Source organism: Hyperolius riggenbachi, chromosome 5 (genome assembly GCF_040937935.1).
Source record: "Hyperolius riggenbachi isolate aHypRig1 chromosome 5, aHypRig1.pri, whole genome shotgun sequence".
Taxonomy (NCBI): Eukaryota; Metazoa; Chordata; class Amphibia; order Anura; family Hyperoliidae; genus Hyperolius; species Hyperolius riggenbachi.
This window is the reverse complement of record NC_090650.1, coordinates 390,575,390-390,647,478: the sequence shown is the minus strand read 5'-3', so window position 1 is coordinate 390,647,478 and position 72,089 is coordinate 390,575,390. Positions and strand designations below refer to the sequence as shown.

Sequence of the window (72,089 nt, the reverse complement as noted above, 5' to 3'; positions counted from 1 at the left end):
CGCCAGCCTACGTGATTTAGGCTAATTTCACACCAGGACGTTGCGTTAGAGGGGGCGTTAAGGTCGCATAACGTCCCCCTAACGGAACGCCTGGTGGTGCTAGATCTGGACGTCAGAGTGAGCCGTGTTGTGCAGCTCACTCTGGCGTCAGTGATGCCGTGATGCGCACTCTTGTGCGCATGCGAGCGGCATCACGTGGTCCCGCCGGCCAATCGCCGCACAGAGCGGCTGCTCCAGGAAGTAAACACTGCACGTCATAACGTGCAGTGCATATTAATTAGCCATGTGCCTGGCCGCTCTCCGCTCCTCCCCAACATTACTGAGCATGTGCAAGCAGTCTAACGCGGCTCAGCCGCGTCCAAAGTACTGCATGCAGTACGTTGTCTTGTGACGCAGCGTTACAATGTAACGCAACGTCCGCACTGTGAACAGCCCCATTGATTTTTCATTACTGTGCGGTGGGCTGCGTTACAGGCTGCTCTAACGTGCGCCTGTAACGTCCCACTGTGAAACCAGCCTTAAGGTGCAGTTGTGCTCATATCTGACGTATCGCAGCGCAAATATAGTATGGATGACAGCTCCTCTTTAAGCCCATTGTTTTTAAATGGTTTTATGTGTATTGACCATGTTTTGGTTTACATTTGCAGTAATAAAACATTATGTGATACAAATTGGTGGCGCAGCTGATTTTATGCAGGATTCCTTTTCTTTCTTTGGCATTTACGTTACCTCAAAGTTGATTTAACTTTGCCTGTTCTACATTTAAAGCCCTCTTAGAGTTCAATTACTCCAGTTAGCTTAGTGGAAGCCAGTCCTGTTGTCTAGGAAAAAGTGCCTCATGTAATCTCGAAAGGGTCCAATGCCTCATATAGGGCCCTTTTCTAAAAATCGCACACATTTTGCCGATCGCAACAGCACTGTGAATAACATGTAAATCACGGTGCTGTTTCTCCCCCAGCGCAATTAATATTTTCCCAAATCGCAATCGCCAGCCTACGTGATTTAGGCTAATTTCACACCAGGACGTTGCGTTAGAGGGGGCGTTAAGGTCGCATAACGTCCCCCTAACGGAACGCCTGGTGGTGCTAGATCTGGACGTCAGAGTGAGCCGCGTTGTGCAGCTCACTCTGGCGTCAGTGATGCCGTGATGCGCACTCTTGTGCGCATGCGAGCGGCATCACGTGGTCCCGCCGGCCAATCGCCGCACAGAGCGGCTGCTCCAGGAAGTAAACACTGCACGTCATAACGTGCAGTGCATATTAATTAGCCATGTGCCTGGCCGCTCTCCGCTCCTCCCCAACATTACTGAGCATGTGCAAGCAGTCTAACGCGGCTCAGCCGCGTCCAAAGTACTGCATGCAGTACGTTGTCTTGTGACGCAGCGTTACAATGTAACGCAACGTCCGCACTGTGAACAGCCCCATTGATTTTTCATTACTGTGCGGTGGGCTGCGTTACAGGCTGCTCTAACGTGCGCCTGTAACGTCCCACTGTGAAACCAGCCTTAAGGTGCAGTTGTGCTCATATCTGACGTATCGCAGCGCAATTACAGCAGGGGAAATAGATGGTAACGTGATCGCATCACAGCGCGATTGCGCATGCGATTGCGTTACCTACTGGAAAAGGGCGCATAAAAGGAAAGTGTTTCTCATCGGCCTTATTTTTGCTATGGCTGATTTGAATTGGCCATTGAGCATTCCTATTGGTGTAGACAAATGTGCGCATGGGAAGACTCAGTTGTAAATCCGAATGTCTCCATGTTGGGGTTTCCAGCTAGTGTTTGGAGCGGACACAGACAGAGCAGATGGCAGGGTGGCATTGAGAAATTAAGATAAAGGAGAACAGAAGATCACTAATGAAAAGCAGAAAAAATGGTTTGGAAAATAGACACAGATTGTGTCATTGGAATTTAATAAATCATTTAAAAAAAAATGTGTTTATATTATTAAATGTTTTTTAAATGGTGTGGGGTGTTTCTTTGTAACTTCTCCTCCCTTTACAGTAAATAAGTGGGGGGTGGGAAGTTACTCATATTGTCTATTTACGTGTGTGGGGCTGTCCAAATCATCCTTAGGCTTGGTGCCCACTACAGCGCTTTCAGTAGCGTTTTTGCAATTCCTAAAAATGCTTTGCAACTGAAAGGCTATGGGTGTGAGCCCATAGCAGCGTTCTGATCGTAGGGTGATTGCAAAAGCGCTGCCTGCAGCTTTTTGGCGATTTCCCCAGATTGCAATCATGCCAATTAGGGCGAAATCACTATAGAATAACACAAAAAAAAGTTTTTTTCCGGAGATTCAGAAATCACTAGCAATTTTCACATCACCAGGAATCAACAAACACTGCCGCAAGTGGGCGCTCAGCCTTAAAGGATACCCGAGGTGACATGTGACATGATGAGATAGACATGGGTATGTACAGTGCCTAGCACAGAAATCACTATGCTGTGTTCCTTTTTTTCTTTCTCTGCCTGAAAGAGTTAAATATCAGGTATGTAAGTGGCTGACTCAGTCCTGACTAAGACAGGAAGTGACTACAGTGTGACCCTCACTGATAAGAAATTCATACTATAAAATAGAAAAAAAAAATAGAAAATTTCCTAGCAGAAAATGGCTTTTGAGAGGAGGAAAGAGATAAAGAGATAAAAAGGGTCCATAGTTCATAGATTTTTAGCTCTGGCATACTTCAATGAATGTGTCATTGAGCAAAAACAGTAAAACAGTTAAAACTTAAAAAGTAGATTTAAACATGAAATAAAACCGTGGAACATCTTAAAAAGTAATTTTTAGGAGAAGGTTGATAGATACAATTGTTTATTTCATTCGTTTATTTTTGCCTCGGGTGTCCTTTAACCACTTCACCCCAAAGCGGTTTTTACCCTAACGGACAAGAGCGATTTTCACCTTTCAGTGCTCATCCCTTTCATTTGCCAATAGCTTAACTGCTTGCCAAACGCATCACGCCGATGGGCGTGGCCGCGGCGGCAGCCCCAGGACCACCTAGCGCCGATCGGCGTAAAGTCCTGGGGCTTCGTTTTGCAGGAGATCGCACGCAGGCTGCGCGTGCATCTCCTGCTTGGTAGGCCGAGCGGAGCTCCACCTTCAGTCTCCCAGTGGCGATTGCCGCTCGGAGACTGTTAGATGGCGAAACCGCCATCTAATTAGCATGTACAGCGCTGTGATCTACAGCAGCACAGTACTGGGGACAGCCATGTGACACGGCTGTCCCCTCCAGAGGCTCAGGGGTGATCGGCTGTCATAGGCTGAAACCTATGACAGCTGATCACGGGGATTGGCTGGCGGGGGGAGGGAGGGGGAGTACATAAATTATTTAAAAAAAAACATTTTTATTATAAAATAAATAAATATTTAGAAAAAAAAAAAACATTGGGGGGGCAATCAGACCCCACCGGCAGAGAGATCTGTTGGTTGGGAGAAAAGGGGGAATCACTTGTGTGCTGTGTTGTGCGACCCTGCGGCTTGGCCTTAAAGCTGCAGTAGCCTATTTTACAAAAAATTTTAGGGGGAGTAAAGCCTGTGGTGCTTAAGAGGTTAATCACTACTAATCACAATGAAATTATCTATATCTTGTTTTTTTCATCACCAATTAGGCTTTTTGGGATTGATATTTGTTTTCAGTAATTACTTTATTTTCTATGCATTTTAAAGGGAAAAACAAGGAAAAAAAATGAAAAAATACACTATTTCTCCAATTTCATCCCCTATAGTTTTAATATAAACACTGCTACTGTACATAAAATCCACACGTTATCTGTCTATTTGTTCTGGTTATTACAATATTTGAATGATTTCCCTAGTACAAAGTATGGTGACAATATATTATTTGGAAATAAAGGTGTATTTTTTCTGTTGTGTTTCTTTTTTTTTTTAACTGATCTCACGTTCACGCGCACGGGAATGAACATGCAAGCGCGGGAGCACGCACACGTGCACACGCACGGTGGCATCGTCGCTGCTTAGCTTATAAAAATGTCCTGGAGCCGTTAAGAGGCTCCAGCAGGACGTTTTAATACGCCTGCTTGTCTTTAAGTGGTTAATGTGTTCACCTTTTATATTTCCCTTCACACTGTGACTACCAGACACTTGCATATTACCAGTAATCAAGCAGTGGAACTTGAAGGACAGCTGACCTGAGAGGGACATTTGGAGGCTGCCATATTTGTTTACTTTTAAACAATGCACATTGCCTGGCTGTCCTGCTGATCCTCCGTCTCTATTACTATAGCCCACGTTGGTTAAAAGGAAATAAATATGGCAGCCTCCTTATCCCTCTCAGGTTAGTTATCCTTTAAGGAGGTGGCTGATAAACACCTTTGTGTTATGCACTATAACCGTTGTACCTCGTTAGTGTATGTTGCTATGCCCATTCATAACAATAATAACAATAACATTTCTATAGCGCTTTTCTCCCATAGGACTCAAAGCTCCATTTATACCAATAGAGGGAAGATAAATGGGCAGAGTTAATGCCTAAGTTTACCTAGCTATCTGGACCTCTACAGAGTTTTCTATGGAGCCACATTATTTATAGTTACACCACTGCCTTAAAGAGTAACTGTCAGGCTGCAAAAGCTAATTTAAACCTCTATTCTCCTGTGTTAAACAGTTTAGAAGGAAGCCAAAAAGTCAATACTGAAGTTAAAAATCTCTCTTACTTTTGATGTGTGCTGAACAGCAAGGCTGTTATTCCCAAGCTCTTAAAAGGACGAGAGGCTGCATAATATACTGCAAAGCATTCTTGGGCTACTTCTCCCCACCTTGGGTCCTCCCCTCGACTGCTAGTGAGAAGTTACAGGCTCATATTACAGCAGCTTGTAATGCAGCCCAGCTCACAGCACTGAAAAATCACAGGGCAGAGTATACTGCATGAGTCCGCTATTGTTCCTAGCCACATGGCTAATTAATATTCACTGCACAGTAGTGTTTTCCATAACATCTTTTTTGTGAGTGGAATCATCAGGAAGCAGGGAGGACATGACGACACAATTGGCTTCATAGGAGACAGACAAACATGGAACCTGCCATGAGCTGTCAGGAGCATCATTCTCTGCAAATACTATATAAAAATTCTGGGAAATCCAAACGTGGACAGTGAAATGCATATGTAATGTCAGTACAGCCAATATTTAGCTACTGATATATGTGTTTTTTTTTCTATGAGACCTTATACCTAACAGCTCCTCTTTAACCCCGCCAACAGTGCCAGAGCTGCCATACACACATTTCACCCCTCAACTTACACATGAGCAAATGCGTGTTCCTAAATGTACAATATATACACCACTTGTTTGTAAGTAAACCAGTCCAGCATTGACATAGACTGGCATAACAACACAGAGTTGCTTTAATAAGGAAAGCTCAACTTTGGACGACTCAGTTAACGGAAGTTATTTGTTTGTGTTATTTGTTTGTATGTGTACTTTACAATTTTCAGCTGTTTTTGGCCTCTGTGTAGTTTTTCATTTTTTTAAAGTACTAATTAAATTGTGTTGGCCATATGTGTACAATGCCAAGCAACCATAACTTTTATTAATTGTACATCACTGTATGCATTGCAACATGTGGATACTGTGTAGTGGGACTTGTGTTGTGTGCTGTGTAATGTGTGTGTACTGTGAAGCTGGGACACAGTGTGTGCTGGAGCTGACATAGAGGTAAAGGGGCATTTGGCCCAGAACCCCTGAGCTCTGCAGGGGCACCTGCACTGCTGGACCCCAAGTTGCCCCCCCCCCCCCCCACTGCACCCCAGGATCCCCCATAGTGGTGTTGTTGGCCCCTTTACAGATGCTCGAATGTGCTTGAGCACATAAATTAGTACTTATGTCATTTAAAAAGTATGAATTGTCCTGGACAAATGTTATTTTTCATTTTATATTTGTGTTTAAATTTGCCTGCAGTGATGGAACCGTTTGAGGTTTGGCTGGATGAGTGCATGTTAGATAATGAATGCTAACTTTGCTATGTTTTTAAAGCATACATTATTAACGACCGCCTAACGCTGATAGGCGGCAGCTGGTCGTTAGTGGTTTTACATGGAACCGAGCGGCCGTTCCATGTCAGTTCACGGAGGGTGTCTCAGTGAACAGTCTGCGAGCCGCCGATCGCGGCTTGCAGGCTAAATGTAAACACGCGGGGAAGAAATCACCGCTGTTTACACCATACGGCACTGCTGCGCAGCAGCGCCGGATATCCGTCCTGCGCAGCCCATAGCCTGCGGGAGAAGCAGGTAAGGGCAGAGAGGGCAGAAATCGATGCGGAGGGGGGCTTTGAGGAGTCCCCCCCCCCCCCCCCCCCCCCCCCGCAAATCACAGGCAGCCGGCGGCGATCAGACCCCCCGGCAGGACATCACTCTAGTGGGGAAAAAAGGGGAGAAGTCTGATCGCCCTGCTGCAAACCTGCAAACCTGATCTGTGCTGTGGGCTGGAGAGCCCACGCTGCACAGATCAGGCAAAAAGCGCCCGGTCCTTAAGTGGTTACTACACACTATTTAAATTAATAACACATAATTTTGTATGCACGTAATTCTTTAAAGAGACACTGAAGCGAGACTAAATCTCGCTTCAGCTCTCATATATAGCAGGGGCACGTGTGCCCCTGCTAAAACGCCGCTATCCCGCGGCTGCACGAGGGTCCTTTCACCCCCCGCAAAAGTTGGTCGCAAAGTTGGTCGTAGAATTTGTCTTCCTGGAGGCAGGGCTAACGGCTGCAGCCCTGCCTCCAGTCGCGTCTATCAGACGCGCATCGCCGCCTCTCCCCCGCCCCTCTCAGTGAAGGAAGACTGAGAGGGGTGGGGGAGAGGCAGAGATACGTGCTGACAGACGCGCGTGGGGCAGGGCTGCGGCAGTTAGCCCTGCCCCAACCAGGAAGTGCCCCCCCGCATTACGGAGGGGATTTGGGGGGACAGGGACCCCCGTTAAGCCGCGGGATAGCAGCGTTTTAGCAGGGGCACAAGTATTACGCACATTGAAAACATCACCACTCTTGATTATTTCCCTGCCAACCCCTATCTATTGAACGCACTCTACCATACTTGCTGATAGTGCTTGTGGCATTATGCCGATAGTGCACACAGCGTTACGCCGTACACGCGTTATGAAATAGCGCTGCGCATTAGCACTGTTTAGTGAATCAACCTCCTTGAATGAGGGGTGATCATTGGTGCAAGAAGAGCTGATACTAGCATCTCTGAAACAATGACTCTTTTAGAATTTTCTCGCCCAACAGTTTCTCGGGTGTTTAGAGAGTGGCAGTTGAGAAAAACAACAGATAAACAAACAACGCAGCAACAGAAGGTCAAACTACACAAATTACAGTTGAATGCAATGCAGGTGCATCACAGAGCATATCCTAATGCATAACAAGACTGACTTTGCAAAGGATGGGCTTTAGCTGCTGGAGATCTTAAAAAGTGCCTTTGGAAACACAGAAAAATAGGAAAAGACACCTGTTGTGGGCCCATGAACAATGACAATGCACCTTGCCACCGCGCTCGAACGGTCTCAAAAGGGTTTGAAGAACATCATCAATCAGAGTTCAACCTGCTTCCATGGACAGCACAGTCCCCTGACCTCAATCCTATTGAGCATTTTTGGGACAAGGTCGAATGATCACATCAAAGCTTGGAACACCACCATCCTATCTGACCCAAGGAAGAGCTGCCATATACATGGGCCAACATTGCTCAGCAATGGTATCAGCAACCTAATTAGTCCATGCAGTGCCTGTTGTAGACTTTTTGCTGCCTGCGACGAACTTGTGAGGATTACACACACCCCCACGAATTTACACGGCTTAATTTACTGTTAATTTACTCACATGACTGGTTGAACTCGATGGACGTATGTCTTTTTTCAACCAAAATAACTATGTAACTATGTAACTATGTAACTATGACATGCTGCAGCTCAACGCAATAGCACACTGGCTGCCTGTGAGTCTGTGACAAACAGACTGCTCACCCTCAGCCACTCCATTCCTCCTCAGGAAGGTACACACAGTACAAAGATGCTGCCCCTGAAATCTCTGCGCCTGATGCAAATGTTTCACCTTGCTTCATGAGAGAACCAGCCCTGCGTCCATGCCAAGAAGTACAGGATCTTCTCAAAAAATTAGCATATTGTGATAAAGTTCATTATTTTCTGTAATGTACTGATAAACATTAGACTTTCATATATTTTAGATTCATTACACACAACTTAAGTAGTTCAAAGCCTTTTATTGTTTTAATATTGATGATTTTGGCATAAAGCTCATGAAAACCCAAATTTCCTATCTCAAAAAATTAGCATATCATGAAAAGGTTCTCTAAACGAGCTATTAACCTAATCATCTGAATCAACTAATTAACTCTAAACACCTGCAAAAAATTCCTGAGGCTTTTAAAAACTCCCAGCCTGGTTCATTACTCAAAACCGCAATCATGGGTAAGACTGCTGACCTGACTGCTGTCCAGAAGGCCATCATTGACACCCTCAAGCAAGAGGGTAAGACACAGAAAGAAATTTCTGAATGAATAGGCTGTTCCCAGAGTGCTGTATCAAGGCACCTCAGTGGGAAGTCTGTGGGAAGGAAAAAGTGTGGCAGAAAACGCTTCACAACGAGAAGAGGTGACCGGACCCTGAGGAAGATTGTGGAGAAGGACCGATGCCAGACCTTAGGGGACCTGCGGAAGCATTGGACTGAGTCTGGAGTAGAAACATCCAGAGCCACCGTGTACAGGCGTGTGCAGGAAATGGGCTACAGGTGCCGCATTCCCCAGGTCAAGCCACTTTTGAACCAGAAACAGCGGCAGAAGCGCCTGACCTGGGCTACAGAGAAGCAGCACTAGACTGTTGCTCAGTGGTCCAAAGTACTTTTTTTCGGATGAAAGCCACATTTGCACGTCATTTGGAAATCAAGGTACCAGAGTCTGGAGGAAGCCTGGGGAGAGGGAAATGCCAAAATGCCTGAAGTCTAGTGTCAAGTACAGGTCAGGCGCTTCTGCCGCTGTTTCTGGTTCAAAAGTGGCTTTACCTAGGGAATGCGGCACCTGTAGCCCATTTCTTGTACATGCCTGTACACGGTGGCTCTGGATGTTTCTACTCCAGACTCAGTCCACTGCTTCCACAGGTCCCCCAAGGTCTGGAATCGATCCATCTCTCCAATCTTTCTCAGGGTCCGGTCAACTCAGGGGAGGACTGGGAACTTTTGGCCTGGGGGGAAAACACAACCCATAGGCCCTGGGGGCGTGGTCATAAAATGATGTGGGCGGGGCCAACTGCATGATGCTATGATGTCAATAGGGACATACTGATCCTCCGGGCCCCCGTTCCAGGACATACCGATCCTCCGGGCCCCCGCACCGGGACATACCGATCCTCCGGGCCCCCGCACCGGGACATACCGATCCTCCGGGCCCCCGCACCGGGACATACCGATCCTCCGGTCCCCCGCAGCACTTTTTTTTCTTCTGGATGTGCGGCCCCAGTCCGTGCATCTCCTGATCGTGCGTGGACGGGAAATGTATAATAATAGTAATCGAAACATTTGTATAGCGCTTTTCTCCTGTCAGACTCAATGCGCTCAAGAGCTGCAGCCACTGGGACGTGCTCAGGAGGCCATCCTGCAGTGTTAGGGAGTCTTGCCTTGAACTCCTTACTAGCCAGGATTCAAACCCTGGTCTCCTATGTCAAAGGCAGGACCCTTAACCAGTACACTATCCAGCCACTCCAAATCTCTACTACGTATCCGCAGAACACTTCCAAGGAAGGGAGCACGGCCAGGGCTGCGCATGTGCAGTGGTCGTCGAGTCGCCTGGCCGGAAGAAGGGCACTGCTAGGAACCAGATGATTGTTCAGTGACGGGGCAGGCACAGGGCGGCTGCAGGGGGCTGGTAGAAGCCCCAGGTAAGTTAAACTCTTTTTTCCTCCGGTTAAGGTTCCCTTTAAAAGGATACCGTAAGTGAATCTAAGGTGCCCAGTGTAACTTATCTGGGGCTTCTTCTAGCCCCCTGCAGTCCTTCAGGCCCCTTGCTGACATTCCAGTCCAGAGCAGTGCTTTTCAGCGCTGCTAGATTTGGGCGCAGCCAGCGCCACCATAGACTATTATAGGAATCAGTCCTATAGCGCCGCTCAGTGAGTAACGTCAGCGCCGTCAGAAGACGGAGCTGAAGTTGCTTAAAAACACAATAATTCGGCCTCCAGCAATCTCTGGAAGCCGAATTATTTCATTCCCCACTATCCATGGCGGCCTGGAGGGGGAATAGTAATTAACACGGCCCGGACTTGTGCAGAAGCAGGATCAGCCATATTATCCTGCGCCCAAGTCTACCAGCACCGATTTCAAATGCATGCTTCCAGTCTGATCCATTCAGCAGTTGTGCCTCTCTGAAAGCTGCCAGACTAAGTCAGCTACTGGCTATTACACATACGCGGCCACATGCCTCCCCGATCGCGCTCCCATAGTTGGAAATATTTGGCACATGCGCAGTAGCAATTTTTACAAACTGTGCAAATGCAGAATGCTCCCAGCTTTGGGAGCGCAATTGAGGAGGCACATGCAGCTTTCGGAGGGAACAGCTGCTGAATGGCTAGCAGAGAGGGACCAGAAGTACTACAGCAGGCTAGTAGAAGCCCTTGGTAAATTACACTGACCACATTAGGTTTACTTAAAGGAAACCAGAGACGTTTAAAAATAAAAGTTTTATACATACATGGGGCTTCCTCCAGCCGCATCCGCTCTGATCGCTCCCACGCTGCCGTCCTCAGCCTTCTCTATCGCCGGCACCAGGTCCCGTGACTTCCTCTAGTCGCGGCCAGTCTGCGGCTGCCGGAGACGTAGACGGCGCACTTCTTTTGCGCAGACTGGCCACTACTGGAGGAAGTTACGGTATCAGAGCTGCAGAAGGCTGAGGATGGCGGCGTGGGAACGATTGGTGCGGAGGGGGCTGGAGGAAGCACCAGGTATGTATAAAACCTTTATTTTAAAATGTCTCTGGTACACTTGAAGGAAGACTAAAATAACTTAAAAACAAAAAATCAATTACCTGGGGCTTCTGCCAGGCCCCTGCTGCCGCCCTCTGCCCACGCTGTCTTGGAACGATCCCCCAGTCCCCTGTAGTGGCTACATTTCCATCTCGCCGACTTGCAAATCAATAGCCACTGCACCTGCACAGCCCTCGTTGCACGCATTCATTCATGTACAGAAAACATATTGCAGCTGCGCAGGATGCTCCTGGTTTGGCGAACTTGAACAAGGTTGCGTACGGCCAGGGCCACGCAGATGCAGTGGCCGTTGGGTTGCGATTATAAAACTGAGCTGCGGCGCTGGACCGGAGGATCGTTCAGCATGGCTGCAGGGGGTGGCCGAAGCCCCCGGTTAGTGAAACCTTTTTACTTTTAAACAAACTTTAAACAAAACTTCCATTGCTGCAACAAGCTAAATTGGCAAACAGGGCACCAGCAGTGAAAGGGTTACACACATAGAAGAGAGACAGAGATACGGGGAGGGGGCAGCTGTGTGAGCACAAGGCTGGACAAATGGGGAGAGGAAGTGTCAGCTTACCAGGAAGAGTGTCCGGAGCTTAGTCTGCATGCATGGCCAGTAGAGATGGGAAGTTCGGATCTTTTCAATGATCCGGATGATTCGAATCGGATCATTGAAGAGATCTCGGATCATTTTACTACCGGAAGCATTTGGGGGTGAAATGAACAGCAGGACAGGTCTGTGGACAGGAGAAGGGGAGGGAGTGGACACACAGAGAAGGGGAGAAGATGGACAGAGGGCAGGGAGTGGACAGAGAAGGGAGGAGGGACGAGCAGAGAGCAGAAATGTTTGCACGTAATACCCACATGCTGAAGTCATATGCTTTACATATATTTCACCTATATGTTCATCTGTACACTTTGAAAGAAAAGGTCGCACAGTAAAAGAAAGCATTCCCAGAAGATAAGTGCAGCTGTTTAGTGCCGAGTGCAGGAGGATTATATTGCCTTTCAATCACACTGTCTGCAAAGTTACTGAGCTGTGCTGAGCCAAAAGCTTCCAATGTGTTCACTGTGTACAACTAAGGAACAGCCAGCCTATAATGGGCAGCACGTTATAGCCAGTATGTGTGCTCTACACATATCTGGCAGTGGCACCGATGTCCCCTCTACCTGTCTCCCTGCAAGGCTGCCTCCCCTCCAACAGAGCGATCCATCTCTGCTCTGCTTCCAAGACCCCGCTGCCCGCTGCGAGGGGGCGTGTCGCTCCTGGCCCCGCCCCTTTTGCAATCCGAATCACTCATTTTGATGATTCGGATGATCGACTCATAAAATAGATTCGGATCAAAGATCCGAATCGTTCATGATCCGGACAACACTAATGGCCAGTGTCCCTGTCCTTTTGTGTTTCAAGCAAGCGGCAGAAGGCTGGGACTGAGGGCACATTTGGCACTCCACACACACCGCAGGAAAGCTGCAGACATCAGGCAGGACTGGGACAGCAGCCCCTCTGCCATTTCAAATGACGCGCTGGATGCGCCTCTGCTCTACTCGCTGACTGACTGTGTCTGCAGGCAGGGGACAGGACCTCTGCTGCCTAGCAGCCAGTCACAGCAGCAGCCACAACAGGGAGCAAGAAGGTCCCACAGTTTAAAGAGCGCTGTGGGACCAACATAGATGTAAAACGTGGTCCTGAGCGGCCCTGATACAGGACACAGGAGGCGGCCCGGGGGGAGATTGCCCCCCTTCCCCCCAGGCCAGTCCGCCCCTGGGTCAACTCTTCTCATTGTGCAGCGTTTTCTGCCACACTTTTTCCTTCCCACAGACTTCCCATTGAGGTGCCTTGATACAGCACTCTGGGAACAGCCTATTCGTTCAGAAATTTCTTTCTGTGTCTTACCCTCTTGCTTGAGGGTGTCAATGATGGCCTTCTGGACAGCAGTCAGGTCGGCAGTCTTACCCATGATTGCGGTTTTGAGTAATGAACCAGGCTGGGAGTTTTTAAAAGCCTCAGGAATCTTTTGCAGGTGTTTAGAGTTAATTAGTTGATTCAGATGATTAGGTTAATAGCTCGTTTAGAGAACCTTTTCATGATATGCTAATTTTTTGAGATAGGAATTTTGGGTTTTCATGAGCTTTATGCCAAAATCATCAATATTAAAACAATAAAAGGCTTTGAACTACTTCAGTTGTGTGTAATGAATCTAAAATATATGAAAGTCTAAAGTTTATCAGTACATTACAGAAAATAATGAACTTTATCACAATATGCACATTTTTTGAGAAGATCATGTATATCGGCTGTGATCAGAGCTAAAGGTGGACCAACTCTTTTAAGAGTTCAGCTTTTAAGAAGCTCTTTTTCATGTCTTCTACCTACGTTTGTGCTGTTGTCAGTCTGCAGTGCAGAGTTGCTGTGACTTGTTTGGCCTGTCAGCCTTCCTGTGATACATTCTCTGCAGCAGTGAAGATGTAAATCTGATGAGGCTTCAGGAAGCGAACTGCCAGTCATAAGCATCACCTCTTTCTCATTCCACCACTTACAGTTCATTTAGATGCTAATGGAGAAGCATGATTTGATAGGCAGAATTATGCACGTATAGACCCGGCGGATGTATTTTGTTAATGTAATCTTTTAATTTAGGTAGCTAGTACCACAGCCTCTTCTTCTCCTCTTGCATCTTGAGCTTGTGTTTTGAGAATAGTTTCCAGAGTCATCCTAAAATTGAACTAAGGCTTCCAAATATAATCGCTCTACTCTAAGGGCACATATATGATTTTGGTGCCATTTAACCATTTCAGCCCGCGGGAATTTTTCAACTTATGCATCAGAGCAATTTTCACTTCCCATTCATTCGCTAATAACTTTATCACGTCTTTACACAAGTTATAGATCTATATCTTGTTTTTTTCCACCACTAATTAGGCTTTCTTTGGGTGGTACATTTTGCTAAGAATTATTTTTTAATAAATGCATTTTAACAGGATTAATAAGAAAAAAATGGAAAAAATTCATTATTTCTCAGTTTTTGTCCATTATAGCTTTGAAATAATCCACGCTACAATAATTATAACCTATGTATTTTATTTGCCCGTTTGTCTCGGTTATGACACCATTTAAATTTTCTCCCTATCACAATGTATGGCACCAATATTTTATTTGGAAATAAGGTGCATTTTTTCCATTTTGCGTCCATCACTATTTACAAGCTTATAATTTAAAAAATGTTTGTAGTATACCCCCTTCAAATGCATATTTAAAAAGTTCCGACCCTTAGGAAACTATTTCTGTTTTTTTTTTTTTTTTGTTATTATAATTTTTTTTCCATTAAACATTTTATTTGGGTAATATTTTGGTGTGGGAAATAAACAGTTAGTTTTTAATGTTATTATATGTGTAAATTGTAATGTAAAAAATATGTAGATGTAGTTTTACTATTTGGCCACAAGATGGCCACCTTGAGTTTTTTTTTCTCCTTGTGCTTCCCGCTAACCGGAAGCACAAGGAGGACGCGGAAAATTTTAATTGCAGAAAGACTGAAGCCTCTAGTAAGAGTGGTTCGGTTTTTCTGCTGGGGACACGGATCGGTGATCGGGAACCATGTTCCCGTTCACTGATCCCAGGGCTACCGGGTGACAATACAGGGGCGCGCCCGCGATCGTGCGCGGGAGGGCGCTGAAGCACGGCACTGCAGCAGAGCAGCAGCCTGGACGTGAGCATCACGTCCGGGCGGCAGAAAGGAGTCTGTAATGAAAATTAAAGTGGACCTGAACACAGGACAGAAGGAAAAGAAGAAAAATGAAAGAAAAATGCACCCTGCATGTATTTAGAGAGTTTAGCCTGTCTAATTTCCCCCTCATCTGTGACTAAGCACCACTGTAATTGAATCTCTCAGCTGGCTGCCTCGGCAGAGCAGCTAATTTTTAAACACAGCATGTTAACACTATGTCTGCTTCTATGAAGGCAGGAATTGCAGATTTATTGCAGGATTTGTATGAGCTGTAAGAAAGAAATGTGTTTCTTTAAAGGTTATTATGCTGTTGATTATCTTTTAGAGCAGAGGAAGTTCTGAGTTCAGGTCCGCTTTAACTTCAGGATTCATAGATCCCTACTGTATGTTACCATAGGTATACCATAGAGCCCTCCTGGTCTTCGGTCTGTCCCATTGTTCCAGCACTGTCCCCTGATAGGTCGAATAACTCTTCGGCACAATTTAGGCATCCTTCAGGACCCCAGGAAGTTCCAACGACGGTCAAGTCCAGGCTTGCGCAGTATGGATATACTCGTGTTTGGAACAGGCTGCATGGTGGCGGAGTGGTTAGCGCTTTCAACTTGCAGAGCTAAGTCCCGATTTGAATCCCAGCCAGGACACTATCTGCAAGGAGTTTGTATGTTCTCCCCATGTCTGTGTGGGTTTTCTCCGGGTACTCTGGTTTCCTCCCACATCCCAAAAACATACAGATAAGTTAATTGGCTCCCCCTAAATTGGCCCTAGACTACAATACATACACTACATGATATAGACATATGACAATGGAAGGCTTTAGATTGAGAGCTCCTTTAAGGGACAGTTAGTGACAAGACAATATACATACTGTACAGCGCTACGTAATATGTCAGCCCTATATAAATACTAAATAATAATACTCGGGGATGCAAGTAGTTCTGAAGGCTTCCTGGGGACTGCTGAAAACCTAGGATGATGAGTAACTTCAACCAGGAACGACGCAGGAGAGACAGCATGAACCGAGGATTGGGAATGCTCTATGTTATCCAGACAGGGTCGGACTGGGACACTAAGGGCCCACCAGCAAAGTTTCAGCCTGGGTCCCGCCCCCCTCCCCCACACACACACGTGGCACGGGATCGCCCCCCACCATTATGAGGGTCAGGGTGCTGGGGCAGGGACAGGGTGCAGTGCAGGGGCAGAGTGCAGGGATAAGGTGCTGGGGTAGGGGCAGGGACAGGGTGCTAGGGCAGGGTGCAGCTGGGACAGGGTCAGGGGCGGCGCCAGGGCTCGAGCACCCCCTAGAATTGTCCAAGCACCCCCAAAGCACCCCCTGGAGTGAACTGACTTCAGGCGTCTAAAAGACGCCAAGTCAGTTCACAGCGGCAGCCCGAAGCAGCAGAGCAGGGCTACGGTAAGATGGCCGCCCGGAGCCCTGTTCTGCAGACTTCGAGTCTGCAGTGCATGGCTTCGGGCGGCCATTTTCCCGTAGCCCTGCTCTCTGCATGCAGGCAGGAAGTCTCGTCGTGACGTCGGGAAGGAAGAGGATCGTGGGCGCGCGGGTGCTGCGCGCCACAATGAGGTCGGGACTCGGGACAGGAGGTCGGGAAAGAAGGTCTTCTGGCTGTAGGTGAGTAAATGGGTTTTTCTTTTCTTTTTCAGGTGATGCTGATTGTGCATATTGGGGTCATATCTGCTACGGATTGTGCATATTGGGGTCATATCTGCTACGGATTGTGCATATTGGGGTCATATCTGCTACGGATTGTGCATATTGGGGTCATTTCTGCTACCGATTGTGCATATTGGGGTCATTTCTGCTACCGATTGTGCATATTGGGGTCATTTCTGCTACCGATTGTGCATATTGGGGTCATATCTGCTACGGATTGTGCATATTGGAGTCATATCTGCTACCGATTGTGCATATTGGGGTCATATCTGCTACCGATTGTGCATATTGGGATCATATCTGCTACCGATTGTGCATATTGGGGTCATATCTGCTACCGATTGTGCATATTGGGGTCATATCTGCTACCGATTGTGCATATTGGGGTCATATCTGCTACCGATTGTGCATATTGGGGCCATATCTGATAACGATTGTGCATATTGGGGCCATAATTGCTACCGATTGTGCATATTGGGACCATATCTGCTACCGATTGTGCATATTGGGGCCATATCTGCTACCGATTGTGCATATTGGGGCCATATCTGCTACCGATTGTGCATATTGGGGCCATATCTGCTACCGATTGTGCATATTGGGGCCATATCTGCTACCGATTGTGCATATTGGGGTCATATCTGCTACCGATTGTGCATATTGGGGTCATATCTGCTACCGATTGTGCATATTGGGGTCATATCTGCTACCGATTGTGCATATTGGGGTCATATCTGCTACCGATTATGCATATTGGGGTCATATCTGCTACCGATTGTGCATATTGGGGCCATATCTGCTACCGATTGTGCATATTGGGGCCATATCTGCTACCGATTGTGCATATTGGGGCCATATCTGCTACCGATTGTGCATATTGGGGCCATATCTGCTACCGATTGTGCATATTGGGGCCATATCTGCTACCGATTGTGCATATTGGGGCCATATCTGCTACCGATTGTGCATATTGGGGTCATATCTGCTACCGATTGTGCATATTGGAGCCATATCTGCTACCGATTGTGCATATTGGGGTCATTGGACGTTTTTTGTTAAAATCTGCTCACATTACGTGTATTTTCTTGAGAAAACCTGCACAATTATGTGAATTTTCTGGGAAAAGGGTCACCAAAACTTGGGCCCTCTGTCTTTGCGTTGCACTTTTAAAGGGAACCCGAGGTGAGAATAATATTGAGGCTGCCATATTTATCTCCCTTTAAGCAATACCAGTTGCCTGGCTGCCGTGCTGGTCCTCTGCCTCTTATTCTTTCAACCATAGACCCTGAACAAGCATGCAGCAGGTCAGGGGTTTCTGACAATATTGTCAGAACTGACAAGATTAGCTGCATGGCTTGTTTCTGGTGTAATTCAGTTCACTACTACAGCCAAATAGATCAGCAGGGCTGCCAGGCAACTAGTATTGTTTAAAAGGAAATAAATATGGCAGCCACCATATCACTCTCACCCTGGGTTCACTTTAAATTACAGTTAGCCCCGCCCTCATCCGGTCATGACCACGCCCATTTCTTCGCCGCGGCGCGCTTTGCGCGCCGCAGGTTGTAGCCACACCCATTTTTTGCCGCGGCGCACTTCGCGCGCCGCAGGTCGTCAGCTCCCCCGGAAATTGGTCCAGCACCTGCATAGCACCCCCTAAAAAAATTTCCTGGAGCCGCCACTGGACAGGGTGCTGGGGCAGGGTGCAGCAGCAGGGTCAAGGTGCTGGGGCAGGGTGCAGGGACAGGGTGCTAGGGCAGGGTGCAGTACAGGGAGCTGGGGCAGGGTGCAGTGCATAGACAGGATGCTGGGACAGGGTGCAGTGCAGGGACAGGGTGCTGGGGCAGGGTGCAGGGACAGGGTGCTGGGTAGGGTGCAGGAACAGGGTGCAGTGCAGGGGACAGGGTGCTGGGGCAGGGTGCAATGCAGGGACAGGGTGCTGGGGCAGGGTCAGGGTGCTGGGGCAGGGTGCAGTGCAGGGACAGGGTGCTGAGGCATTGTGCAGGGGCATGGTGCAGGGGCATGGTGCAGTGCAGGGACAGAGTGCTGGGGCATTGTGCAGGGGCAGGGTGCAGTACAGACCTCAGATCTCGCGGCGACTGGTCCCCGCGGCCTGCCGCCTAGCTGTCCCTGAATCCCTTCTTATAACGACAGACCTCAGATCGCGCGACAGCAGAGTCGCAGGCCGCACACGCTATGCGCGCTCAATGTACTCCAAATGCGGAAGTGACGTCAGAGGTCAATGACGTCACTTCCGCATTTGGAATACATTCAGTGCGGATAGCGTACGCGGCCTGTCACTTTGCTTTCGCCACGATCTGAGGTCTGTCGTTAGAAGAAGGGATTTGGGTCAGGGCAGGCTGCATGAAAGGGGGGGGCCCCCAGGTGAGGGAGGGGAGAGACTGCCCCCCTCCCCGCTTCTCCTCCTTCCTGCGCTGTGCCTGGCTGTGACCCCTCACCCCTCCTATAGTGCTCAGGGCCCTGTAAGTAAGGGGCCTACCGGGCAAAATGCTGAGCTCCCACTGGCCCAGTACGAGCCTGTATCCAGAATTTTCCCTCTGCATAGGTATGCATGCGTTGCTATGGTAACATGCCTTACGCAACACGTTACCACAGCACCATGTGTATCATCCCAGTGACGTGCATGGCGGTGCTCCCCTGGTGTTACGTCCAGTAAAACTGCCATGGCAAATCCACCGGCCTTTCTTGCTTCAGGCCCTATGTCACTTCAGGTACCCTTTAAAATGTGCATTTATTGATGCAAATCTACTATAAAACTAAAAAAAATGGACAGCTGTGGAGAAAATGACACCTGGCAGCTAAGCCATTTAGCTCTTCATTCAGGGGGCCCAGCGTTCCTCTACTTTAGAAATGCCATCACATTTCCGAACTGACAGCAAAACACTTGAATAATAAATGGTGAGGAATTCCCATGTGTGATAATTACATGTGTGCATATGTGTGCAGTGACTTAAGAATCCAGTTCTGTGGGTTTTGCTTCCTTACAAGCTGTCCAAGTAATTCTGGGAACATGTGACATGCGATGTACAGCAGCAGGGTCCTGGTGGCACGTATATATTTACTGACGCGTTTCACCACCTCTGATTCTAGGCATCGTGAGGAAGCAGACCTCTGGAGGTGGGGAGTCACAGATGAGTCATCGCCTGGTAACGTAAACGTGAAGAAAAAGAAAAAAACAAAAAAAAGAGAACTTCTGTGAGATCCTGCAGGGTGTGAAATTAAAAAAAAAAAAAAAGTGCAAGAGAGAGATGCGAAGAAGATAACAAGAACAAAGACAGACAAGACAATAGTCATTTTAAAGAGCAAAAAGGCAAGCAGATAACTGCTACAGTAAGGGAGGGAGGAGCCTAGTTTTGCCCCAGTGTGTTAATTGGCCATTTCATTTTTGTCCCACACAGTCTAGCTGCTGGACACTTTAAATCAAATCTGTGAAAAATATGTTAAAATAAACCTCAAAGGAATGAAAACAAGTTAAATATTTGCTAAAGTAGAGGCCTTCCCATATTTTCTTGGACCCCACCCACCCTCTTCTAATTCACGGCCGTGCTTTGCTCCGTGTAAGAATGCAGCTACACTATGCCTGCACAAGTCCAGTCTGCACTGGCGCAATAGCATAAAGCTGCATGACTAGAAAGTCAGAGACTTACCATGGGCATCCACAGAACATTTTCCGGGGGCGGGGGGGGGGTGTTGGCAAAAAGGAGTGGGCGCCAAAAATTGGAGGTACATTGTGTGGCGCGCCGAAAAATGGGTGTGGTCATGGACCAGAATGTGGGTGGAGTTTAGGTGGAGCCAAATTTACATGAACTTAGCAATGGTGGAACATTAGACTAGGACAGTGGTGGCAAACCTTTTGGAGGCCGAGTGCCCAAACAGCAACCCAAAAGTCACTTATCTATCACAAAGTGCCAACACGGCAATTTAAACTACATACAAATGTTTTAACTCATACATGAACATTATGGAAAATCCAAGTTGAAAATAAACTGTGAAGATAAACAATTTAATCCATCCTACTCCTGAAAAATGTATTTATCTTTTTAGAACCTTCCAGTTTTAATTTTGTTTTAAAAAGCTAAAAAAGTAGGTTTAATGCTATTGTCTCATATGATGATTCAGCTTTTGCCATAGTCTCCCAGTTAGCAATCATGTGACCCCCAACAAGACAAATTCAGCAATCATGAGGCCCCCAACAAGACAAATTGAGCAATCATGAGGCCCCCAATAAATCATGAGGCCCCCAACAAGACAAATTCAGCAATCATGAGGCCCCCAACAAGACAAATTCAGCAATCATGAGGCCCCCAACAAGACAAATTCAGCAGTCATGAGGCACACAAATAGACAGCATTTCACATAAATAGGCAGAATGCCCCCTTAATATGGTAGACACCTCTCACCTGGCTTCTGAATTCTCCTCTACTGGCTGGCGGTGATGCTGGGCTGGGCTGGCCTGGCTGGCGGTGATGCTGGGCTGGCTGGCCTGGATAGTTTAGGTAGTGACAGGTGCCCTCCAGTTTAGGTAGTGACAGGGCCCCCAGTTCAGGTAGTGACAGGGACCACACAGTTTAGGTAGTGACAGGAGCCCCCCAGTTCAGGTAGTGACAGGGACCCCCAGTTCAGGTAGTGACAGGAACCCTCCAGTTCAGGTAGTGACAGGGACCCCCCCCCTCCAGTTCAGGTAGTGACAGGGACCCCCCAGTTTAGGTAGTGTCAGGAGCCCTCCCAGTTCAGGTAGTGACAGGAACCCTCCAGTTCAGGTAGTGACAGGGACCCCCCAGTTTAGGTAGTGACAGGAGCCCTCCCAGTTCAGGTAGTGACAGGGACCCCCCCCCAGTTCAGGTAGTGACAGGGACCGCCCCCCCAGTTTAGGTAGTGAAAGGGACCCCCCAGTTCAGGTAGTGACAGGACCCCCCAGTTCAGGTAGTGACAGGGACCCCCCCCAGTTCAGGTAGTGACAGGGACCCCCCAGTTGTGGTAGTGACAATGGCGGGTAAGGGGTGACGTCTCCCCCCCTTCCCTCACCTTGGGGATCACCCTTCCTCGGTCCGACTCCCCCTCCATAATTAAGCAGGCGGCAGTAGAGCGGAACACTTACGGTACTCTATTGCCCCCGCGAGAGGAAGATCTGTGCGTCGCTGGTCTCACGTCAGTGACTAGACAAGACCAGCTGCGCACAGAGCCTTCCTCATGTGCATGGAATAGAGGAAGTGTTCTGCTCCGCTGCACCCGCCGCTAAATTATGGAGGAGGGGAGAGAGTAAGGGGGAGCCCCAAGGTGAGGGAAGGGGGGGAGACGTCCCCCCTTCTCCGCTGCTGTGCCTGATGCTCCCCCTTCACTGCGCTGAGTCGGGTGGGGGTTTACCGAGGGGAGCTGCCACTGATTCGACCGGGGGGCGGCCGGGGAGGGGGGGGCAGCAGGCGGCCTGGGGGAGGCAGGCGCCCCAATTTGCCAGACGTGCAGACGCCCATGAGACTTACATATCTATCACCTGACCAAACTGATCACCTGCTTTGCCATGAGTTCTCCTAGACTCTAAAGCTGAATACTCACTGGAAAGATGGATTGGGAAACCTCACAGCGACACTTTCTGATGAACGAGGTTCCCGCTCCATCTTCCCACCTTCAGGCACATGTATGGTGAAGACTGGAGGGGAGGGGGAAGGATGGCAATTAAACAACTGGAGGCAGAGAGGATACTTGCGTAGAGTGAACACCGCTGCATCCCACCAAAACCCACGACAGTGCACGACCTGGCCAGCAATTCCAAAAGTCACAAGAAAGAAGACGGTCCGCACTTGTCAGTGACGTTATCCTTTATTGATGGACATATCCAAAACATCCAGGGCATCACATCACATAGCTGACATGTTTCGGACTAACCGTCCTTAATCATAGCTGATGCTATGATTAAGGACGGTTAGTCCGAAACATGTCAGCTATGTGATGTGATGCCCTGGATGTTTTGGATATGTCCATCAATAAAGGATAACGTCACTGACAAGTGCGGACCGTCTTCTTTCTTGTGACTTTTGGAGGCAGAGAGGAACAGGAAGGCTCTAAGAAATTCAGAGCCACTTAGGTGAGTATCTATTTTTTTTTTTACAGGATACAGTTGTCTTAAGCAACGTCTCACCACAAAACACATAATTCGGTAGAATATCCACATAAACATCCTAATTAGGTAGATTGCCGCCAATACAATTGCCGTAGGCAGTGTGTACTCTCCAAAGCATAATACTTCCAACTTGCTCCAACAAACATAATTAGGCAATGTTCCTTCAAATAACATAATTAGGTAGCCTGTCCCCACAAACACATACAGTGCCCTATAAATCATTGGTGGCCAATAGTAGGCTCGCACACACGCTATACTGTAGCAAACGACGGGTCCGTCAGACCCTCCCGCTGGGCGGATGTTCTGCCGACAGTAGCACGTGTGCACATGCTGTCGGCAGACTGATAAGTCTTATCAGTCTGCCAACAGCATGTATACACGTGCTACTGTCGGCAGAACATCCGCCCAGCGGGAGGGTCTGCCAGACCCGTCGATTGCTTCAGTATGGCGTGTGTACGCGCCTTTAGACCTGTTACAAAAAAAAAGACAGACACCATTACCAGCTCATGTCATGTCATGAAACAACATTTCAGATTCATTATTGCGGTACTTGGAGACGGAGTACCAGTTTAAAGGGAATCTGATGTGAGAATAAACCTATGAGATAATGAATTATGTGTGAAGTACAGCTAGAGGCTCATACACACATACCAACTATCTGTCCATCTTCCAAACTAGTCTTTTGAAAGATAAGTTTGGTGTGTGTACAGCTGACAAACATCCAGATGACCAACTGATAACAGGTTGTTCGCCAGATCCAACCTGTGGATCAATCTGCCCAACTAGCAGGCAGGTTGGAAGGTGTGTACAAGTCTCTTGTATCCTTTAACTACTTAAAGGGAACCTGTACTGAGTACAATTATTTAAAATAAACACATGAAGTAACTTCAAATGAACATTACATAGTTACCTTGCCATCAGTTCCTCTCAGAAGCTCACCATTTTTTTCTGACAATGATCCCTTCCAGTTCTGACAACATTTTGTCAGAACTGAAATATATCAGTTGCTGTCAGTTATATATCAGTTGCTGTCAGTTACAGCTGAGAGGAGAACTGATGTGTCCATGTTTCCCTATGGCTCAGGTGGACGATGTTACAGTTTAACTGTGTGCTGACCAGAAAGCTGTTATTGTGTAATGGCCACATGGAGGACGGAGAATTCCATTGTTCACAGTGGACAAACAGGATGCAGGAGAGGAAAAAGAGATCGAGGAGTAGACTACACAGGAGGTAAGTATGACTTGTGTATGGTTATTTTGACTTTTAATTTTCAGTTCAGGTTTTCTTTAAGGACCGAGGTAATTGAAATCTAGTTTTGGTAGACTCCTGGCTGGCAGGGCGTAGATTTCAATTAGTCACTGCTGCGCGCATCCGCCGTTTCCGTCGTTCCCCGCCGATCAAACCCGACGTGTCTCGACGCAGCTCACAAGCTCTGCCTGTCTCTATGACGGCAGAGTCATGTGAGCCGGTCAGGAGCCGCTTTTATTGGCTTCTGACCGTGTCTATCCATGTAAGCCAATGGGAGCGGCTTACATTGATGTCCATCAATGTAAGCCGCTCCCATTGGCTTACATGGATAGACACGGTCAGAAGCCAATACAAGCGGCTCCTGACCGGCTCATATGACTCTGCCATCATAGAGACAGGCAGAGTTTATGTCAGGAGAATCCCAGCGTGCGAAGGTGACGTCGGTTGCGGCGGGTATGCGCGGCGATTCGTCGGGATTCTGTCAGTATTGTACCAGCAGTCTCTGGTCCTTAAGGGGGCAGAGACCGCTGGTGCTTAAGTGATTAAACCCACTGTCTCTCACAAAAACAATACCTATTAGACCAACTATATACATTGGAGGTAGATTGACATCAACAGGCAGTATAACAAAGACATTGCTGCTCTGAATCTAGCCACCCATGTAATGCAATGCATTATCTTCCTGGGAGGAAGTGGTGAGTGGGAGTGATTAGTGTTAACAGAAACAAAGGGCATCTCAGGCATCCCCACGGATGTGGTCTCTCCTCCACTGCATAATAAATACGTCATTGACTGCACTAAACCTAGAGACATCAACATGCTAGAAATGTTACTCATTGATTTGGCCAGATATCTGGGGTGTACGAAGGAAAACGCCGCTGGGAGACATGGGGTGCAGGATACAGCCGATATATGGCTTATCCTTCTGCACAAGTCCCCAGTGAGAAGGAGCATCCCTACTCCTTCTCACTGTACAAATGGCATGTGGCCCCCATCCGGCTCCCAGCCCTGTATAGCATGCAGGTGAGAGTTGCACGGTGCTGTACAGCCTTTGTACAGTGAGGAGCAGAGCGGAGGACCTGTCCTGTCACCAGAAACAGGCAATGTATGGCTCTGCTGCTGCTCTTACTGTAGGTGCAGGAGCCAGTACCCCTGTGATGAAGGTTCATACTGTGCGTGTGTGTGTGTGTGGGGAGGTGAGGGTGCAGTCGACAGATCACTGCGGGGAGACTCAGCTGACTCTCAGGGACACATTTCTGGAAAGACCTGAAAGGCCTGGGCGTCGGGAGGCTGCAGCCCAAGGGGGCTCCTGAACATTAAAGAGGAGTTGCTACATATGAAAGAGGAGGCTGAAAATAGGGTGCAACAGATAGAAAAAGGAAACTAATGCCGAAGGGAGCAATTCGTGAAAGAGAGGGGCTGCAGTAAATGCAGAGAGAGAGGGGCTACAGCAGGCATGGGCAAACTCGGCCCTCCAGCTGTTACGGAACTACGAGTCCCACAATGCATTTGCCTTTATGAGTCATGACTGTGGCTGTCAAACTCCTGCAATGCATCGTGGAACTTGTAGTTCCTTAACAGCTGGAGGGCCAAGTTTGCCCATGCCTGGGCTACAGCAATGGGAGCGGCACTGCTGCACAAGAAAGTGGAGCCACGACATACTTGGCCTAGGGGGGCACAAAGAGTATAAATCCGGAATTGCTGACTGTAGTTACACATCTGAGGTAGAGCGATGATAGTCTTATTTTGTGTTTCCTTTGAACTCAGCGCTGCAAAACACTGTAAATTGGAAGCAGAACAAACATTTCAGGAAAACCAAAAGCCATTCTTACATACACTGGGGAAGGCAAATGCAGAGTACAGCATAGCCCCTCTAGAGAGTAGTCACTTTTTCTCTTCAAAACATTTCAAGAGAAATAACAATACACATCCATAGTTCAATAGAGATTAGATTGGTTGGCACCAGGTGCTAGCTGACAGCAGACCCAAAGTGTTTGCCCCTTTTCCCCGAGTTGTGCTCACAGGAATTCGTCAAGTTTGTAGTGAACAAAGGAGAAGGAGCACCAGCTCTGCTTGCTAAGGTTTATTGCGAACACATTGGCAGTACAGGCAGACCAGGTACGGGATAGGGGTGGATAAACCTTAGTAAGCAAAGCTGGTGCTCCTTCTCCTTTCTTCACTACATACATATCCATAGTGTATGAGACAATGAAGCAAAATGTATGCATAACCCCGCAGGAAGGTGGGGAAGGCTTACACAAAAACATGGCCTGACATACCACTGCTATGCAGACGACACCCAACTATATCTTTCCTTCAAGCCTGGTGTGACAGACCCAACTCTAACTATAAACGCCTGCTTACGTGAACTACAGCAATGGATGAATGACAACTGGCTGAAACTAAATGCAGACAAAACTGAAGTCCTTCTGATTGGAGGGCAGAGCATGATAACAAAACAACTTAACTTGCAGTCTTCACCACTGGGAATAGGAGGCACGGATCTGCGCAGCTCTGATCATGTGCGTAGCCTGGGAGTTCTAATTGATTGGGATTTAAACTTCAGAACTCAAATCTCTGCTGTGGTGAAATCATCCTATTTTCACCTGAAGAACATTGCAAAAATCAAGCACCTCATACCCCCAGAAGATCTGCCAACCTTAGTCCACGCCTTCATCACATCCCGACTGGACTACTGCAATGCTCTCTACACTGGCCTTCCAAAAAAGGTCTTGTACCGACTACAGCTGATACAGAATACTGCTGCCAGACTGCTAACCAACCAACCCCGTCACTGCCACATAACGCCAGTCCTGCACTCCCTTCACTGGCTACCTATAGAATGGAGGGTCCTATTCAAGATCGGCCTACTGACATTTAAATCCCTGAATAATTTAGGCCCTGGATACATGAAAGATATGTTGCAGCTGCGTAGCAATCCCCGCATTCTCAGATCAACAGGTTCTAATAATCTAGTCATACCCAGAGTCCACTTGGAAACTTTTGGTCCCAGAGCCTTCTGTCATGCTGCCCCTACGTTTTGGAACTCCTTACCTCAACAGATCAGGACAGCTCCATCCCTGGACGTGTTTAAATCCAGACTGAAAACCCACCTGTTCAGTTTGGCATTTGCAGAAATATAACTTTTGTTGTGTGAATACTTTATCCTACTAATTACTGAATCTGAGAGAGCCTAAGCGCTTTGAGTCCTATGGGAGAAAAGCGCTATAGAAATGTTATTGTATTGTATATTATTGTATTACACAGACAATACCATTGGGCACCGGTAGCACCATGGCATGATATACTCTGGCAAGTTCTTGTGGTCCATATCATTTGTTATATATAGCCTGATTGGTGGGCGGGCCCAGAGTAAAATTCCCACTGGGGCCCATAGCTCCTTAGCTACGTCACTGTGTGGTACTATCATCCGTCTTAAAGGACCACTATCGCGAAAAATGTAAAATACATCTAAACACATACAAATAAGTACATTTCTTTCACATTAAAATGAGCCATAAATTATTATTCTCCTAGGTTGCTGTCACTTACAGTAGGTAATGTAGATCTGACAGAGCTGAAAGGGTTTGGAGTAGTCCATTTCCTCATGGGGGATTCTCAGCATGGCTTTTATTGTTTATAAAGACACTCTCTGAAAATGATTAATACAAAGATGCCGCCCAGCCTCCTTGCACACTTTTTTTGGGGGCAGTTGGACGCAGCCAACTGCCATTTACTAAGTGCTTTTGGAAATAAAAAAATCCTTGAGAATCCCCCATGAGGAGATGGGCTAGTCCAAAACCTGTTGGTTCTGTTAGATTTCTCCTACCTGCTGTAAGTAACAGCAACAAAGGAAAAATGTAATAGAAAAAGGAAACTGATGCCGAAGGGAGCATGAGCATGAGCACTGCTCATTTGACTATGAAAGAAATGTACTTCTTATTTGTATGTGTTTACATGTTTTTTAGATTTTAAGATTTTCACAATAGTGGTCCTTTAACATACATGGAATTTCTCTTTAGTTAGCGGTCACCAAAACTTGACTTCTATAACATTGGACACCTTTTTTTTATAACAGCAGTAAAGCAAGGCATCTTTTTTGTTTGCAAAATTTGACAATGGGACCAGCAGATGGAGCTTTAAAAAAGAAACATTCATTTGTAATATTCCATGTTTTTAATTTAAAAAATAAAAAAAAACTATTTAAAATTAGCCCTAAACATAATGAAAAAGAAAACAACAAATCAATAAACACACTGAATAATGAGGTGTATGGGCATCTGTAAAGACTTCAAATTGTGTGATGTGTTAATAACACTGAAAACCTTTTAAAATTATGTTTGCAAAGCAGAATAATGATTACGCTGCAGAGGGTCATTCAAAGGTTAAATCTCCCAAATTTCCCTTACTGGAGATGCTCCTGATTAATATTCAGATAACATTCCGCCGTATAAGGAAGAGCAGGGATCAGCTGAAAAGCCTATGCACATCAGTGTTTAATTAACCAAAAACAGCTGCTTTTCTGCAATAAAACCAATTCATTCGGCAGTAGGTGGCAATTACTCTCCCAGGCGTCATTTCCCCAGATATTTAACCTAATCCTTGTGCTAACATGGGTTGCCATAGCTGCAGTACAATGCTAAAAGTATCTTCTTTACAGTAGAGAGATGTAATCCCTGTGAGTGGAGCAAGTAAGCAGGCATTGGGCTATGATTTGTACAGGGGAATGAAGGTAACTTTAGGGGGGTGTTTTTGGCTTCCTGTGTCCATGTGCTGCCCCGGCCTCCTCCATCACCCACCCTATTGTGTAGATTCTAAAAAATCATCACAATTTGATCATTATTGCATTCATGCAGTGATTTAAAGCGGGTTTGCCAGCCACAAGATCAATCAAATTCACAAAATCAATCATTAAATGTACTCACTGCTCTGTGTTTATTATTGTAACGATTTGTGTCAGCAAGAAACAGAGTTCTGATTATTAGGTGATCTGCAGTATCACCTATAATACAGATATATACCTGATTATATCATGATCTGCAGAATCACCAATAATACAAGTATACTAGACCGCTGATATGATAGCTGCTAGCAAGGTATAGTGCTTGGTGCAACAGTAGTACTGATAGGTTAGCAATACCTCACCAGAGGAGCTGGTGGGGTCCTAATAGTACAGAGCCCCTCACCAGAGTCAGGGCCCTCTGGTTAGAGTAGAGTGGTCAGACTAATTGGGTTGGCAACAGACAGACAGATACAGTACAAAATCAGCCTCAGTGGATTCAGCCCGTTTCATATGTGCTAACAGTCTCGTTTACAAACGCTTTTTCAAGCGTGACTTTACAGCAAACTATGTTCAATCAGAGTACCTCTATGTCTTAGAAGCTCCTCTCCCCGATCTTCAAGCTATAGACTCAGCCGGGTACTTCAGAGCTCCCTTTTCCGTTCAGCTCTCGGCAATGCTTGGTCGCATACGTCACAAAAGCGTTTGTAAACGAGACTATTAGCACATATGAAACGGGCTGAATCCACTGAGGCTGATCTATGCATTGTGACTTATAAAGTCTTAAAAGATGCCTGTGTGAAAAACTGACAGCACATATCAAACGCGCGGAATCCACTGAGGCTGAGTGATGCACTGTTGGAACTGATACCTGTTTATTGCACAAAATTGGTCAACTCTTCTCATGAATAGGATCTTAATATACGATCTATTTTTGGAATTGTTGCTGGAAAGAAAGAAAAGAAAAAAGCCTTTTTTCTATGCTCCAGGAATCATATGCTATTAAGGACTGCCAACAAGCAATCTAGAGTCTAGGTGTAGATCTTAATTAGCTCAGGTTGTTAGGAAGAGGTTTTTGATACACCTGATGAATTTATGGTATAATATACAGTCTAACCAAGTTAGATAATTAAGCTATCAAACAATTCCTATCTTGTGTGAAATCCCCAGTTTCCTCCCGGATCAAAGCACACCGGAACTAAGGTCTGAGCGCTAACACGAAGTATTCGCAACAGCAGACAAGTTGCGAGTGATTCAGCTAGGCTTATGAAGCAGAGGAGACCCCTCCGGCACGCCCCTTCCTATCAGCCAATGAGGAGCGGCGAGCGCCTCCTCCCCGCATAAAGGTCCTGTCTGTGCGCGCGCGCACGCGACAATGCGACCCTATGTTCTGCTGACAGACCCTAGATTGCTAGGCAGGGAGCTGGAGGTAACTGCGGTGGTAGCACTGTTCACCGCAGCTGCCTCTCCAACGATTGTTACAGTAACCCCCCCCTTGAGGTGTGGACTCTGGACACGTCCTGCCTGGCTTCTCAGGATGCAATTCATGAAACTTTTCCCTAAATTCTTCAGCATGCATGCGATGACCTAGGCACCCAAGATCTCTCCTCAGGCCCATACCCATTCCAATGAACCAGGTACTGTACCGAGTTACGCACCCGACGAGAATCCAAAATCTGCTCAATCTCATACTCAGGTTCACCATCAATCACCACGGGGGGGGGGGGGGGAGGGGGGAGAGGAATCCACATGCACAGCCGGCTTCAACAGAGACACATGGAATGACTTTACACCTCTCATACTGGGTGGCAGTGAAATGTCATAAGTGACATTATTAATCTTTTTGGAAACAGGGTATGGGCCTATAAATCTGGGGCCCAATTTTGCTGAAGGTTGTTTTAGGGCCAGATGCCGAGTAGAAACCCACACCATGTCCCCGGGTACAAAGTCCCATTCCACTGACCGCTTTCTATCAGCCTGTTTCTTCTGGGTCTGAAAGGCCTTTTCCAGATTCCTTTTGACCATGGACCAAATCTCCTTAAAAGATCCCTGCCAATCTTCCAAAGCAGGGAAGGGAGAAGATACCACTGGCAATGGAGAGAATTTGGGAGATCTCCCCGTCACCACCTGAAAGGGAGAAAAGCCTGAAGAGGTACTTTTCAGGTTGTTATGCGCAAATTCTGCGAATGGCAAGAACTTCGCCCATTCTAACTGCGCATCAGCCACATAGCATCTAAGGAACTGCTCTAAGGACTGATTAACCCTCTCAGTTTGCCCATTGGTTTGTGGGTGGTAGCCGGAGGAAAATGACAGGCTCATTCCAAGATGATGACAAAAGGCTCTCCAGAATTTGGACACAAACTGGACTCCCCTATCTGACACCACATTTTCTGGTATCCCATGTAGACGGAAAATGTGTTGAATGAAGAGATCCGCCAGTTCCTGGGCAGAGGGGAGTCCGACCAGTGGAATAAAGTGAGCCATTTTGCTGAACCTGTCGACTACCACCCAGATAACCGTTTTACTCTCGGACCTGGGGAGTTCGCCCACAAAGTCCATGGATAAATGGGTCCATGGTTCCTCAGGCACTGGCAATGACTGAAGGGTGCCCACAGGAGCCTGTCTGGGTGGCTTATTCCTGGCACAGACTGCACAATCTCTGACTAACTCCCTACAAGCTAAGACCAGTGTTGGCCACCACACACACCTAGACAGCAGATCCTGCGTTCTGGTCACCCCAGGATGCCCTGCATTTTTATGTGCATGGAACAATTGTAAAATTTGCAGACGAAAATGAAGTGGCACAAATAGAACTCCGTCAGGTTTCCCCTCGGGAACGTCCTGTTGATAGGGCCTCAAAGCAAGCAACCAATCCCCCCATGTCTCGGTGGCTGCCACGACAATTTTCTCGGGCAGTATGTTCTCAGGAGTTGGTGGCTGTACTGTCTCGGGCTCAAAACATCTAGACAGGGCATCTGCCTTGACATCTTTATTCCCTGGCTTATACGTAATGATAAATCTGAATCTTGAAATGAATAACGACCAGCGGGCCTGTCGAGGATTAAACCTCTTGGCTCCTTCAATATATTCCAAATTTTTGTGGTCGGTATAGACCATAATCATATGTTCTGCCGGCTCGAGCCAATGACGCCATTCCTCAAACGCGAGTTTAATGGCTAACAGCTCTCGGTTGCTGATATCGTAATTTCTCTAGGTGGGAGAGAATTTACGTGAGAAGAAGGCACATGAATGCAATCTGCCCTGGAAACCCGAGTGTTGAGACAGTACAGCCCCAACCCCAATCTCTGATGCATCCACCTCCACTATAAAGGGATAAGCGACATCCACATGCCGCAAAATAGGGGCGGAGCAAAACAATTTCTTCAGGGATGAGAAAGCAGAATGTGCTTCAGGTGACCAATAATAAGTGTCAGCCCCTTTTTTGGTAAGGTCAGTGAGTGGTGACACTACAGAGGAAAATCCCTTGATAAACTTTCTGTAATAATTGGCGAAGCCTAGAAATCTCTGGAGTGCCTTCAACCCCATGGGTTGTGGCCACTCCAGAACGGCAGAGACTTTTTCGGGGTCCATGGAGAGCCCGGAGGTAGAAATGATATACCCCAAAAATGGAACTTCAGACACTTCAAAGAGACATTTCTCTAGCTTTGCGTACAGGGAATTCTGCCTAAGTTTCTTCAAGATAAACTTTACATGTTCCCTGTGCTCTGTCAAGCTAGATGAGAAAATCAGTATATCATCCAGATATACCAGAACAAACTTCCCCAGGACTTCTCTGAACACCTCATTGACCAACTCCTGAAAGACAGCAGGAGCGTTACACAACCCGAAGGGCATGACAAGGTACTCGTAGTGCCCGTCGGGTGTGTTAAACACTGTCTTCCATTCATCACCCTCCCTTATGCGTACCAGGTTGTATGCCCCTCTCAGATCGATTTTAGAGAAGATACTCGCATTAGTCACCTGAAAGAAGAAATCGTCAATTAGAGGGAGTGTGTAACGATTCTTTACGGTAATTTTGTTCAATCCCCGATAATCAATACAGGGGCGAAGCCCACCGTCCTTTTTCTGGACAAAAAAGAGACCTGCTCCGGCCGGAGACTTAGAAGGACGAATAAACCCTTTGGCCAGGTTTTCCTTAATGTAATCCTGCATAGCGAGTTTTTCAGGACTGGAAAGGTTATACAAATGACCTCTAGGGGGCATACAACCTGGCCTTAACTCAATGGGGCAATCAAAACTTCGGTGTGGAGGAAGTTTGTCTGCCGACTTGGGACAAAGCACATCAGCAAATTCTGCATACTGCATAGGTACACCCTCCACCTGAATCTTGGTGGCGCAAACAGCAACTTTCTCCATACAATGTTGATGACAAAAGGACGACCAGCTTAACAACTGGCCGGAACTCCAGTCAATCTGAGGAGAATGCTTTTTCAACCACGGCATCCCAAGGATCACAGTGGAGGTTGCCAAAAAAACCTGTAATTTTTCTCTATGCAATACCCCCACATGACACAACAGTACGGGAGTCTGAGAAAGAGGCTTTTTACACTGCAGAGGGGAGTCATCCACTGCTGTAACCGAAATCTGTCTGTCTAAAGGGATTAGGGGAATCCCTAATTTCTTAACAAAATCATAGTCGATAAAAAGTCCACAAATGCCTGAGTAGACAAACTTTGACCTTCCCAGGTGATTGAACAGGGGAGGAGCAATCAATTATCGGTTAAAGGTAACGCTGGCTCGCCTAGGGTAGTACCTCTAACTACACCTAGGCGGCAGCGTTTCCCGACTTCTTAGGGCAATTCTGTACCACATGACCCTTTTCTGCACAGTATAAACAGAGCCTCTCTGACCGTCTTCGGTTCTTCTCTACCTCTGATAATTTAGAATGTCCGATCTGCATCGGTTCATCCAGAGGGGGAGAAGGTGAAGGAGAGGCGTTAGGGACAGACCTCACAGAATATCTCCCACGAGTCTGCCTTTGATAACGAATGCGGCAATCAATCTTTACCGCCAATGCAATCGCTTTGTCTACTGTCTTAGGCTCTGGATGACCTAGCATCTCATCAGAGACTGGGTCAGATAACCCCGTTAAGAAACAATCTAATAAAGCGAACTGTCCCCATCTAGCCGACACAGCCCACCTTCTAAATTCTGCGGCATAAGTTTCCACTGAGTTACGTCCCTGCCTGAGGGTCTTAAGTTTCCTCTCAGCAGTGACTGCGATATCAGGATCATCGTATATGATAGCCATGGTCTTAAAAAACTCCTGAACTGATGATAATGCCTCATGACCACTAGGAAGACTGTACGCCCATGTCTGTGAATCCCCTGATAATAGGGTTTTAATGAAGGTCACCCTCTGACTCTCTGTCCCTGATGAAATAGGTCTCATCTCAAAGTAAGAAAGACAGCGATTTCTGAAATTCTAAAAATCAGATCTGTGCCCTGAAAACTTTTCAGGGAGATGCATTCTAGGCTCTATAACTGGAGGGGACTGCACTGGTGCGGTTGCAGTCTGGAGGGTCCGCACAACTCCAGACAGCTGGGTGATCTGAGTCTGTTGGGCATTGACCAGCACGGTTACATTGTTCACCGCTGTGGTCAATGCCTCAACCTGGCTACGCAGTGCGTCCATAGACATTATGGTCTGCTGTTCTGTAACGATTTGTGTCAGCAAGAAACAGAGTTCTGATTATTAGGTGATCTGCAGTATCACCTATAATACAGATATATACCTGATTATACGATGATCTGCAGAATCACCAATAATACAAGTGTACTAGACCGCTGATATGATAGCTACTAGCAAGGTATAGTGCTTGGTGCAACAGTAGTACTGATAGGTTAGCAATACCTCACCAGAGGAGCTGGTGGGGTCCTAATAGTACAGAGCCCCCTGGTTAGAGTAGAGTGGTCAGACTAATTGGGTTGGCAACAGACAGACAGATACAGTACAAAATCAGAAGCAAAGACAAGAAGGTTAAACAGGCAGAGTCGGCAGCAAGATCAGATGGCCAGAGGTACAGAATCACTGAGCGGAAGGATAGTCAGAACGAGCCAGAGTCATACACAGATAATATACAGTCTAACCAAGTTAGATAATTAAGCTATCAAACAATTCCTATCTTGTGTGAAATCCCCGGTTTCCTCCCGGATCAAAGCACAACGGAACTATCTAAGGTCTGAGCGCTAACACGAAGTATTCGCAACAGCAGACAAGTTGCGAGTGATTCAGCTAGGCTTATGAAGCAGAGGAGACCCTTCTGGCATGCCCCCTCCTATCAGCCAATGAGGAGCAGCGAGCGTCTCCTCTGACGTCAGCCGACCGGCCGGTCAGCTGACGCGCCTCCTCCCCGCATAAAGGTCCTGTCTGTGCGCGCGCGCACGAGCCAAAGCAACCCTATGTGCAACTGACAGACCTGTCCTCGGCGTGCTAGACGCCTGAGGCACGGATAGATTGCTAGACAGGGAGCTGGAGGCAGCTGCGGTGGTAGCGCTGTTCACCGCAGCTGCCTCTCCAACGATTGTTACAATTATGTAATCTACATGCAGTCATTGCAAGTATTCTAATATAATCATAAATGTTTCTGCTGTAATAAATGTGATCTCAGTCAGCCTGTCTATATTCTGGTAAATTGCTGATGAGAAGGAATCTTGCTATCTCCCCTCCCACATTCCTGTTCTTCATTGATTGGCTGAGGGCAGTTCAGTGTGACACGTGGCTGAGAAGGGAAATACTCCTCACCCCTCTTCAGCAGAAGATGCTGAAATCTGATCTAATATTCCATAGATAGATGGTCCGGCACTATTCACATTACTTAAAACCACTTTATTTAAATTTGCTGCTCAGACTGACATAGCAGTAAACTAAGCTGTTTAAACCATGCATGACATACCAGTAGCTGTGATGAGGCTGTAGGGCAGCATGTGTCTGCCCAATAAATGTTTTGTGTGTACCGTGTCTTCAGAGGCTTTGTGCTGAAATCAAGATCATTAAAGGGGCACTATGGCGAAAAAATTGTAAAATTTAAAATCTGTGCAATCATAGACAAATAAGAAGTATGTTTTTTCCAGAGTAAAATGAGTCATAAATGACTTTTCTCCTATGTTGCTGTCATTAAGGGGCCGTTTCCACTAGCCACCGCGCGCGGCTGCGAGACACGCGGCGGCACTTCCGGGTCTGCGGGAATGCAGGCGAATCCCAGAAGCTGTGCCATGCACTGCTATGGGATTCGCAGCCTCCCGCACGAAAACTGTGGGCAGTGTCGGCCGAATCGCTAGGGTAAGCGATTCGCCATAGTTTCCAATGGCAGAGTTTCCCAGTGCGATTTGCCTGCGGGGAAACTCTGCGGATTCGGAGCAAAAACCGCTTCAGTGGAAACGGGCCCTTACAGTAGGTAGTAGAGATCTGACAGAAGTGATAGGTTTTGAACTAGTCCATCTCTTCATAGGGGATTCTCAGCAAGGCTTTTATTCTTTATAAAGACATTCCCTAAAAAGGATTTAAACAATGATGCTGGCCAGCTTCCCTGCCCGCTACACAGTTTTTTGGCAGTTGGACAGAGCAACTGTCATTCACTAAGTGCTTTTGAAAATAAATAATTCCATGAGAATCCCCCATGAAGAGATGGACTAGTCCAAAACCTGTTGCTTCTGTCAGATTTCTACTACCTACTGTAAGTGACAGCAACATAGGAGAAAAGTAATTTATGGCCTATTTTACTCTGGGAAAAAACTTACTTCTTATTTGTTTGTGTTTGCACATATTTTAAATGTTACAATTTTTCACCATAGTGCCCCTTTCATTTAAATTGGGTATACTAAAGAATACCTGTATCATATCCTAAATAATGCATTGTATTCTACTACATACCATTGCAGTGCCTCTTTAACATGCATTGCTTGTATATGTGTAATGTTAAGCAAGCTTTTGTGACAATGCCTCTGTGACCTCTATTCAATGAACTTTTCGCCTGGGTTTTCTGTATCCCCCAACAGTGGGCACAGTGCTTTGGGACAGAGGTGTACTCCTCCCCTTGCATGGCATCCTCCCTCCAAACAGCAGACAGGTGTAGAAATCTGCATATTACACACACAAGCTCACAAGTAGGGTTGCGTAGTGCTGATGCAAGATTATTATAATTTTTTATGCAACGTATGCGGTACAACAATGGACCCATTGAATAAAGCGAAGGTAGGAATTGATTGGTCCATTTTCCAGCTCAATACATTTGCATAGTTCTGCATTAACTCTGAATTATTAGCATCTCATCAAACATCCCTACTCACATTATTTATTTTGTCTCTGCCTGGTGATGGGACCTGTAAAAATGTCAGCAGTGGACCCCCATGCTCATCCCCTTCATGTTTATTTATTTATTTATTGTATTTATAAAGCGCCAACATATTACGCAGCGCTGGACATTAGTTTAGGTTACAGACAATATTTAGGGGTGACAAACAGCAATATGACAATCAGGGCCGGATTTGTACTTTTTACCGCCCTAGGCCAACTATACCGTCTGTATGGGTGTTATCTCTGTGTGCCCCAATTAGAATTCTCCTTATTTTCCATCATTGGTTTCACAGACAATAGGGGCTCGATTCACAAAGCGGTGCTAACCCAGTTAGCACGCCTAAAAGACTTTAGGCGTGATAACCATTGCACCACGCTGGTGAAAAGCCAGTTTAGGCGTGATAAGTTTAGGCGTGATAAGTTTAGATAAGTTTAGATCGCGCACAAAGTCCCGCACGCAAAGCAGCGCCATTAAACTTTATGCGAAGTGCACCAGACTTTGCTAGCGCAAAACTTTTGATCAGCTGTGCACTGCGGTGCTAACCCAGTTGGTGCTATAGTTATCACGCCTAAACTTATCACACCTAAACTTATCACACCTAAACTTATCACGCCTAAACTAAGTTTAGGCGTGATAAAGGGCTTTTCACCAGCGTGCTAACTGTTAGCACCGCTTTGTGAATCAAGCCCTAGATATTTTAGTAATACGCATATAGATTATAAGTTGTATTTTCCTTAATAACTTTTAAGTTATGTTTGCCTTCTCGTTAATGATGGACCCATTTATTGTGTCACCATGTGAGTTAGGCTGATATGTACAGTACCTTCAGGATGGAGCTTACATGTCTTGCAGGGATGACAAGTACAGGACAGAGAGTTCAAATGTTAAAGCTGTCCTTGTAGATAGGGATGGCTGCATAGAACAGCTTTACTGCCCTTCATTGAGCCGCCCCTACATTTCTAGTGCCCTAGGCCATGGCCTATGTGGCCTTGCCAGAAATCCGGCCCTGATGACAATACAGGAATACAAGAAAACCAGATCACACAGCACAGTATGAATACAAGGTAATGCTTAGTCAGTCACTGGATGGAGCATGGACATTAGGCAAGTTAGGTTCACTCAGATGCATAACATGGGTGCACAGTAATGGAGGTGCATGATCAGGTAGGACACAAAAGGAGGAGGACCCTGCCCAAAGGCTTACAATCTAGAGGAAGAGGTAAGGACACGAAAAGGTAGGGAACCAGAATTCAGCTGTGGGTTTAGAGCACTTGTGAGGGATAGCAGGCCAGAGTGAGAAGGTGAGTTTTGAGGGCTTTCTTGAAGATGTTGAAGGAGGGGGCTGCCCTAATGGGTGGAGGTAAGGAGTTCCATAGTGTTGGAGCAGCTCTTGAGAAGTCCTGGAGGCGTGCATGGGACTGAGTGATCGGGGGGGGGGGCGGTCAGGCGAAGTTCATTGGAAGAGCGGAGTGAGCGGCTAGGTGTGTACCTCTGAGTAAGATCGGAAATGTAGGTTGGACAGGTTTTGTGGACAGATTTGTAGATCAGACACAGTATCCTGAATCTGATTCTGAACTGGATAAGAAGACGGAGGGGAGCCGAGCCGCCCTGGTGGAGCGATGGGAGGAGTGGATAATTCTGGCTGCCGCATTCATGATGGACTGCAGTGGGGCTGTTCGGGTCATAGGGAGACCAGACAGAAGGGCATTGCAGTAGTCAAGGCATGTTAACATAATGAGCCAAGCATGAATGAAGGGTTCAGTATGCAGTGGTAATTTATGTGCTGAATTGCATACATACACAACCCCTAGACTCTGGTACATTTCATTTTTCTTGTGAGTCATTTTATCTTATCTCCTTTTAACCTTATTTATGTAATATATTTTCAACATGCAAACAAGTAATACAAATACATTGATACCAATTAATTTAATGGTAATTAACTTGTTTTGAGTACTTTTATTGCTTGAGAGGTTATTTTATAGCTGGTGAGAAAGGGATAATGGGCCCGATCTAATTCACTTTTTCTCCTAAGTTTTCTCCTAGGAGATACTTTCCATATTCCCTTTAAAATAAATTTTCAACACTCTGCAACTGAAAAAGTTCCAACATGTAGGTGAAAAGCACTGTTAAAATTATTCTGAGTATTTTTTTATTTTTTTTATTTTTGCTTGCTGGTGGCTTCAAGGGCATTTTATGGATGAGATGTAAAATATCACCTAGGAAAAAACCTGCAGAAAAACTGATTAGGCCCAGTGCGACATATCTTATTGAAAAACTGAGTAGCTACCTTGTCTTATACAGAGATGATCAATGAGATGAAAATATTTTTGCAAATTAAATGCTAATTGTATACAGCACTTCCTGTCCAATGGCTCAGTTCCAAACTACATATAATTTGCATAACATTTGCAAGCAAGTCAGAATTATTTTCAGCTCATTGATCATTCCCGTATAAGACAAAAAAGACAGGAAATCTCTTGAGGATGGTGAGATGCACATTTTGTATAGAAAATAAAAAACTGTTTCACAGATGGAACCTAGAGGCTGCTTGTGTCAAATTGGACTGTCTCAGCCGAATGAGAGTGAAATATTTACCTTTGTTTTCTATTCCCTGCTCTTAAAAGTTGTTCTGTACCAGGCAAGAGTTTTATGGCTTGTAATTACTTATCAGTGAGAGTTAGGCTATAGTCTGATGGATAGAAACTGCCATATCTGAATTCTTAACCCTTACAGTTAGAAAAATAAAAAAAGGAACATAGCCTTATTGTATGTATGCTTGGAACTGTACATGCACATGCTTATCCCATAAGATTAGGTCAAAGAAAAGCCCAAATATTATGCAGAAAGGCACTCAAATAATTTACCATGTTGCAGCATTCTACAGATTTCTTGTTTCAAGCAAAGCTGTATATATGTAAAATAAAAAAAAATATTACAGGGAACATAAAGTAAAAGCCATTTTCAATTAATCAATTAAGGAAACATTTTATTTATTTGGTTTTAATGATTATTTCTCTACATAATGACCTCCTTTATTTAAGCATTTATTATACTTTAGTAGCATCACACTCTTCACCTATGGCTAGGATGATTTAACGGGATTTATGTTAATGCCGTTGCCAATAGGTGCTCTTTGTAGCTTTAGGCCTCTTTCCCACCAGGACGTTGCGTTTTAGGGGACGTTATAGGTTGCATAACGTGCCCCTAACGCAACACCTGGTGGTGTTGGAGGAGGACGCTACCTAGAGCCGCGTTATGCAGCTCTTGGTGCGCCTTTTCTGTGCTATAGATGCGGAGACCACGTGATCCGCATCACGTGGTCCCGCCAGCCAATCGCCGCACAGGGCGGCGCTCCAGGAAGTAAACACTGCACGTCACACCGTGCAGTGAATATTAATTAGCCATGTGGCTGGCCAAGGAGGAGGAGGGGAGACCTCCTCCTCCAACATCACTGAGCATGTGCAAACAGTCTAAAGCGGCTTAGCCGAGCATAACGTACAGCACGCAGCACTTTAACTTGACGTGCTGCGTTACAATGTAACGCAACGTGGGCACTGTGAACAGCCCATTGATTTTTCATTACTGTGAGTTGGGCTGTGTTACTGGCTGCACTAACGTGCGCCTGTAACGTCCCACTGTGAAAGCAGCCTAAAAGCAAACCTGAAGCGAAAAAAAAAACAACGTATGATATAATGAATTGTATGTGACGTACAGATGATCAATAGAACATTAGTAGCAAAGATCAGAGTCTCATATTTTTATTTTCAGTTATATAGCTTTTTTTTTTTAATAACATTGCATTATTCTATCACATTTGCAGTTTTAAAACGACACTCTGTCTTAAGTTGAAAAACAAAACAAAAACAAAGCAAATATAATAACCCTTTGAACTCTCCTGCAGTAAAACCTTATCTCAAGCTGTCTGTCACTGTTTCTTGGTTGTTTAAGTGCTTCAGAAAACAGGACTGTATTTGGGTCGAATAGCTCAGAGAAGCTCTTTTGCATAGATAACAACTGAAGTTTTTTTTAACTCTTCTTGCACTGGAAAACAATATGAGACTCTTTTCTTTGCTAGTGCAACTAATGTTCTATTTCTTATCTGTACTTCACATACAATGCATTTATCGCATAAGTTTATTTTCACTTCAGGTTTGCTTTAACAACGTTAGCCTACCTTGCCAACCTCAGTCAGAATAAAGGCTCGAACACACGCCATACTAAAGGCAACGACGGGTCCGTCGTCACCTCCCCGGCGGATCATTCAGAAACAGCCTTATCATTCAGCCGACAGACTGTACACACGCTGTACTGTCTGCTGAAAACCCGCCCAGCGGGAGGTGACGACGAACCCGTCGTTGCCTTTAGTACGGCGTGTGTACGAGCCTTAACACAAAAACAAACATTCAGGTGACAGGACATGAAAATGACACTTAAAACGTTGTCATACAAAAGAGATGAGTTTACTGATTTGATCAAGGTAAGAATTTCCAAAACATTGCAAGCATGTCATTTTCTGCTGGTATGTCGCTCTCTATGCTATATTTTCCTTTTTCTCATATAACTGAGCAGTAATGTACCTGTAAGCAGTAGTCACAGTGGCGTAGCAATAGGGGCTGCAGAGGTAGCGTCCGCATCGGGGCCCTTGGGTCAGAGGGGCCCTGAGTGGCCCTCCCTCAAGCACAGTATTGACTCTCTATTGGCCCTGTGCTGGTAATAATCACTTCTATAAAAGATTTAAATAGTTGTAATCGTTAATAAACTGTTTCCCATCCCCTACTTACACCTCTGACACTGTGGAAATCCTTGGCAGGTTTTGGGCCGCCGTATAAATTATTATATATAGAGTGCTTGAGGGGCCCCATGTAAAACTTGCACCGGGGCCCATAGCTTCTTAGCTACGCTACTGAGTAGTCTTATGTTTTGGAAATCCCATTTCATTATACAACCTACCTGCGGCTGGATGAGAGAGTTGTTAGATCACTGCTTTCTAATTCAAGACTTTACAGCGGCATTAGAACAATCGCATACAGTGACAAAAACCCCACAGAAATTCCAAACTCCCTTCTAGCTGTGTGCAGAGTGGGCGGAATACAACAACTCTGTTGAAGAAAGTAGCCACACGAACGCAAAGCCTAATTAGATTAAGGCTGAGTAGAGACATCATACGAAGGTCACCTAATCTCCCCATTTAAAGAAATATTCCACAAAGCATTAAATAAAAGTGTTTTAAAGTGTAACTGTCGGGTATAAAATAAAAAATCAATTCTTTATTTTTATCTGGTAAACAAGTAATAGGGATGCTAACATGGCAATCCAAAAGTTAAAATCACTATTACTTTTCTTGTTGATAAATGATCATTCCCCAGCCTACCTGACTCTTATTTGGTACACACAAAATTTGGTACACACAAAGGAAGTTGCACAGCATGCTGGGTTATCCTTTTTTGCTTCTCTACTTTCCCTCATACTTTACTAATGCAGCCTGATTGGCTGAAGCCTCTTTCCCTGCTGTTTTCCCCTCCCACACCTCTGTTCCTCTCTGATTGGCCTATATTTCTCATGCTGAGACAATGCACTTTCTATAGTGAAGGGCGGGCAATGCATACACAATCAGGCAGAGGAGAGTAAGGGAGGAAATGACATCAGGATTGGCTTCAAAATAGCCACAGTTAAAATGGGAACTGCTAAGAAGGATTTTCTCTTTTTTTACTGTAGAAAAATCACTAAAATCAAAACGTGGACAGTGCAATACATACTGTATGTTATGTAAGAAGAGCAAGTATTTAGCTACTTATATATGAGTTTTTTTTCTGAGATAGTATGTCTGACAGCTCCTCTTTATAAGCTTGATTTATAAAATATGAAACAACATTCTACGGCAAAACGAAACTGCTCACCTCCCCCACCTTTGCCACCGATTGCTTTCCGCTCTATCATCTGACCTACCTTTCACTCTACTTGTTCCACATCCACACCCCACCCACGTCTCTTCTGCTTCACCCACCTTCACATCCCACCCACCACATTCATCCTGAATATAACACTTTCTATTGCTTTCCTACTCCCCCACCTGCCCCACCAGCAACTTGTCTCTTTACTTACCACCGCACCCAAAAATGTTCTTCTCCAACTATTACCCCACCCACCAATCTTCTACTTCAACCAATGGTATCTTTTGCTCTCCTCCTTTACTGTTCACCTACCATATTACTCCTGAATACAGCACTTTCTATTGCTCTTTTTCTCTACCAGCTGCCCTACTAATAACTTGTCTTCTTTACATTCCACCCCACCCAAAAATGTTCTTTTCCAATGTACACCACCCACCACCACTCTCCTACTTCATTCAATATCCGGTATCCTTCGCTCTTCTCCTTCAACACCCTCCCAACCCACCATTCCTTTCTGTCACTTCCCACCCAGTTTATTAATAACTCTTCTTCTCTACCCACCAACCTGACCCACCACACTCCTCCTGAACTTCCCTCCCTACCAACCATTTTACACCTCCCTCGCCCATCACTGTTCCCCTCAGTCCCTTCAGGAATTGCTATATCCTGTGGTAGCAGCTGCCTTCATCTGAAAAACGGCCTGAGTAGGAAACCAGCAAGGGCCATTTTTTAATTCTATGGAGATTATAAATAATACCCAAAATGAGCACTCATTGATAAGTCTGTTTACACTGAGATGATTTGTAACACATTCAGTATATGTAGAAAACATTTAATAAGACTTTGACTTAACGTATAAACGCATTGCAGAAACAGTATATTCAAGCAGTTTACGCTGCTAAATGTGATGGCAGTCGGAAAGAAGTGCTTACATTAAGGTAAATATAGCTTTTACAGGATAGAACAGCCTTAATTAATTCAGAATTTTAATCAGATCCAGCCTATGGAAATGCAGATGAAATCACCTCTGCATGAAGGAGCTGTTTAAAACATTTCTCTCTCTGCTCAGACTTAATTAATGAATTTAGCACCACATCTAGCACCAAAACACAAACTTATTTAACTCTGAAGGTGTTTAAGGGCTTTTATCTGTAAGTAATTGCAACAAATTGGGGCACAAGCAATAAATGTTTGCAGGGTATCTTGAAGCAACACAGAACCTCTGCCAGACAAGACTTGAAGAGGGTATGCATAGATTACAGGGACCCTGAACAGTCGTTAAAAATGAAATTGGTAGTTACCTGGGGCTTCCTCCAGCCCACCGTAAGCCGCAAGGTCCCCCGGCATCCTTCTGGCTTCTCTCATGGCAGCTCCGTTAACGGTGATTTTCGGGCTGAAAGTCGTCCGTATACTTCCTGGAAGTCCACGGTCCGCATCAGCATGCCAGCCACTACGCATCATGATGATGGCCGGTGTGACAGTCCTGCACATGCGCAGTTTTCTAACTCTGAGCCGCGCATGCCCAGGACTGTCATGCATAGCAGCCGGCGTGATGATGCGGAGCATGGGCTTCCAGGAAGTGTACGGACGACTTTCAGCCGGAAGCCTTAACGGAGCCACCAGCAAAACTGGGAGAGGAGCCAGGAGGACGCCGGGGGGCCTCGTGGCCTACGGTGGGCTGGAGGAAGCCCCAGGTAAGTACCAATTTCATTTTTAACGACTGCTCAGGGTCCCTTTAAGTGTCAAGATCTTGGCTGACTTTCTCTGACTCCACATGATGTTTGGTGACCCCAACCAGAGCAGGATCATCCACAGGGCAACCTAGGCAGGTGGCTGGTTCTTAGTAGGTGTCAAGGGGCCCAACTGCCACTTCCTCTGAACCTTCTCCCATATTAGGTTACCAAAAGGATCATAAGGAGGAGCCATATATACTACCATGCCTAGGGCCCTGTTTCATATTAATACATCTCAGGCCCCAGCCCCCAGCCTCACTCAACCTGTTCCCACTTGAGCTGAGAACGGCCTTTTTATTGTTCATTTTCTGCTCATTGCTAAACTGGCAGTGAATGGCACCTATTTTATAAATAGGAGCATTAACATTTGTCACTCTGCGGATCCGTGAGAGCACTTCTGCACAGCCCGCAATAATCCCGGGCAAGTTCTCCAATATATGAAAAGGGGGGAGGTTGCGCGTCCCTAAAGACATGCTGCAATTGACTGGTTAATCGCTCAGGCATGCACCACCTCTATTAGGCTGAAAATGCAAGCCCTGCGTCCAAATCAAATGCTACATTTATTATACTATAGAGGAACTTTGGCTTCCACTATAGTTTGCATGCAAAGTATAATATACTGGACACTTGCACCACGGTGAGGCAGACCTCCGGGCAAGTGGCCTAACCTAAGTTAAAAACAACATATGTATAACCTTGGGAGCAGCTAAGCAAAAATGTGTAACTTACATTTTAATGGACAGCAAGGAGAAGGCCAGTGCATACCAACATAGTTCCCCAATATAGCCTATGGGGGTAAGGCATCTGCCCAGGGCTACAGCCAGACCACGGTGGACCATCAGAGCGGACACTACACTGTCCACTCCCGCTGGCTGTACGTGATCCGGCTCAAGTGGGATCTGAGCCTAACTGTGATCTCATCCCTTGCTCTGTGCTTAACCCTAACTTTGTGTTTCCGATGCCCCTTACCTTAACTTTAAAAAGACACTGTAGCGGAAAAAAATTATGATATAATGAATTGGTTGTGTAGTATGGATAATTACTAGAACATTAGTAGCAAAGAAAATATTCTCATATTTTTATTTTCAGTTATATAGTTGTTTTTATAACATTGCATCATTCTCTGATATTTTCAGTTTACACACTACTCAGCATGCTAAATGATTTTACAGAGCAGGCTAGCGAACTTTTGACCTGTCCTCTGCAGAGAAAAAGAAAATACAGTGACTGACAGTTGAGATAACAAGCTTCAGAAGACAGAATAGATATTCCCCTATAATAGATGAACGCTGTTTAGAAGCTTTTCTCTTCCAGGAAAGAGTTTATGGCTGCTATTCCTTATTAGTGAGGATTATGCTATAGTCCGACTAGGTCGCAACTGGAGAGAAACTGTCACCTGCTCACGTGATGTTTAACTCTTTCAAGCAGTAAAAGAAGAAAAGGAACTCAGCATAGTTATTTGTGTGATTGGCACTATACATACACATGTCTATCTCATCATGTCACACATCACCTTGGGTAACCTTTTTTTTTTTTTTTTGACAAATCAATTTTTATTGATTTACAAACAAAACAAGTACAAACAAGTACAACATGTACTTAAAGGAAGTGTTACAGCAAAGTCATCACTGATACAGACGATAGAACGTCAGGAAAATACAGCATTATTAAAGGGAAGGTTCAAGCAAAATAAAAAAATGAGTTTCACTTACCTGGGGCTTCTACCAGGCCCATGCAGCCATCCTGTGCCCTCGTAGTCACTCACTTGTGCTCCAGTCCCCTGCTGGCAGCTTGCCGACCTCGGAGGTCGGCGGGACGCATTGCGTACATTTTTACGCATTCCCGCGAGTGCAGGAACATTAACACATACATTTTTACGCATTACTGGTTCAATGCGTAAATTTTTACGCATTGAACCAGTAACGCGTAAAAATGAATGTGTTAATGTTCCTGCACTAGCGGGAATGCGTAAAAATGTACGCAATGTGGCCCGCCGACCTCCGAGGTCGGAAAGCTGCCAGCGGGGGACTGGAGCAAGAGTGAGCGACTACGAGGGCACAGGATGGCTGCATGGGGCTGGTAGAAGCCCCAGGTAAGTGAAACTCATTTTTTTTATTTTGCTTGGACATTCCCTTTAAACAACATATTAATTATACAATTGTATACAATTGTTCTGTAGACTTCTACAATATGTAATTGGACAGGGAAGCACTGGGTGATTAGCAGAATATTTAAGTTGGATATTATTTGCATCCTTGCAGCCTCAGCTGTTTATAAGCCGTATCAATGATCTGGAAGAAGAGGAGAAGAGAGAGAAGTAAAAAAGGAAGAAAAGAAGAGAAAAGGAGGAAAGTCTCCGGAGCACGCCTCCCAACCGCTAAAATATTAGGGAGAAGGTAAAAGAAACCCTTTACTAATTAGAGAGTGAGGTTTTCCAGATTAATCCTCTGGTCCAACCTTGGGTAACCTTTAACTAAAACTATTCTATCTCCGCTGCTCTACTAACAGAGAGACTACTGAATGGTGTTATGGAAGGAGTCATGCTGTCTCCTGCAGGGGCATTTCTAGGCAGAGCCGGGACAAGGTCCTCCAGCACCCAAGGCTTAGACACCAAAGTGCGCCCCTCCATCCCTCCCTCCCCAGCCGTCACACACTTATTGCTTTTAGACTAAGAAGTGCCTCAGGGCCCCCTACCTCTCCGACACCTTAATCTCTCGTAATCTGGCTTGCAGTCACTGCTATGTATGCCCTTTTCTTATTTCTCTCGGCTTCAAACACAATAGGGGAATGATAGCTGAGTGAATTGTGTGCCCCTCCTACACTGCGCCCTGAGGCTGGAGCCTCTCCAGCCTATGCCTCGGCCCGGCCCTGTTTCTAGGTTCCTGGGAGATCCGGGGCACCAATATGGAATGAAAGTGCGGCACGCGTAGCGCGGCAAAAAATGGGTGTGGCCATGTCGTGTAAAGTGGGCGTGGTCATAGGTGGGGCCAAATGTACTTGAACATAGCAGTGGCGTAACTTAAATATATTCAATAGGCAGTATTTCACATATATAAGCCCCTCACCTGGCTTCAGTCTTGCCTTCGGCTGGCTGGCCTGTGCGCTGTACTCGGCTGGTGATAATGCTGTGCTGTGCTGGCTGGTGATGATGCTGTGCCAGCCTGGTTGGTGGTGAGGCTGTGCCGGCCTGGCTGATGGTGATGCTGTGCCGCCCTGGCTGACGGTGATGTTGAGCCAGCCTGGCTTTGCTAGGTGCCTTGCTGGGGCTTTGCTGGGCTGGGCAATTTGCTGGGGGCATTTTGGGGGGCTTTGCTGGGCTGGGGGCTTTACTAGACTTTGCTTGGCTGTATGCTTTGCTGGGCTGGCACCAGGAGGCTTTCCTAGGCTGGGGGGTTTACTTTGCTGAGGGCTCTGCTTTGCTGGGCTGGGGCCCTGGGGCTTTGCTTGGCTGTAGATAGGTAGCTTCCCCCAGCATAGGTTAGATAGGCAGCTTCCCCCAGTATAGATTATATAGGCAGCTTCCCCCAGTGTAGGTTATATAGGTAGGTTCCCCCAGCGTAGATTAAATAGGTAGGTTCCCCCAGAGTAGGTTAGATAGTTAGGTTCCTCCAGCTTGGGTTAGATAGGTAGGTTCCCCCAGCGTAGGTTAGATAGGAAGGTTCCCCCAGTATAGGTTATATAGGTAGCTTCCCCCAGTGTAGATTAGATAGGTAGGTTCCTCCAGTATAGGTTACAGTGGTGTGAAAAACTATTTGCCCCCTTCCTGATTTCTTATTCTTTTGCATGTTTGTCACACGTAAATGTTTCTGCTCATCAAAACTGTTAACTATTAGTCAAAGATAACATAATTGAACACAAAATGCAGTTTTAAATGATGGTTTTTATTATTTATTTATTTTTTGAAAGCAAATCAAGTTTATTGATCAAAATAAGACATACATAGTCTGGATTTACATAAGACATATATATAAACAATATCAGTGAGGTCTATAAAGGAGAACAGTAATACAGTAAAGCAGCCCATACACTCAGCCAATTTTCTGGCCGACCGATCGATCCCGATCGATCGATCAATCAATCGATTGCAAATCGGTTGGCCAATCGACCGATCGACGGCCGATTTCGATGGATTTCCATCGAACTTGCAGGGTGGAAAATTTAGGTCGATCTGATGAGATTGCTTATCAGTTTGCATTGGCCTTAATGGAAATCTGATGGCAAAAAAATGCCATCAGATCGAATTTCAATAGATTTCAAACTGAAATCTATTGGAATTCTATCCTGGTAAAAAATGTTCTAAAAACACATTAGATAGACCATCAGATGCATTTCTTATCTATCTGCTGCCAATCTGACGAGTGTATGGGCACCTTAAGGATAGTTGCTTAACCAGATCTGCTTTCAGAGCTTAAATCCCAACATGAACAACATTAACAACAATAACATAGCCTGTTACTTCAAAATTGGTATCAAGACCTAGAGAGGTAATGTTTAAACCAGCGGGGGGGAGGGGGGGGGAGGGGGGGTAGGAGAAAGGTCTAGGGGGGAGGAGACATCTCTGTGTAGGTTATTTATCACAGAAAGAGAAAGAAGGAATCATGGAAGGTATACTTAATGGGGTTACTTGCAAGGACCAAGTAATTTACCTACGGGTGCGAGGAGAATCTATCCATGTTCTCCAGATATTGTTAAATTTGGTTAGGGTGCCTCTTTTTTCATAAATGGCCTTTCGAAATGGGATAACTTTATTAACACTACTGATCCATTCAGAACGAGTAGGAATTGTAGGAAGTATCCAATATCGAGTAAGAAGCTTTCGGGCTATATGAAGGACTTCTAAAGTAAAACGCTGGATATTTTTATCCGAGAGTGTAGATGGAAAAATGTGAAGTAAGCAAATCTTTGGGTCACATGTGATCGGGCAGCCCATGTAATCATTTAAGAATTTGACAATTTGAGTCCAATATGCGTTAACTTCTGGACAGGACCAGACCATATGAAAAAAGGTGCCCCTATCTGTCGTACATTTAGGGCAGTTTGGAGAGGCTCCAGGTTTAAATTTAGAGAGGCGGACTGGAGTGAGAAATGCTCTATGGAGGACATATAAATAAATCAGCCTATCAGGGGCATGTGGGGATACCAGCAAGACCTTATCAAGGGAGTCTTCCCATTCCTGATCATCTATCGTGCCAACATCCATTTCCCATAATAGTTTACGAGAGTTAGCTTTGACACTAGCTTCAGGGGAGATAATTGCATTGTATAGCATAGTTATGAGATGTTTAGAGCTACTGCCTCCTAATATGTCATAGATAATTGTATCTTTTAACTCTGTTGGGAGAAGGTCGAATTGTTTGTAGAGAGCATGGGTTAATTGCATATATCTATAGAAGGCGGTAGTTTGCAAATGGAATTCCTCAGCCACCTGAGCAAACGACTTAACCATATTTCCCTGCATTAATTGAAAAAGAAACTTTATCCCCTTATTTATCCAAAAGGTATTATCAGTAAGCTTACAAAATTCTTTTAGGCTTTGGTTTTCCCATAACGGGAGATGTTTGATCGTATTAGTATGTAATGACTTTTGGTGTGCCTTATCCCAGATGATAAACATTTGTTTAAGCGTTGGAGGAAGCCTTTGAAAGTGAGAGATGCCCCCTCTGCCCTTTAAAATTATTATGTGGGTCAGTGTATTGCACCCCCAGTTCATCGAAGAGAAGAGACTGTAAAGTCTCCTTACCCTCCCTGAATCCATCATAAAGTAGAGACAACTGAGCTGCTAGATAATATGAGTGGCAGTCAGGTAGTGCTATTCCGCCCATATCCTTGGGACGTTGCAGCACTGATAATGATAATCTATGAACTGTGTGAGTTGTGCATTCAGTTTCGCAAATTTAGCTGGAGGGAGGTATTCAGGAGAATGCCAGGTAACGTATAGTATCTTAGGGAGCAATATCATTTTGAATATATTGGCACGACCCAGAGTTGACAATGGTAGTTTTTCCCATGCCCGGAGTTTTGTAATCATAAATTGCAGTAGGGGGGCAAGGTTAAGGGTATCATATTCTGTTATTGATCGTGATATATTTATACCAAGGTAGCTAAACACACTAACCCACTGCAAAGGGGATTCCAACTGATCTTTCGTTGGGGCAAATGTATCTACTGGCAGGATGGAGGATTTGGACCAATTTATACGTAACCCTGAGAATAGACCAAATGTAGAGATGACAGCGAGAGACACCCTTAGGGACTCACCTGGGTCTGATAAGTATAGAAGCATGTCGTCCGCATATAGACTGACTTTTTCCACAATATCACCCTTTTCCCACCCCCTAATTCTACCTTCATTTCTGATTAGTGCTGCCAGTGGCTCTATGGCCAGGTCAAAGAGAAGGGGGGACAAGGGACATCCTTGCCGTGTTCCACGTTGTAGTAAAAAAGGGGGTGACAGCCATCCGTTTACCTTGACCCTAGCCACAGAGCCACTGTAGAGCAGACGAACCCAAGAGGAGAATTTGTTTCCAAAACCAAATTTATTTAAAACCGCAAAAAGGAAGTCCCATTCTATTGTGTCAAAAGCTTTTTCTGTATCTAGTGATACTAAGACACGAGTGCCAATATTACTATGTTTGGCTTGCAGATTGATGTATAAGCGACGCAGGTTCAAAGCCGTGGATCTATTGGAGATAAATCCGGACTGATTCTTGTGAACGAGGTCCACTATCACGGCGTTGAGTCTGCGCGCTACTACTTTAGCTAGAATTTTAATATCAGTCTGTAGTAATGATATTGGACGGTATGAACTGCATTCTTGCGGATTTTTCCCAGGTTTTAGAATAAGGGAGATAATTGCCTCTTGCATTGAGTAGTGTAGTTCTCCTTGCTCCAATGCTACGTTATATAGTTTTAGTAAGATAGGACTGAGTGTAGTCGCCAGTTCTTTGTATAGTTCTGCCGGAAGGCCGTCAGAGCCAGGGGACTTAGAGGAGGGAAGAGACGCTATAGCGTCATTAATCTCTGTCACACTAATGGGTCTATCTAATAGTAAGATTTGGGATTCCGTAAGAGTAGGTAGATTTATCTGTGCAAGATATTCATTAATTTCAGAAGGTGATTTAGATGTTTGTTTAATGTACAAAGCACTATAATAAAGTTCAAATGTTTTTAGTATTGCAGCAGGTTCAGTTAGGATTTGACCATTTGTTTCCGCAATATGGGTGATTACCTGTGGCGTCTCTCTTACCTGTGGCGTCTAGATATCTTGGCTAACAGAGCGCCGCATTGATCACCTGATTCGTACCATCCCTGCTTGGCAAAGAGTAGTTTGCGATTGGCTTTTTCCACCAATATATGCTCATATGCAGCTAATTTAGATTTATAGTTCTGCTCCGTGGCTAGGGTAGAGGAAACAGCATATGCTTGTTCTGCATTGGCTAGATCGGTTTTAGCAGACTGTTCCTGCTGTGCAGATACTGCTTTGCATTTTTTAATTTCTTTACAAAAGATATATTTAATATGCATTTTTACCACGCTCCAGATTGAAGCATAGGAGACCTCCTCTCCCTGGGCATCCACACACTCCCGTATGAGTCGTTCCATAGGTATTGTGGGCAGAATCTTAGTTATCCAAAATGAATTTAACTTCCATAAATCAGCTCGTGGCGGAAAAACCCAGGAGAAGACTGCTTTGCATGGGGAGTGGTCAGACAATACTGCAGGTAGATACTCAATAGACTTACAATTTGGTAAAAGTGAATCACTGGCCAGGAGATAGTCAATTCGCGAACGTGAATGGTGGGACGCTGAGTAGCAGGAGTATGCGGATGCCCCAGGAAAGAACTCATGCCATACATCAGTTACGGAAACCATCTGTAACATTTGCAGCAGCTTAGTTGGCGCAGTGGAGGTGCTAGCATTGGGGTGTTTATCGAGAAAGGGAAACAATACATAATTGAAATCCCCTAGCCATACAGCAGGCAAGTGTGGGAATTTAGCCATATAGGATAGTGCTTTTTTAATTACATCATATTGGAAGGGTGGAGGTATATATATTGCAATTATAAGAATAGAGGATGCAATTCAAAAAAATAAATCTGCCTTCACTGTCTATTTTACTATCACAGTGTTGGAAATAGGCTCCTTGGCGTTCTACCCAGGTAGTATAAAGTGCTTTTTTCCTCGATAATGGACAGGATGGAGAAGGATTAAGGTTGCCGGAGAACGGAGCTCAGGAACACACGTCTGCTCACATGCCCGCGCTAGCCACGCCCCCATGGTTTTTATTATTTAGTGAGAGAAAAAAACTCCAAATCTACATGGCCCTGTGTGAAAAAGTGATTGCCCCCCCTTGTTAAAAAATAACTTAACTGTGGTTTATCACACCTGAGTTCAATTTCTGTAGTCACCCCCAGGCCTGATTACTGCCACACCTGTTTCAATCAAGAAATCACTTAAATAGGAGCTATCTGACACAGAGAAGTAGACCAAAAGCACCTCAAAAGCTAGACATCATGCCAAGATCCAAAGAAATTCAGGAACAAATGAGAACAAAGTACTGTAATTGAGATCTATCAGTCTGGTAAAGGTTATAAAGCCATTTCTAAAGCTTTGGGACTCCAGTGAACCACAGTGAGAGCCATTATCCACAAATGGCAAAAACATGGAACAGTGATAAACCTTCCCAGGAGTGGCTGGCCGACCAAAATTACCCCAAGAGCGCAGAGAAAACTCATCCGAGAGGCCACAAAAGACCCCAGGACAACATCTAAAGAACTGCAGGCCTCACTTGCCTCAATTAAGGTCATTGTTCATGACTCCACCATAAGAAAGAGAATGGGCAAAAACGGTCTGCATGGCAGATATCCAAGGCGCAAACAAATTTTAAGCAAAAAGAACATTAAGGCTCGTCTCAATTTTGCTAAAAAAACCATTTCAATGATTGGCAAGACTTTTGGGAAAATACCTTGTGGACCGACGAGACAAAAGTTGAACTTTTTGGAAGGTGCGTGTCCCGTTACATCTGGCGTAGAAGTAACACAGCATTTCAGCAAAAGAACATCATACCAACAGTAAAATATGGTGGTGGTAGTGTGATGGTCTGGGGTTGTTTTGCTGCTTCAGGACCTGGAAGGCTTGCTGTGATAGATGAAACCATGAATTATACTGTCTACCAAAAAATCCTGAAGGAGAATGTCCGGCCATCTGTTTGTCAACTCAAGCTCAAGCGATCTTGGGTGCTGCAGCAGGACAATGACCCAAAACACACCAGCAAATCCACCTCTGAATGGCTGAAGAAAAACAAAATGAAGACTTTGGAGTAGCCTAGTCAAAGTTCTGACCTGAATCCTATTGAGATGTTGTGGCATGACCTTAAAAAGGCGGTTCATGCTAGAAAACCCTCAAATAAAGCTGAATTACAACAATTCTGCAAAGATGAGTGGGCCAAAATTCCTCCAGAGCGCTGTAAAAGACTCGTTGCAAGTTATCGCAAATGCTTGATTGCAGTTATTGCTGCTAAGGGTGGCCCAACCAGTTATTAGGTTCAGGGGGCAATTTCTTTTTCACACAGGGCCATGTAGGTTTTGAGTTATTTTTCTCGCTAAATAATAAAAACCATCATTTACAACTGCATTTTGTGTTCAATTATGTTATCTTTGACTAATAGTTAACGGTTTTTGATGAGCAGAAACATTTAAGTGTGACAAACATGCAAAAGAATAAGAAATCAGGAAGGGGGCAAATAGTTTTTCACACCACTGTATATAGGTAGCTTCCCTCAGTATAGATTATATAGGTAGGTTCCCTCAGTATAGGTTAGATAGGTAGGTTCCCCCAGTGTAGATTAGATAGGTAGGTCCCCCCAGTATAGATTAGATAGGTATGTTCCCCCAGTATAGATTAGATAGGTAGGTTCCCTCAGTATAGGTTAGATAGGTAGCATCCCCCAGTATAGATTAGATTGGTAGGTTCCCTCAGTATAGGTTAGATAGGTAGGTTCCCCCAGCGTAGATTAGATAGGTAGGTTCCCCCAGGGTAGATTAGATAGGTAGTTTCCCCCAGTATAGATTAGATAGTTAGGTTCCCCCAGCGTAGATTAGATAGGTAGCTTCCCCTAGTGTAGGAGGGGGCACTGGGCGGATCGGCAGGGGGGGGGAGCGGGCAGTTAAAAACTCACCGGTCTTCAGATCGCCGCAGGCACAGCTTCCATGTGCTTACAGCTTCCTCCCCGTGGCATCCCTCGCATTGGTAATAGCGCCCCCTGTGATGTCATCACAGGGGGCGCTGTAACCAAGACGACAGACGCCGCGGGGAGGAAGTCGGAACCACATGGAAGCTGTGCCTGCGGCGATCTGAAGACAGGTGAGTTTTTAACTGCCCATTCCCCCCCCCCGCTCCGCCCAGTGCCCCCTCCTGCCAGTCAATAGATCCGGGGCACCATGGCAACAGGTTTCCGGCCGGTGCCCCGGATCAATGGCACTAGCGACGCCCCTGTTCTCCTGTATGAATTGCCTTTTGGACAGAGGACTTCATTACCCCTCCTCCCACTAGCAAATAGCCCATACTAAAATAGTTATCAAACACATAACTATTGGGGAGCTACCCTTTATCTTCAGGGGCAGGGCCGGTGAATGGTTTTATTAATGTGCTATTAATATCACCCTGATATTTAAGGACATACACTACAGCAGATATCCTAAAATTACATGATTTCTCCTACCAATCAAATAACAAATTATTTACCTTTAGAGACAATAGGAATTTCTTGTCCTTCACACACCAAGTGTGCATTGTTGAAAATCCCTCGGTGTAATACAATGTTGTTGATCAAGTCTGTTAAATATTTGCTATTTGTTAAAGGAGATACGTATTGATCTTGTGACCACTTATGTAAGCTAGAATGCATTGTTTATATGGGTCTTTGCTATTGTGTATGTAAATATGACAAACTAGAGTCAGGTAGCCAAACATACTAAAATGTACACCATTAAAGTAGAAAGCATTGTTATTGTGTATGTAAATATAATGACAAACTAGGGTCAGTTAGCCAAACATGTATGCCATCCTGTAAAAAAGCATCTGATTGGTCTGTAAACACACTGAAATGTTTAAAGAAATGAGAAAAAGTTCCCCTGGAGGGTGCTCACCTAGGGTGGGCGAAGCCTCCGGATCCTATCAAGGCTTCCCCCATCCTCCTGTGTCCCACGGAGGCGGGATCTCCCTTCCAGGCTCCAGCGCAGGCGCAGTATCGGTTCTCCGCTCAGAGATAGGCGGAAATAGCCGATCGCTGTCGGGCCGCTCTACTGCGCAGGCGCAAGTCTCCTGCACCTGTGTAGTATAGCGGACCCGACAGAGATCTGCTATTTCCGCCTATCTCCACGCTGAGTGCCTCAACAGCGCCCCCGCTGGAGCCAGGGAAGGTAAATAAATCAGCGCTTGTCAGGCTTGTCGAGGGAGGATTGCCGGAGACTTCGGGGGGAGCCAGCGCTGGATAGCCTGCAGCTACAGGGGAGGGGGAAGCCTCTTTGGGACCCTGAGGCTTCCCCTACCGAGGTGAGTATCCCCCAGGGGAACTTTTTTTTTTGTTACAGGTTCTCTTTAAGCAGCTGATTGGACTATAAAATCCTGCATTCACTGACTGTCTATATATACCTTGGTAATACACGGTTCATTTTTTAGGCGATTAGATGGTTCGATAGATAATTTCCGACACGTCCAATCTCCCTTTCGATTCTTTTGCCGCTCGAGCGGAAGATAAGAGAATCGACTGCAGAATCGAGCACCAAAAACGATTGAGAGGAGAAACGCAGAAACAAACCGTGTATTCCCAGCATAATACATAAATCAGAGCATTAATGTTGTACTTAGGGTGTGCTTCTTTATTGTTCTCCTGCACAGAAAGATCACACACACATGGGCAACTTGGGAATTTGAGAGCTAAGAAAGGCAAGTTCTATCAGGCGGCTCTTCTATGAAGCAGCATGAATCACGTGCTTCAAGGTAGCAACAATTATAGGGCGGCAAGAGGCGGCTCCCCTCCACAAATGTCCCCCTCCTCGCACTCCCCGTCTCCCCCTCCTTAGATGCATGACGCTGCTTCACTCACCTGCTCTCAGCGTTCCAGCGATGGGATCTCCATTCGCCCATCCAGCATCCGGGGGGGGGGGGGGGGGGGGGGGGTCTTCCCAATGTATTGCTTCAGGCAGCAAAAAGTCTGGAACTGGCCCAGTTCAGGGGAGTGTTGGGGTTCAAATTGTATACCCTCCCTCTAATACAGAGTGCTCCTCAGAGCATGTGTTGTGGCCAAGATTGGTATTGGTGGGTGAGTCCTGGTAACTACATTGCTTGGTGGAGCTTGCACCTGTCAGATAGACCCTTTAGTAGTGACAGTCAACATGGGAGAGAGTGGAAGAGGATGTGAAATTAGTGATGATTGTAATCTTATGATTACAATTACGCCCATGCGTAATTACAATTTGGACAGTCAATTGATTTTGCGTAATCCATTTGTGATTTTGCATAATTATGTAAACTTTCACGTAATTTGGTGTCGACTTTAATAGCAAGTAAGTACCAAGTTGGCCATCCAGCACGGGTCCTTCTGACGAAGTGGTCTATAGGGTCACGCTGTGCATTAAGGGCAATACACTTGCATGGACTTCCCTAATCAGCTTTAATTACCATTGGGTTTGTATGGTGTCGCTGCAGGTAATATCACTTCAGTAGCATTGCACTGCCATTGCATTGGGGCATATATACTATTTTCCACTGTTTTATAGGTTTATATTAAGTTTTTTTTGGACATGCACCTTATTTATGATGTATTAATACCTCATTGTTAATGAATGTCACTGCATTATATAAAATTGCATTCCTGTATACTCACCATATGCCCAGGTCATACTCCTGTATGGGCTTTACAAGCACCTACTGGAGAGGCTGTTCCTTGCTTATAGAGTAACTGTCGGGTATAAAATCAAAAATCAATTCTTTATTTTTATCTGGTAAACAAGTAATAAAGATGCTAACCAGGCAATACAAAAGTTAAAATCACTATTACTTTTCTTGTTGATAAATGATCATTCCCCAGTTTACCTGACTCTTATTTGGTACACACAAAATTTGGTACACAAAAAGTAAGTTGCAGGGCATGCTGGGTTGTTCTTTTTTGCTTCTCTATTTCCCCTCAGACTTAACTAATGCAGCCTGATTGGCTGAAGCCTCTTTCCCTCCTGTTTTCCCCTCCCACACCTCTCTTCCTCTCTGATTGGCCGATATTTTTCATGCTGAGACAATGCACTTTCTATAGTGAAGGGAGGCCAAAACAGGCAGAGGAGAGTAAGAGAGGAAATGCCATCAGGATTGGCTTCAAAATAGCCACAGTTAAAATGGGAAATGCTAAGAAGTATTTTTTCTTTTTTTACTGTAGAAAAATCACTAAAAGCAGAACGTGGTTTTTATTAGTATTTATCTACTTATATATGTTTTTTTTTTCTGAGATAGTATGGCTGACAGCTCCTCTTTAATATATTGTACACTACCCGTTACTGGTTGTTATGGGCCTTTGGTCCTTGTAAGGTTAGAATTTTTCTATTGGTTATGAATAAACTTTTGCAATTTTTGAAAATAATTGTATTGGACTGATCTAAATGCTTTTCTGGATGATTTATGATATGGCAGTGGTGCTTGATTAAGTGAATACTCTCTCCTACTACACATGGTTCCTGTCTTTTTCCCTAGCACACTGTCAGGGCCGGCGCTATCTTTAAGGCAAGGGGGGCAATTGCCCCCGGGCCTCAGAGTCTGTAGGGGCCCCTAAGGGATCTCCTATTTTGCCCCAAATTCTAATTTTGTTGCCGCTGGGTACTGGGCCCTCACCGTATCTGTGTAGTGGAGGTGAGGACCGTGAGATGGCAGCAATGCAGGCAGGGGCGGGAGACATGGATACATACTTCCGTCGGGATTGCGGTTACCATGGTTCCCTACATGTCTGCTGGACCGCAGCGGCGATCTCCTCGACTTGACGTGACATGCCTGAGTCACGTCTGGGAGAGCGCTGCTGCAGTCCAGCAGACAGGAAGAAAAGCATTGTAACCGCGATGCCGACAGATGCAGGTAAAGTATGTATCCGTGCCTCCCACCCCTGCCTGCATTGCTGCCATCTCATGGTCCTCACCGCCACCACTATCGCACCACACAATGAGTGAGGCCAAATAAAAAAAAGATGCTGCGGGCTGCCTCGGGAGGGGGTTGGGGGAGGGGTGGCGGTAATTGTATTGGAGGGGTAGTACAGCAGCTAGTTCGGGGGCCCAGAGGTCTGACATTTCTGGGTAAGTGTAGGGGGCCCCCAATTTACCTGTGCCCTAGCCCCCCAAGCCTCTTAAACCGGCCCTGCACACTGTAACCATATAATTTGTGACAAGTGGTGCGCACTCATTTTCTATATATTGGTAATAGCAAGTAAGTAAGTTAAAAGGAATAGTGGGACTAGGCCAAAAAAAAACCCAAAAAACATTTTTTTTAAAAACCTTGCAGTTTTTGAGAAAATGGAGTTTGTAAATGCAAAGAAAAATGGTTTTGACATCGTCATTTTTCTGAGTTTAAAAAACATTTTTTCTTTACATTTTCAAAATTGATTTTCTGAAAAACCACAAGATCTTTTTGAAAAAATGTTTGCCTTATTCCCAATATTCCCCTTAAAAAAAACCTAGCTATGTAGGCGATGATACAATGTATGGGGCCTCTGCTATTAACTGCTAAAGTCAACATGAAACGACATGAAAATTACGCAAAATTGCAGTTACTGAATACATTGATTTACAAACAAAATGAATTCCCCAAATTTCGCATTACGATTTTGCATTGCAATTGCGAATGACGATGGGACATTATGATTATAAGAAATTCATGCTCATCACTAATGAACATGGGGGGGTGAAACTTTCACCTGGGGGAGGGGGGTAATGATTTGTAGTTACGCCATGGGAAGGTACATTTGTGTATTTTACAGGAACACCGATGGTTGCGGCTTGTTTAGTAGTACATGTTAAAGAGACACTGCGGAAAAAAATTATGATATAATGAATTGGTTGTGTAGTACGGATAATTAACTAGAACATTAGTAGTAAAGAAATATTTTTATTTTCAGGTATATGGAGTTTTTAATAACATTGCATCATTCTCTAATATTTGAAGTTGACACACTACTCAGCATTCTAAATGATTTTACAGAGCAGTCTACTGAACTGTTCTCAGCAAAGAAAAATAAAATGCAATGACTGATAGTTGAGATAAGCTTCAGAAGACAGAGCTCTCTGCGACTTTGAAAGTCGTGGAGCTCAATGGCTCTTTTCCATAGATAACAACTGGAGTTTCTTAACTCTTCCTGTACTAGAAACAATATTAGACGTATGTCTCTGCTCCTAATGTTTTATTTCTTAGCTGTACTACACATACAAATCATTATATCATATATTTTTTTCCGCTTCAGTGTCTCTTTAAGCACGGCATAAAAAGTGACAGCGCTATATAAATGTTTGAAATACATAAAATCTATTCTTTAATATAAACCGCGCATTCCGGCTTGCAGTTATAATCCTTTATAAACTCTCAATGATATCCCGCCACATAAAGATTTTACTGTCTGGAACAGCGCCAGACATTTCTCGCAGAGCAGTCGGAGATTGTCTGCACCTGCTCAGAAAAACTTTCTATAATTATTACAAATTAAACTGCCTGATTTCCTCCTCGCATGCTGAAATGAGCTGAATTCTGAGCAGCTCCTCCAGGCACCCAGCACGGCTGATATTAAAATGCACTGTATAAGCCATTAAAGCGGACCTGAACTCAGAACTTCCTCTCTGCTTTAAGGCTGCTTTCACAGTAAGACGTTACAGGCGCACGTTAGTGCAGCCTGTAATGCAGCCCAACTCACAGTAATGTAAAATCAATGGGCTCTTCACAGTGCCCACGTTGCCTTACAGGGTAACGCTGCACGTTCTGGAAAAGTGCAGCATGCAGTACGTTATATGCGGCTTTAGCCGCGTTAGACTGTGTGCACATGCTCAGTAATTTTTTTTATATATATGCTGCCGGAGAGGAGGTGGGGAGAGTCTGCTAATGTAGCCAGGCACATGGCTACTTAATATTCACTGCATATACACAAATGAGGAAAATTCATAGAGGGTCGGCACTACACACGGCTGGCTCTGGATAGGCCGGCAGGCTATCCCTTTAAGACAAGCCCACGGTGGTAAGCTGCGTGCTCAGGATATGTACATAAGTGAATTTTATATGCAGGGAAAGAAAGGAAAAACATCCGGCACTGCAATGAACGTGTTGTACTTTAATTTTGTTCAGGCTGTATTCATACAAGTGCATGCAACATACTTGTCAGCAATTTTGTGTCAAACGATACAGTCCTACCGTGGGTGTATGGCAGCGGGTGCAGGGTGCAATACGGGCAGCCTAACGCCCGTTTGGCACGGCGGTGCTTCTTCTGAGGCTGTTCCACGCTGGTACTCGGTATAGATCTGGCATTTATTTCCTAATCCATTGCGGCAGGTGGGCGGCGCGTACTTCCGCCCCTTGTTGTCCCGCCTGCCGGTGCTCAGCTGGGCCTATCATCATCGCTCGCATCACAGCGGGCGGAGATTGAGGAGGGGACTGACGTCAGCGTGACGTCCCTGGTAAACAAAGCCGGTGTATTCCCCGGCATGTTACGTGGTCTCCGCAGTCTGTACTGCGCAGTGCGCACAAAGAGCTGCATAACGCAGCTCACTCTGGCGTCCTCCTCCAACACCACCAGGCGTTGCGATAGGGGCATGTTATGCAACCATAACGTCCCCTAAAACGCAACGTCCTGGTGTGAAAGAGGCCTAAAAGATACACAACAGCATAATAACCTTTAAAAGAAAAACATTTCTTTGTTACAGCTGATACAAATCCTGCAATAAGGCTTGGTGCACACCGAGCGGTTTTTGCAGCGATCCGCAAACCGGATTCCGCCAGTGTAAACGCTTGGCTAATGTATTTCAATGAGATGGTGCACACCGGCGGTTTGAGGTTTTTAGCAAACCGCAAACGTGCCTCCTGCAGCACGTTTGCGGTTTGCAGAAGCGTTTCTGCCTCAATGTAAAGTATAGGAAAAACGCAAGCCACTCTGGAAAACGCTACATCGGAGCGGTTTTCCAGGCGTTTTAGTTACAGAAGCTGTTCAGTAACAGCTGTACTGTAACAATATTCGTAATCTTCTACACAAAAACGCTCCCAAAAACACTAGGTATGTTTAGAAAACCTCTCTAAACATGCCTAGAATTGCTCTGAAATCGGCTTCAAAAAACGCTAGCGTTTTGAGGATCCGCTAGCGGTTTTGGTGTGCACTGGGCCTGAGTCTACACTGTTTCTACATCCTGCTTCCATGGAAGCAGACATATTGTTAACATCCTGTGTTTCCAAATTAGCTTATCTGCCTTATCTGTCGTGGAAGTCAGGTGACATAGTGGAGAGATCAAATTACAACTTGTGGTTAGACACCTATGAGCAGTGGCGTAGCTAAGGAGATATGGGTCTTGGTGCAAGTTTTACATTGGGCCCCCAAGCACTCTATACATAACAATTGATACATCGCACCAAAACCTGCCAATGGCAACTACAGTGTCAGAGGTGCAAGAAGGGGATGGGGAACAGTTTGTTAATGATTACTACTATTTAAAGTATCTATAGAAGTGATTATTACCAGCACAGGACAAACAGAGAACTAATGTTGTGCTTGAGGAAGGGCCTATCAGGGCCCCTCTGGCCCAAGGGCCCCGATACGGTCGCAACCTCTGCACCCCCTATTGCTACGCCACTGCCTATGAGGGGGACTTAGACTGGCTAAAATCTCTAAATGCATACCGGGTGCATTTCTCTATGTTTTCCTTCTGTCCTGTTCAAGAGTTCAGGTCCACTTTAACCACTATATGACTGCCTCAGGCCAATGGACGGTCGCAGTGGGGCTCCCCTAAGACCGCCTAACACCGATTGGCGTCAAGTCCTGGGGTGGAGATTAGCGCGATCGTTTCCTACCGAAACACGAAGTGGATCTCCATGACCATCCTGCCAGCCTGCGATTGCGGCTGGAAGGCTGATAGCGAAAGAAGAAGCCGCCATTTACATTGTACAGCTCTGCGATCTAGTGCAGCGCTGTACAGGGGACAGCTCTGTCACTCAGCTGTCCCCAGGAGTGGCAGGGAAACAGATCCCTCTCATAGGCTGATGCCTATGAGAGGCGATCTCAGTGATTGGATCTCGGGGGAGGGTGGGTAGGTGGAAGGGAAAAAAAAACATATTTTATTGAAAAAAAAAAAACGAACAATAATATTAATTTAACAAAAATATAAATTGCAGCAGCAATCAGATCCCACCAACAGAAAGCTCTGTTGGTGGGCAGAAAGGAAGGCAAGATTTATTTGGCTGCAAAGTTGTATGGCTGTGCAATAAACTGTTAAAGCTGTAGAGTGCTGAATTATAAAAAAATGGCCTGGTCACTAAGGGGGTGTAAACCTGTGGTTCTCACGTGGTTAAAGGGAACCTGAAGTGAGAGGGAGGCTGCCATATTTATTTCCTTATAAACAATACAAGTTACCTTGTATTACCTTACCTGATCTTTTTAGCTGCAGTAGTGTCTGAATAACACCAGAAACACGCATGCAGCTAGTCTTGTCAGATATGACAATAATGTCAGAAACACCTGATCTGCATATGCTTGTTCAAGGGTTATGGCTAAAAGTATTACAGCCAGAGGATCAGCAGGACTGCCCGGCAACTGGTATTGCTTAAAAAGAAATAAATATGGCAGCCTCCATATCCCTCTTACTTCAGGTTACTTTAAAGCGGATCCGAGATGAAAAACTAACTATAACAAGTATCTTGTCTATATATCTTATCTAAACAGCTTTAATAGAATATGATTATTTCTTCCTGTGATACAATGACAGCAGCCATGTTGTTTGTAAACATTACACAGAGGCAGGCTTATCTGCATCGTGAGCAAAAAAACCCTAATCCCCCCTCCTCCTCCCTCCTCCCCCTCTGAAATCTCTGGCTAGTAATACGTCCCCCTCCTCCTGTTTAGACTGAGCTCCCATGAGCCCTTGCTACTGTCTGAAAGTGCCTTGGCTCTCTGAAAACCTGTGGGCGTGGCTTGTTTAGTTTATAGGGAATTAGAGTATTAAAACAAAAACAAAAAATAATTTGGCTTGAGGAATGCCCTATAAACAATAGGAAAGGGACACAATTATGCAATGAGTAAAAGTTTATCTCGGATCCACTTTAATGCTGGACTGATTTCTGTAATGGAACACAGAGTGAGAGGAGAGGGGCTTCTGTATGGGATGACCATTGCACGGGGTGTGCAGATACGACAGCAGCCAGGAGGCAGATGGGTGGCATGTTCTCTGTTAAACGCTTGTGACACCCACAGGCACCCCACCTCTAGTTTAACAGCAAATGAACAAGCGTCTTCCTAGGATCCTTCGCACTTCATAAAAGCACAAGGAAGACCCAAAGCTTAATTACATTAACACTGCATCACCTTGAGGTTAGCAGAAGCTGAGAATGCGCTGATTACAAATTCTTAGCAAATGAACTGACTTCACCCCTCACTGCTAAATATATAGAGTTATTATCAGGGAAGGAAACCTGTTCCCAATGATTGGTACATGGAGATCTGCAGCTTACAGATTGCCCAGAAAGCTCATGGTGAACCAGAACTCCTAGGCATGTGTAAGGGGCTGAAAACTACAGGGCCAGGACTATGGCCTAGGATACCATTGTTACGCACATGATACACAACTGTATCTGTCCTTCAAGCCTGGCACACAAGATCCATCAGTATCTATCAATACCTGTCTAGTGGAATTACAAAACTGGATGAACACCAGCTGGTTGAGGCTGAACTCTGACAAAATAGAGGTGTTGGTGGTAGGCGGGCCACACATGATGGATAAAGTCCCAAACTCTTCCCTCTTTAAACTAGCACTTCAAACTTCCTGTTTAAACAGGAAGTAGTGTGAGGCACTTAGAGATGGACCTCCACTGTGGATGGAGGTATGTGTTCCTGCCCGCTGCCACTGATGATTAATGCTGGAGAGGAGCACAGAGGGGAGAGCCCGAGGTGAGGGGGGGACTGTCCCCTGTCCCCGCTGATGTGGGGCCACGCTTTCCCCTCATGCTGCGACCCCTCCTGCCCCTAAAACGACCCTAAATGGGACTGGCGGTAGAGTTGGCCCGAACCTCCGATTTTCGGTTCACGAACCGGGGTCACGAACTTTCACGAACCGCAATAGACTTCAATGGGGAGGCGAACCTTGAAAATTAGAAACACTTTTGCTGGCCACAAAAGTGATGGAAAAGATGTTTCAAGGGGTCTAACACCTGGAGGGGGGCATGGCGGAGTGGGATACATGCCAAAAGTCCAGGGGAAAAATCTGGATTGGACGCAAAGCAGCGTTTTAAGGGCAGAATTGAATGCTAAATTGCAGGCCTAAAGTGCTTTAAAACATCTTGCATGTGTATACATCAATCAGGGAGTGTAATTAGAGTACTGCTTCACACTGACAGACCAAACTCACTGTGTAACGCATCGCAAACAGCTGTTTGTGTAGTGACGGCTGTGCTGGACTGGTGCGCACCGTGGCGAGAATGCTCTTCCTCAGTGATATCAGGTCAGGTAATGTCTGACTGACTTATCAACTTTCAACATTTTCTGCTGGCTGTTCAGTACCTGTAACGAGAATCTGTTATGGAGGGCAAGTCTGCCATTGTGAGTGACCACAGGTAATGGCCGGGGAATCAGGGTTCCACCACCACACATCCAACTAAGGACCCATTTGCTGTATAAGTAATGTATCTGCCCTGACCGTGCTTTGCAAACCAGGCATCTGTGGTCAGATGGACCCTTGACCCAGCGCTGTGTGCCAGAGATGTCACCACTTGCCTTTAACGAGAATCTGTTATGAAGGGCAAGTCTGCCATTCATTCAACTGTGTGAAACTTTCAATGGTACTTTCTCAGTAGCATGGTGACCACGGGTAATGGCCGGGGAATCCTGGTCCGGAGTGGGAGCCTAAGAAACAGCTACCACCACCACACATCCAAGGAAGGCAGCAAGTACACTGTGGGCAAAGGAGCAGGAATGGCTACCACACATCCAAGGAAGGCAGCAGGCATGGCATGCACGTCCCGAGGTAGAGACCAAAAATAACAATACAGGAGGATTTTCTAGGCCCTGCTGTATATGGCACTGATCGACTTTACTACCTGTAACGAGAATCTGTTATGGAGGGCAAGTCTGTCATCCATTCAAGTGAAATGTTTGCACTGACTGCCAGGTATAATACAATATAATACAATGTGCAGTCACAAAGGCAGTGAAAGGTATGCAGTGACTGCAAACAGCTGTTTGTGTAGTGACGGCTGTACTGGACTGGTGCGCACCATGACGAGAGTGCAGGTGATGGCGGCTTTCCAGCCCACATGGTCGCCGGGCTGAGGTAGCTGAATGACAGAACAGTGACTGTCCAGCTGATCAAATTTGGTCTGTCCACAATGAAGCAACGACCATATTATCGTGGGTGTGTGACTTATTCTTGGGGCAGGCAGTCACACGGCTAGAGATGAGCGTAATAACCTAATTACGATTTTGCGAAATTTCGCGTAATTAGTGTAATTACGATTATGGCCGTAAGTACATAATCGTAATGAAGAAGGATTTCGCGAAATTTCGCTTAAGCGTAATTTTCGCGTAATTTTCGCATTACAGTCGTATCATGCCGTAATTTCGCATTAAACGCTACCGTAATTTCGCGTTAAACCGTAACGCTCCGTATAATATAAAAAAGCCGCCGACTTTAAGGGTTAATAGCAAAGCCCCCTTAAATGCTAAGAGCCTCAAATTTGGAGAATATATTAAGGAGATCAGGAGGAATAAGAGGAAAAAAATTTTTTTCAAAAAGACCTTATAGTTTTTGAGAAAATCGATGTTAAAGTTTCAAAGGAAAAATGTAAACATTTAAAAACCCGCCGACTTTAACGGTTAATAGCAAAGCCTGCTTAAAGTTTAGGAACACCAAATTCCCAGGGTATATTAAGGGGATCAGTGGGAATAAGAGGAAAAAATTTTTTTTCAAAAAGACCTTATAGTTTTTGAGAAAATCGATTTTTAAGTTTCAAGGGCGAAAATGTCTTTTAAATGCGGAAAATGTCAGTTTTTTTTGCACAGGTAACAATAGTGTATTATTTTCATAGATTCCCCCAAGTGGGAAGAGTTTTACTTACTTCGTTCTGAGTGTGGGAAATATTAAAAAAAAACGCCGTGGGGTCCCCCTCCCAGACCTCTTTAACCCCTTGTCCCCCATGCAGGCTGGGATAGCCAGAATGCGGAGCACCGGCCGCGTGGGGCTCCGCACCCTGACTATACCAGCCCGCATGGTCCATGGATTGGGGGGGGTCTCGGAAGGGGAGGGGCAGCCAAGCTTTCCCCTCCCCCTCCGAGCCCTTGTCCAATCCAAGGACAAGGGGCTCTTCTCCACCTCCGATGGGCGGTGGAGGTGGAGGCCGCGATTTCCTGGGGGGGAGGTTCATGGTGGAATCTGGGAGTCCCCTTTAAAAAGGGGTCCCCCAGATGCCCACCCCCCCTCCCAGGAGAAATGAGTATAGAGGTACTTGTACCCCATACCCATTTCCTTTAAGAGTTAAAGTAAATAAACACACAGACACTTAGAAAAAGTATTTTAATTGAACAAAAAACATAACCACGAAAAAAGTCCTTTAATATTCTTAATTAACCATTAATACTTACCTGTCCCTTTAAATAAATGATCCCTCGCAATATCCTCGGAAATGTTCTATCAGTTACAATGTAACAAAGTTATTACAATGTAACAACTTTGTTACATTGTAACTACGCCGCACCCGACGCCACTCGCCGCTCAGCCGCCGCATACGCGTCCGTGCAGGACGCTAAGTCCCCGCAGCTCCCGCTGTCCACCCCGCCCACATCTGTCACCCACATGTCACCCACATGTGGGTGACATGTGGGTGACATGTGGGAGAGGCGGGGAGGGCAGCGGAGCCGGCGGGGACTTAGCGTCCTGCACGGACCCGACAGAGCTCTGAGCTATATAGCTCAGAGCTCTCTAAAGCATCTTTGTATTTGGGCTCCAAGGAGCCCCATTGGTCCTTAGCAGACCAATGGGGTTCCTTCAAATCAGAAGGAACCCCATTGGTCTGCTAAGAACCAATGGGGCTCCTTGGAGCCCAAATACAAAGATGCTTTCGAGAGCTCTGAGCTATAGCTCAGAGCTCTGTCGGGTCCTGCAGCGCAGACGCGGTGGCGGCAGCTGCGGTGAGTGACGTCGGGTGCGGCGTAGTTACAATGTAACAAAGTTGTTACATTGTAATAACTTTGTTACATTGTAACTGATAGAACATTTCCGAGGATATTGCGTGGGATCATTTATTTAAAGGGACAGGTAAGTATTAATGGTTAATTAAGAATATTAAAGGACTTTTTTCGTGGTTATGTTTTTTGTTCAATTAAAATACTTTTTCTATGTGTTTGTGTGTTTATTTACTTTTAACTCTTAAAGGAAATGGGTAAGGGGTACAAGTACCTCTATACTCATTTCTCCTGGGAGGGGGGGTGGGCATCTGGGGGACCCCTTTTTAAAGGGGACTCCCAGATTCCACCATGAACCTCCCACCCAGGAAATCGCGGCCTCCACCTCCACCGCCCATCGGAGGTGGAGAAGAGCCCCTTGTCCTTGGATTGGACAAGGGCTCGGAGGGGGAGGGGAAAGCTTGGCTGCCCCTCCCCTTCCGAGACCCCCCAATCCATGGACCATGCGGGCTGGTATAGTCAGGGTGCGGAGCCCCACGCGGCCGGTGCTCCGCATTCTGGCTATCCCAGTCTGCATGGGGGACAAGGGGTTAAAGAGGTCTGGGAGGGGGGACCCCACGTCGTTTTTTTTTTTATATTTCCCACACTCAGAACGAAGTAAGTAAAACTCTTCCCACTTGGGGGAATCTATGAAAATAATACACTATTGTTACCTGTGCAAAAAAAACTGACATTTTCCACATTTAAAAGACATTTTTGCCCTTGAAACTTAAAAATCGATTTTCTCAAAAACTATAAGGTCTTTTTGAAAAAAAAATTTTTCCTCTTATTCCCACTGATCCCCTTAATATACCCTAGGAATTTGGTGTTCCTAAACTTTAAGCAGGCTTTGCTATTAACCGTTAAAGTCGGCGGGTTTTTAAATGTATACATTTTTACTTTGAAACTTTAACATCGATTTTCTCAAAAACTATAAGGTCTTTTTGAAAAAAAATTTTTTCCTCTTATTCCTCCTGATCTCCTTAATATATTCTCCAAATTTGAGGCTCTTAGCATTTAAGGGGGCTTTGCTATTAACCCTTAAAGTCGGCGGCTTTTTTATATTATACGGAGCGTTACGTTTAACGCGAAATTACGGTAGCGTTTAATGCGAAATTACGGTATGAACGAAACGCGAAATTTCGCGTTGCAAATTACGCTTACGGTATTTTCAATTACGATTTTAATGGCAATTTTGCTACGCTAATTTCGCATCGTAATCGCAAATTTCGCATGCGTAATTATAGTAATGCGAAATTACGAAAATTTCAGCTCAACTCTACACACGGCGTGCAGGCAGAGATGCTGTGTGTGGGGACTGACGTAGTCTTCGGGACGGGCAGTAGCCCTCCGGGATCCATGCCTCATTCATTTTGATTAAAGGTGCCTCATTCATTTTGATAAAGATGAGGTGCTGAACACTTTTGTGACTTAGGTGACTTCTCTTCTCAGTGGCAATGCCTCCCGCTGCACTGAAAGTCCTTTCTGACAGGACGCTTGAGGCAGGGCAAGACAGAAGTTGGATGGCAAATTGGGACAGCTCTGGCCACAGGTCAAGCCTGCGCACCCAGTAGTCCATCGCTGCTCATACTGTTGATGGTTCTTTCCCTACCATTGTTAAAGAAAGCGCACGGCCAGGGAGTCATGGTTCGATTCCGGTCCGGAGTTGGGGCCTGAGAAACGGCTACCACCACACATCCAAGGAAGGCAGCAGGCATGGCATGCAAGTCCCAAGGTAGTAACAAAAAATAACAATACAGGAGGACTTTCGAGGTCCTGCTGTATATGACACTACTAATGGACTTTACTACCTTTAACGAGAATCTGTTATGGAGGGCAAGTCTGCCATCCATTGAAGTGAAAGGTATGCACTGATTGCCAGGTATAATACAATGTGCAGTCACAGATGCAGTGAAAGGTATACAGTGACTGGTATTACAATACAATGTGCAGCTGTCACACAGGTGCAGTTAACAGGTATGCTCGGAGTGGTATATTACACAGCGTGCGGTCACACAGGTACTGTAAACAATTATGCCATGACTGGTATTACAAATGTGCACCTGTCACACACACACAGGTACCGGACAGGCACAGTGACACTGCGTGCGCTCACGTAGGTAGGTGGGTGCACTGAAGTGAACAACAGGTAGTAGGTATGAAAAGGCGACGAGAAAAACACAAACAGGTCCGGGAGCCCACTCTGGTGCAATATCGTTAGTATATATGGGTATGATAAAAACAATAGAGTATATACTCACAAACGTGGGTTGCAGTAAAGGCAACCACTTGTGTTCGCAGGTGGAGAAGTACCGTCTCTACTCGGCCTTTTGCTTCCCAGCTGGTCGCTGCTCCTGGTAAAAAATGATTTTTGTCGGGGTACTCGACTAAATCACTCTCAGTATATGGTATATATGAGGGAAGGCAACTATATTCGAATGGGATAGGAGGCGCCCGGTCTAGGAAGCATAACAGTATGAGATAACACTGTAATAGATAGTTACTCCAATCACTATAAAATATGGAATAATAAAATTGTCCTACCTCACGGGTGTTTGGCAGGATATAAAAGCTCATAGGAGTCACGATTAGGTATTCGAAATTTTATTGTTATAAATGGTGCACTTCGACAACGCGTTTCTCGGCTCACAGCCGCTTCCTCAGGTCAATACAAGTGCCTGTAGTCCTTGTGGATAGCGTATCCGGGCGCCCCGATACGCTCTCAGGTACCCAGCCAGGGAATAGCTACACCACACCCCTGAAATAGTAGAGTGTTGGGGGATAAGCGAAGACCTCCACTGGCATTAGTGGACCTAATTTATACTTATGAGGACTCCGCAGAGGCGTTTTACATATTTTGTGACTCCTCTCCGAACATTGTTTTTAATACAAACAAGTTATTCACTTGCATATACTTACCTATAGGGTTTGTCTGTACAGATCATGTGTATGATTTGATTATTCCCTTGTATATTATCTCGGATCAGTTTGCTATGCAACACAGGTGTCAGTGGGCCACAAAAAAAAAAATAGATCAGATCACAAGAACAAGATTAGCTCTCAAAAGAGCTGTTGTGGGGTGCTTTTTTAGCAATAAGAATCAGCAAGGAGCAAGCTAAGAAGCCTACAAAAGCATAACTAAGCTTTCCCTATGACAGTCTGCAGCAGCTTTACCTTCTCTAATTAATGCAGGCACACGAGTGAGTGAAAAGCCTGACGCTGCCTGCCTTTTATAAGGGGGGGGGGGAGTGGCTCCAGGAGGGAGTGTAGCCTGATTGGCTACAATGTGCCTGCTGACTGTGATGTAGAGGGTCAAAGTTGACCCTCATGATGCACTATGGGGGCGAACCGAACTTCCGGAAAAGTTTGCGGTTCTCCGCGATCGCGAACCCCAGAAGTTCGCCGGGAACCGTTCGTCGGCGAAACATTCAGGCCATCTCTACCCGGGGGGAAGGGGCATCCAAATTTTTGCAGGGGGGGCCCGATGACTTCTAGTTACGCCCCTGGTCTCTATCATAGGCTAAGGCCAATTTTTAGGGGAGTCAGTTGATTTATCTGTAAATTTCTGAGATGTGGTAGCAAACCAGAATGCATATAGGAAATCAGGTTGTCCATTGCGATACCAGAATGGACATTCCCAGCCTGCATGAAATTTAGCAGATAGTAGATGTGTTACCACATCTAAGCATATGGCATGTTTCCCCTCCACAGACAAGCACCTCCAGAAGACCACTAGAGTGGATACAGGTACAATACCTGCTCCAGCTGGTCCAACGTAGTGTGAGCCAACCCTTAAAGGACAACCTGAAGTGAGAGGGCTATGGAGGCTGCCATATTTATTTACCTTTTAAGCAATACAAGTTGCCTGGTTATCCTGCTGAACCTCTGCCTCTAATACTTTGAGCCATAGACCCTGAACAAGCATGCAGCCGATCAGGTGTTTCTGACATTATTGTCAGATCTGACAAGATTAGCCGCATGCTTGTTTCTAGTGTTTTTCAGACACTACTGCAGTCAGATAGATCAGGTGGGCTGCCAGGCAATTGCAGCCTCCATATTCTTCTCGCTTCAGTTTTCCTGTTAAAGGCTGAGAAAAGGCAAAATCATAATAAAAAGGTCTTTATAGTAATGATATTGTATTTCCCCTTAACTTTAATTGTACTAAACACAGTAAGGGTTC

At 45.5% G+C, this 72,089-nt stretch overlaps 1 long non-coding RNA gene across 1 annotated transcript; it reads right to left on the bottom strand.

Moving 5' to 3' along the window:
- Positions 1 to 18,710: 18,710 nt before the first annotated feature.
- On the bottom strand, positions 18,711 to 41,928 carry LOC137517841 (uncharacterized). Its single transcript, XR_011020687.1, has 3 exons — positions 41,814 to 41,928; positions 39,728 to 39,767; positions 18,711 to 19,539 (listed from the first exon to the last, which is right to left on the bottom strand). It is a non-coding gene; the product is annotated as an uncharacterized lncRNA (long non-coding RNA).
- Positions 41,929 to 72,089: the final 30,161 nt, after the last annotated feature.